At 44.8% G+C, this 71,444-nt stretch overlaps 3 protein-coding genes and 1 long non-coding RNA gene across 5 annotated transcripts; all 4 read left to right on the top strand.

The window, feature by feature from the left end:
* Positions 1-10,061: 10,061 nt before the first annotated feature.
* LOC123157562 (ABC transporter C family member 10) lies at positions 10,062-16,678 on the top strand. The gene is made up of 7 exons (XM_044575844.1): positions 10,062-10,332; positions 10,843-11,935; positions 13,503-14,890; positions 15,154-15,438; positions 15,515-15,601; positions 15,726-16,313; positions 16,421-16,678. The coding sequence occupies exons 2-7, from the start codon at positions 11,920-11,922 to the stop codon at positions 16,676-16,678; spliced, it is 2,622 nt and encodes an 873-aa protein (XP_044431779.1). The 5' UTR covers positions 10,062-10,332; positions 10,843-11,919.
* Positions 16,679-24,819: 8,141 nt separating this feature from the next.
* Positions 24,820-31,489, top strand: LOC123157560 (ABC transporter C family member 10-like). The gene is made up of 6 exons (XM_044575842.1): positions 24,820-24,859; positions 27,922-28,136; positions 29,462-29,767; positions 30,244-30,328; positions 30,624-30,917; positions 31,063-31,489. Exons 1-6 carry the CDS (start codon positions 24,820-24,822, stop codon positions 31,167-31,169), a joined length of 1,047 nt encoding a protein of 348 aa, XP_044431777.1. The 3' UTR covers positions 31,170-31,489.
* A 7,669-nt stretch (positions 31,490-39,158) lies between these two features.
* On the top strand, positions 39,159-40,059 carry LOC123162856 (uncharacterized). Its single transcript, XR_006481505.1, has 3 exons — positions 39,159-39,207; positions 39,505-39,624; positions 39,710-40,059. It is a non-coding gene; the product is annotated as an uncharacterized lncRNA (long non-coding RNA).
* Positions 40,060-40,132: 73 nt separating this feature from the next.
* Positions 40,133-53,685, top strand: LOC123162855 (ABC transporter C family member 10-like). 2 transcript variants are annotated; one of them, XM_044580614.1, is made up of 16 exons: positions 40,133-40,432; positions 40,666-40,732; positions 40,817-42,210; positions 42,494-42,814; positions 43,108-43,707; positions 43,815-43,979; positions 44,148-44,442; positions 45,231-45,445; positions 45,538-45,843; positions 46,456-46,519; positions 47,210-47,449; positions 47,558-48,019; positions 49,885-51,548; positions 51,632-51,846; positions 51,965-52,913; positions 53,018-53,685. In XM_044580614.1, exons 2-12 carry the CDS (start codon positions 40,717-40,719, stop codon positions 47,665-47,667), a joined length of 3,726 nt encoding a protein of 1,241 aa, XP_044436549.1. In that variant the 5' UTR covers positions 40,133-40,432; positions 40,666-40,716; the 3' UTR covers positions 47,668-48,019; positions 49,885-51,548; positions 51,632-51,846; positions 51,965-52,913; positions 53,018-53,685. The 2 variants fall into 2 exon arrangements, with proteins under 2 accessions (XP_044436549.1, XP_044436550.1); XM_044580615.1 differs by lacking the exons at positions 49,885-51,548; positions 51,632-51,846; positions 51,965-52,913; positions 53,018-53,685 and adding an exon at positions 48,878-49,348.
* Positions 53,686-71,444: the final 17,759 nt, after the last annotated feature.

Below are 71,444 nucleotides of genomic sequence, written 5' to 3'. Positions count from 1 at the left end.
TGTGAACGTAAGAATCCATCACACCCGATCATCACGTGGTGCTTAGAAGCGACGAACTGTAGCAACGGTGCACAGTTAGGGGAGAACACTTCTTGAAATTGTTGTAAGGGATCATCTTATTTACTACCGTCGTTCTAAGCAAATAAGATGCATAAACATAATAAACATCACATGCAATTATATAGTTGTGACATGATATGGCCAATATCATATAGCTCCATTGATCTCCATCTTCGGGGCTCCATGATCATCTTGTCACCGGCATGACACCATGATCTCCATCATCATGATCTCCATCATCGTGTCTTCATGAAGTTGTCACGCCAACGACTACTTCTACTTCTATGACTAACGCGTTTAGCAATAAAGTAAAGTAGTTTACATGGCGTTCTTCAATGACACGCAGGTCATACGAAAAAATAAAGACAACTCCTATGGCTCCTGCCGGTTGTCATACTCATCGACATGCAAGTCGTGAATCCTATTACAAGAACATGATCAATCTCATACATCACATATATCATTCATCACATCCTTTGGCCATATCACATCACATAGCATACCCTGCAAAAACAAGTTAGACGTCCTCTAATTGTTGTTGCATGTTTTACGTGGCTGCTATGGGTTTCTAGCAAGAACGTTTCTTACCTACGCATGAACCACAACGTGATATGCCAATTGCTATTTACCCTTCATAAGGACCCTTTTCATCGAATCCGATCCGACTAAAGTGGGAGAGACAGACACCCGCCAGCCACCTTATGCAACTAGTGCATGTTTGTCGGTGGAACCGGTCTCACGTAAGCGTACGTGTAAGGTTGGTCCGGGCCGCTTCATCCCACGATGCCGCCGAATCAAGATAAGACTAGTAACGGCAAGCATATTGAACAATATCGACGCCCACAACTACTTTGTGTTCTACTCGTGCAAAGAATCTACGCAATAGACCTAGCTCATGATGCCACTGTTGGGGAACGTAGCAGAAATTCAAAAATTTTCCTACGTATCACCAAGATCTATCTATGGAGAGACCAGCAACGAGTAGAAAGGAGAGTGCATCTACATACCCTTGTAGATCGCTAAGCGGAAGCGTTCAAGTGAACGGGGTTGATGGAGTCGTACTCGTCGTGATTCAGATCACCGATGATCAAGTGCCGAACGGACAGCACCTCCGCGTTCAACACACGTACAGCTCGACGATGTCTCCCACGCCTTGATCCAGCAAGGAGAGAGGGAGAGGTTGAGGAAGACTCCATCCAGCAGCAGCACAACGGCGTGGTGGTGATGGAGGAGCGTGGCAATCCTGCAGGGCTTCGCCGAGCACCTACGGGAGAGGAGATGTGTCACGGGAGGGAGAGGGAGGCAACCAAAGGCCTTAGGTATTATTGCTCCTCCTTTTCCCCACTATATATAGGGCCAAGGGAGAGGGGGAGGGCGCAGCCTTGCCCCCTCCTCCAAGGAAGGGGTGCGGCTAAGGATGGGGAGGAGTCCATCCTCCCCAAGGCACCTCGGAGGTGCCTTCCCCTTTGAGGACTCTTCCCTCTCCAAGTTTCCTTGCGCATGGGCCTCTTGGGGCTGGTGCCCTTGGCCCATGTAGGCCAAGGCGCACCCCCTACAGCCCATGTGGCCCCCCGGGGCAGGTGGTCCCACCCGGTGGGCCCCCGGGACCCTTCCGGTGGTCCCGGTACAATACCGATGACCCCGAAACTTGTCCCGATGGCCGAAACAGGACTTCCTATATATAAATCTTTACCTCCGGACCATTCCGGAACTCCTCGTGACGTCCGGGATCTCATACGGGACTCCGAACAACATTCGGTAACCACATACAAGCTTCCTTTATAACCCTAGCGTCATCGAACCTTAAGTGTGTAGACCCTACGGGTTCGGGAGACATGCAGACATGACCGAGACGTTCTCCGGTCAATAACCAACAGCGGGATCTGGATACCCATGATGGCTCCCACATGTTCCACGATGATCTCATCGGATGAACCACGATGTCAAGGACTCAATCGATCCCGTATACAATTCCCTTTGTCTAGCGGTATTTTACTTGCCCGAGATTCGATCGTCGGTATCCAATACCTTGTTCAATCTCGTTATCGGCAAGTCTCTTTACTCGTTCCGTAACACATCATCCCATGATCAACTCCTTGGTCACATTTGCGCAAATGATGATGTCCTACCGAGTGGGCCCAGAGATACCTCTCCGTTTACACGGAGTGACAAATCCCAGTCTCGATCCGCATAAAACAATAGATACTTTCGGAGATACCTGTAGTGCACCTTTATAGTCACCCAGTTACGTTGTGACGTTTGATACACCCAAAGCACTCCTACGGTATCCAGGAGTTACACGATCTCATGGTCAAAGGAAGAGATACTTGACATTGGCAAAGCTCTAGCAAACGAACTACACGATCTTTGTGCTAGTCTTAGGATTGGGTCTTGTCCATCACATCATTCTCCTAATGATGTGATCCCGTTATCAACGACATCCAATGTCCATAGCCAGGAAACCATGACTATCTGTTGATCACAACGAGCTAGTCTACTAGAGGCTCACTAGGGACATATTGTGGTCTATGTATTCACACGTGTATTACGATTTCCGAATAATACAGTTATAGCATGAATAAAAGACAATTATCATGAACAAGGAAATATAATAATAATACTTTTATTATTGCCTCTAGGGCATATTTCCAACAGTTTCGTGCTCACATGTCATGCTTCCAAAATTTGCATAGGTTGTTCCTTGTTGGTGCTATGGAAGGCATGACGGATGGGCGTGTTTGGTGGATAGGTGGGTCGGTGACGATCCAGAGTTTGCTGCCAAGAGCATCAAGGCCCGGGCTAACCGTGGAAAAGACGGGACACACAACCAAGGAAACAGGAACCGCTGGGGCTTCAAGGCCATGAAGGTATATCTATATGAAAGATGCATTTTGGTTCTTCTTTACCGTCATGTTCTTATGTATGGCTAACTTCTGTTTGACGTTGCAGGAGGACAAGTTGCAGAGGCCGCTCTCAGACATGGAGTCGTGGAAGCTGGCCCGCGAGCGGAGTGATCGCAAGGAGGGTGAGAGCCAGTACTACGGCAACACCGAGCAACACCTGAAGTCTTACACTCAGAACTATCAGAAGTTGCATCCGGATGTTCCCGTTCCTGAGGTCGCCCAGTCTCAGATCGACGACACGGCGGTGGAGGCCATCCAGGGTAAGTCCCATGGCCGGTATCCGTGTTTCGATGGCTTGATCACTCCGTCGATCTCGTCCACACGGCTTCGAGCTACCAACCCGAGCCCGTTAGAGAGTACGGGGCATTCGCAGCCTCCCTTAGTCCGCCAACGTGCTGTAAGTACTTCCCCTTATCTTCTTTGTCTCTATCTTTCTTAGTTTATTTTCATCACTGCCCACTTAGAAACAACCTCAATTTTGTAGGCATATCAGGCCTTTCTCGAGCATAGGAATATTGAGGTGAGGGAGTACTTGCAACGAGTGAAGGCAAACGATGATTGCAGCCGTCAAGTGATGGCGGTTAGTTTTGCCCTCTTAAACCAAGCTCAAATTTGCACTTTCATTCCTTCTGACTTTGTTGATCACGGCTTGTTTCTAAGTGGACTTGTTTAACTAACATCCAGGTTATGTTGGCGTCTTGGACTAACCGCACGGAGCCACCACAAGTTGGACCCCCACCACCACCTGCGGAAGACGCCCCACACATTCCCATGTTCGAGGAATGGCTGGCACTAGGCGGTGATACTCCGGTTAGTAAATTTGCCTAACTAATGACAAACTAGTTCTCGTTCATTCAACACTATCATGTCATATTTACCGTTAGAATCTTCTTTCAAACATGTAGGGGACCGGTGGCTCGACTCCTGCTCCGTCGACCCCAGTCACTCCGATCTGGCAGAGTGATGGTGGTCGCGGTGGCGGTTTTGGCGGAGGTGGACTTGGTGGTGGTGGTGGTTTTGGCGGAGCTGGTGGTTTTGGCGGAGGTGGACTCGGTGGTGGTGGTGGTTTTGGCGGAGGTGGACTCGGTGGTGCTTGATGTCGATGATGATTCCGTGTATGCGGCCGTTGTGCCATGTCTTTCATGTTTCAATTTTTATGATGTTTCATGTCTTGCACTACTCTTATGTTCGTGAACTTTCGCCGGTGATGATCTTTAGATGATGAACTTGACTATGTTTAAATGATGATGATGAACTGTCATATTTTATATTATTCTGCTTTGAAATGCTGTCAAATGAATTGAAAAAGAGAAAACAGGGAAATAAATAAATAAAAAACTATGCCTACGGCAAAGGCTTTGCCGTAGGCATAGCCCTGCTGCCAGGTCAAACCAGGGGGCGACACGTGGCAAAGATATGCTAATCTATGCCTACGGTAAAGCCGTCGGCTTTGCCGTAGGCATAGATTTCATCTATGCCGACGGCTTTGCTGTAGGCATATATTTGCCACGTGTCTTCTCCTGAGTCGCCAGCAGTTTTGACGGCGCCGTCCGTTGCCGTCAGACGGAAAACTACGCCGACGGCTAAACTATGCCGACGGCTGCACCACGGCCGTCGGCATACCCTCTGACAGAAGTACGCTGGCGTGATCTACACTGACGGGGCTATGCCGACGGCAGCCGTAGGCATAGATCTATGCCGACGACATAGGACCTATGCCGACGGCCCTTGGCCGTAGGCATAGCCCATGAGTCCGGTAGTGTGTTGTACATTGATATATTTAGCGAGGCAATTCTCAATACGCTATAGCGCGCTATTTTTTTCAATGCTCAGGACAGAGTAGCTCCGCCCGCCGCAGCTCGACGGGTGGCACAACAATGAACGAGAGACGATGAGAACGCTGATGATGAGGTCATGGAGCGGAGGCGCTCGTCAGTGCGTGGAAAACCATTCTCAGCGACGCGACATCATCGCCGGTGGAACTGAGAAAATACTGATAGCGGCCATGCGGCTTCTACTTGACGACTCGGCGCGACGGCCGCGGCCGTGCGGCTTCTACTTGACGACTCACTGCGACGGCCGTGGCTGTGCGGCTTCCCTCGGCGACTCCACAAGACCACAACTCGGCGCGAAGGCGGCGACGGCGGCTTCCAGTCGACTACTCGGCGTGTGCCCTCAACGGCGGCCGCTTCCCTCGGCAACTTGGCATGCATGGACGGCGGCGGCCGCTTCCCTCGGCGACTTGGCACGCATGGACGGCGGCAGTTTCAACTTGGCGACTCAGCTCGCTTCCACTGCTGCTTTCATTCGTCGACTCGGTGAAGATCAGTTGCGATGAGTATCCATAATCGTGTTTTCATATAGTGCATGAAATGGCACATGAAACAAAGAATTTGCTATAGTGCATGAAATAAAATTGCCCCAAAAAGACCAAAAACAGAACGAAAGGAATTTCTCAACATTGCAAAAACAGAACAAAAATAATTTGCCATGGCATATAAAAGACAATTGACATGCTCCACTGAACCTCCCCTCTACAACGTTCGATCTAGGCAAAAACATACTGCAAGAAATACTATCGCATTCTTTTAAACATAACACAAAAAAATCCATGGAGAAAAGTACATGGGTTTGTGTATAAAAAAACAAAATTTGCCATGATCCCACTATTTTGCCATGGCATCAAACTTCCGGAAAATGCCATGGCAACCACGCAATAAATAACATGGTGTGATACCTTAAAAAGTTTATGGTACTTATAAACTTATGTCAAACATATAGTTTTGTTTTTCCATATTTCATAGATCAAATTTCATGAAATTCCCATGTCAAATAATAAAAATAAATTTGACATGTCGTAGAGAAAACAAAAATCCATACAATTTGCCATGTGGCTAGTCCATTCATTTTCACAAAAAATGCCATATTATGTAGATAAAAAATCATGAAAAATTGTCATGGAAAAAATAAAAAGTAAATTTGCCATAATAAAATATATAGGATATTTTCCATGCCCCCCATAGTGTAAATTTGCCACGTCAAATGAAAAGTAAAATCGGCATTAGTAATGAAAATTGGCCATGCATATAATAGTAAGGTTGCCATGGCAATTAAGATAAATTTGCCATGGCAAATTTGAAAGGTAAAAGTTAGCATGGGAAAAATAAAAGGTAAAGATTGCCATTATGGTAAATGTAAATTTGCCATGTAAGTAAAAGTAAAATTGCCATGAAAATTAAGATAAATTTTCCATGGCAAATTTGAAAGAAAAAATTTGCCATGGCAAAAATAAAAAGATAAAAAATGTCAATGTTGTAATTGAAAATTTTCCATGTATGGAAAAGTAAATTTGCCATGGCAATTAAGTTAAATATTCCAAGGCAAATTTGAAAAGGTAAAATTGCCATGGCAAAAAAAGGAAAGGTAAGAATGTCATTGTTGTAAATGTAAATTTGCCATGTGCGTAAAAGTAAATTTGCCATGTGCGTAAAAGTAAATTTTCCATGGCAATTAAGTTAAATTTAGCACGGCTATGAAAAATAAATTTACCATGATACAAGTCAAATATTGCCATGTTTTAAAAAAGGGGTAAAGTGTTAGGAAGATCAAATTTGTCTTGGCAAAAAAAAGTAAGAAACCGTGGCAACATTCTTGAAAAATAGATATGGCGTAGACAATGCAAAAAGTTGCCATCATGGCAACATACAGTTTTAGATTTCCATGAAAAAAAAACTTGTATACAAAGATTGAGAGAGATATTGAAATGGAAAAAATGCATCTTAAGTTGCAAATGATATCATATTAAAAAGTTGCCATGGAAAAAACTAAATTGCAAGATGCCATGGCTAAAAATAACGTAACTAACCATGGCAACATTCTTGGAATAGATATGGCAAAGACACTACGAAAAGTTGCCATCATGGCAGCATATAGTCTTAGTTTGCCATGGCAAAAACATCTAGTTAAGTTGCCATGGTGCTTGAATTAAACTAGCTATAGGCCATGTAGGAAGTTTGCCATGTTGGAAAGAAAACATATATACGTTGGAAGAAAATAGTGGCAAAAAAGGGAAAAAAATTGATGGATGGCAAGTTTGCCATGATTGAGAAACTTCCATAATTTGCCATGTTTAAATAAGAGCAAAAGTACATTTGCAAATGTGAAGATGGTCCCAAAGAATCTATCATGCCAGTACATTTTAAGTTGCCATGGCAAGACACATCATAGTTTCGTAAACTATAACATAGTTAAGTTGCCATGGTGTTTGAACTAGACTTGCCACGATCCATTAAAAAGTTTAACATGGTCCATGTAATAAATTTGCCATGTTAGAGGAAAATAAAAAATAACATACATTTGATGAAGATGGTGACAATTTTTTTTTGAAGAACAACAAGTTTGCCATGATTGATAAACTTCCATAATTTCCATGTTTTAGAACTTGCCATGCTTTAGAGAATGGCAAAAATACATTTGCCATGTGACGACAGCCCCAAAATTTACCATGGCAGTACATGTTAAGTTGCCATGGCAAAAACACATCATAAGTTTGTAAAAAAATGTTACAATGATCATTTCAAAAAAGTTTGAATAATTTGTACTGCACACATGGCAAGTTTGCGAAAAATTGTTGTATTCGTACATAGAAGCATGACGAGTTACGTAAAAATGCAATGTACCCTAAGAAAAAGACAGAAGCATGGCAAATTTACCATAAACATGGCAATTATGTAAAAAACTGTAATTGTACCCTAAAGAAAAGACACAATCATGGCAGATCAGAACAATGATTTGTTGACCAATTGATTGTTTGATTACAGCAGCAACAGCATCACTAAATTAACCATGGCAAAAAAGAAGAAGTTGACAAGCCAAAAATGTAGGTGAGATGTCAAGTTAAATCACTGAATAAACATGGCAACTTCGCATAAGTGTGTAAATTACATATGAAGGAGACACGCTGAATATAGTGGTAACTGGTAAGCTCGATCTAGTAAACTGAGCATTCTAGAGCAGCAAAGTGCATCAGCAAACAAATGCTGAAAATGATCTATACTGAAAGGGAGGAGAAGCACTGACGGCCGACGAAGTACTGATGACGCGTGCTCTTCCACGCGCGGCGATGGAGCAGGAAACAACGAAGACGATGCATACTCACCGGTGCCCCTCCATGCTCGGCCACCGCGGACCCTTCCGTGACGCTCCTCGTGCGGCGGCCGCGGAGCACCTCTGCTCCTCTAGACACAGCGACGGGCAGCCTAATGGCTCCACACATCGATGGCTCCTCGCGCAGCCTGATGGCTCCTCTAAACGAAGCGACGGGCCACATGATGGCTCCTCGTGCGGCAGCCGAGGAGCGGCTCTGCTCCACGGCTTGCAGTCGCGCACGACCAACGGGGCGGCAGCAGCGATGCCCTCGCTCGTGCTTCAAGCGGAGGGCACGCGAGAGGCGCCCTCTTCGACCAGCGGCGGCGTGACGGCCGGCGGGGACGACGAGCCCACGAATCTCCACCGCCCAGCACCTCGGCGACGGTGACCGGCAACCAGCATGCGCGCGAGGCTCTCTCCGTCGCAGTCAACACGACGCTGTGCACCAGCATCGCCGCCGAGTACTGCCTCCGTCCACCATCGTCGAGAGGCAGCGCGAGATTGGCCGGCCAAGCACGGCACGCTGGAGGCCACAACCTCATTTTTCTCATTTTCATTTTTATTTTTTTGCTTTATTTTACTTTTTCTGACCCTTCCAAATATTCTAAATAAATATATTAAAAAGAACGCTTTATATGAACCATTAGAAAAAAATGTTAACCAAGGATTTGAAAAAAGTTAAATGTGTATAAAGAAAATGTTTCTCATATATACAAAAAATCAAGCATTTGGAAAAAATAGTTAAACAACTATTTAAAATATTAATTATACACTTATTTTTAATGGTATAGAAAAATGTTGTTGATATAATAAAAACCCAATCTTCTATTTAAAAAATGTTAATAAAGCATTTAAAAAATGTTAAATATGTATAAAAAATGTTTACCATGTATTCAAAACATATTAATATTCTATTAAAAAAAATTTAAACGTGTATTAGAAGTACTCCCTCCGTCCTCAAATAAGTGACTCAACTTTCCAAAATAAATGACTCAACTCTGTACGAATGTTTATAAAAACAAAGTGGACATAAAAAATGTGTATAGACATAAAAAAATATGTTAAACATGTTTATAAAAAAATATTTCAAATGCAAACAGACAATATTGAATGTGTATTGATAAAAAGTTAACATGTGTTGAACAAAAAGAAAACCGACGAGAAATGACAAAAAACAAATAAAATGAAGAAACTCAACAAAAAAAAGAAAAAAAGAAAAAGGAAAATGAAAGCCCCAAGAAATCAGTTCAAAATAGTGAAAACAAAGAAAACCGAGAAAGAAACAAAGACATGTAAACCGGTGAAAATCAAGAAAGAAATGAACGAACTGAAGGACGAAATAAAGAAAAGAAAGAAACAATATAAACCGAGAAAGAAAAAAAAACCCAAAAAGTAAAAACGGAAAAAGAAACAAAAAAACGATAAAAATGCAAAGAAAAGAAAAAACCCAAAAACCGTGAACTGACAAAGAAAAATGAAAAAAACTAAAGGACCAGAAAGACTTCCGGAACGAACCATTCAACAACCAACCCATCGTGAACCAATCTGTAATTAGGTGGACAGTGGTATCCTCAACCCACCAGGGTTTAAATCCTGGTGCTCGCATTATTTCTGGATTTATTTCAGGATTTCCGGCAATGCGCTTTCAGTGGGAGGAGATGTTCCCGTTGACGACGAGGTGCCTACGGTGGCTTCGTAAATCTCAAGATGATATGCCGGCTCAGTCTCTCGGAGGTGCTCATAGGGGTAGGGTGTGCGTGTGTGCGTTCATAGGAGTGAGTGTATGCGCGTGTATATGAGTGCTTGTGTCTGTACCGATGCTAAAAAAAAAAGCAACCAACCCATCGAGCGAGGCGAATGAAGCAGCCCGAAAACGTTCTCTTCTGTTTGCGCCTTCTGGTCTACAACACGGGCCGGCATCTCTTTGGGCCAACTCCGCGACTGTACCACTGCCGAGCTATCGATTCGCGTCTTCTCCCTCCGCCGCCGTGCCATGAAATGTAGCCGCTTTCCTCTCCACCCTCCCAATCTCGCATTGGATGGATTTAGGTCGCGCCACCCTGCCCGGAATGTAGGGTTAGTTCGGGGTCAGCAACGGAGGCGGCGGCCACCGCGAGAGGAGGAGGAGCACGGCTTCACGCATCGGCGCATCTCCGTCGCTCCCCGCGCCGGAGACGAGTGCACAAGTGGCGGGATGGGACGCCGTCCTGCCGTGCTACGGGTAAGAGTAAGGCCAACATTTTCATCCGATTATCATCACTTAAATGGAGAGATCTAGAGAGGATTGTCGGTGGCTTAACCCCGACAACCGAACCGGATCAGATTGTTTGGAAGATGCGCATTTAGGAGTTATGCCAGTTTTTTGTCCCGGCTGTTACATGTTTTTTTTTTTTGTGTGTGGCTTTTATCCCACAAGAATAAACTCCTTACCCGTGATACCCTGACCAAAAGACAACACATGCATGAGGAATCTTGCTTGTTGTGTTGTGAGAAAGGGACCTGCCAACCATTATCTATTCTCTTGCTGTCATGTGGTACAAGTGGTGTGGAAAGAAACTGTCATTGTGCTTCAATGCTCTGAATTTGTTAATTTTGAATCTATGGCTAGAGTTTGGCTCAGCAATACCAATAATGCTGCTTTGAATGCGATTACTGCTGGTATGTTGTCGACTACCTGGAAATTGGGTAATGACATGTATTTTTTGCTTGATTACTGTGGTATGGTTTACAGGTGATGTGTCGGCGACCGTCGGGGTTACTCAAACGCAGGAGACTGTCGTGTCCCAAACTGAACTTGCAGATCCTGCAAAAAGTGCCTGCTGCTCCCTTACGGAAGCAAAGATGGTGGAAGCTCCCCGGCTCAGTTGGCAACGAAGAAACGAAGGATCACATTTCTGCTGAGGCCGATGACCACCGTGGCACCGCTGTTATGCTCAGATTTATCTCTGCCTTTGGCTGTTGGGTTTGTTATTTCTGCCCATGTCATGTTAAGCTGATGGATGTTGCTTCAGCTATTTTGATGGATGTAAGAGTGGGCTTGGACGTTGTTTCGTTTCTATGAAAGCGAACAGGGCGAAAGGCCTTTCGATCTACAAAATGTGGCATTAGGTGATTTCATTTGCATAGTATATTGATCTGGTGGCCGCGCGGTGTATATTAATATGGCCGGCTGCCACTGGAGTTGGTTACAGAAAATTTGATTCTCAACATATCACAGAATATTTTTGCACAGAAGATTACAAAACTTGTACACACCAAACATTTGGCACGTTGTTAGCTTGGTGCTACTACTCACCAGCTAGCAGCAGCCTAGAGAGGTCAACACTCAACACTGCCATCATCTTCAGAGGGAAAAGGGGCGCCATTCTAGGGAATTTATTTTTGGATATCTGGCCTTTTTTCTTCGAGGAAATTTTCGAATATGGGTGCGGCCTTTTGTAGCCAAACAAAGCAGTTCTTCTAGTTTCTTCTCCTCTGGCTCAACAAGGTACAATTGATGATCACTGACGAGTACAGTTTCCCCTTCAGCTTTGGGTTTATTTGATTTTCATGAGGCACTGTGATCTTTGTGTTCCGAGTAAGCGTTCAAATTTCCGTGCGTCACTCTAGATAATTTCATGGCATTCAGACTTTCTGATGTTTGCTCCAGTACTGGTATTTGTAGTATCTGTTCTTTGTCTGCTCCTTCATGAAAAAGGACACCAGTTCATTGTCCTAACTACAGTTTCGTGTTCATAATTTGTGCAGGGCTGCAACAGGAGCTTATCCACTTCGAAGTGCAATTCAGCAATAGAGATTGCATGCCCAGATGGGTTCCTTCACAAGTAAATCCTCTCCTCAACTTCCTCATGTTACATAGCTAGCTACTACCTCCGTTTAAAATTACTTGGAAGTTGTTTGTCTTAAGTCAAACTTATGATAGTGGCCTGGGCCTGGGCCTTGCTGTCTTCTCCCTCTCCCTTTCCCCTCTTCCTCTCGCGACCGAGCCGCCCCCGCGGGCGGCCGGCCGCGCCCAGCCTTCCCCCCGCGCGCCTCTCCCTCCCTCTCCCTCTCTGCCGCCGTCGCCGGCGCCCGCTACGGGCCTGGCCCGGGCGACGCTGGTGGCGGCGGCCCCCTGGCTTTTCCCCTCTCGGGTGTCCGCTGGCGCGGGACGGGGCGACCCCGGGCGGTGCTTCTCGGCGGCGGCGGTCCAGCGCGGCGGTCCAGCGCGGCGGCGGGGGCTCCTGGCGCGAGCGGGGGCGGGCTTCTGGACGGCGGCGTCGCCGTTGGCGACGGGCGACGCGGCGGCGCGATCTGGCGGCGCCCGCTCGGCCCAGATCTGGGCCCTTCGAGCCCCATCTAGGCCTGGGCGGGCCGGCGGCGGTGTGGGTCTGCTTCGTGGCTTCCGGGAGGCGGGGGAGAGGCGATGCGCGGCAAGGTGTTGGCGGCGCCACCGCCAGCTTGCTGCAGCGTGGCGGCGGGGCTTAGCGGGCCCGTTTCGGGCCTGGCCGGGCCAGGGGTGGCCTGGCATGCCCTGCTGCTGCGTCCGGACGGCTACCGCGACGGTGCCGGAGGCTCTGGCCTCCCGCACGACGGCGGTGGAGGTGGTTCCCTCCCGTTCGGTTTCGGTGCTGCTTCTCCCTCCGCGGGGCGCTTCTCTCCGGTCCTCTTGGCCTCGTGTTGGTGTTCGCAGTGAGGTGGCGTGGGTGACGGCGCAACCGCGATGACGCATGGTGGGGGGCGGCGGTCTGGCTGGTCGGCTCCGGTCCGTTGGGCGGCGGGGATTGGAGTACGGGAGAAATCCTTAGCGGTCTTCGGCCCCGATGCGGTGACACCTGCGGGTGCCACCATTCCTTCCTGGAGGGTGTCGGTGATATCCATCCCCCACCTCCCTCCGCGTGCCGGGGAAACCCTAGGACATGTCCGGGCAGCAGCGTCGTCGGCGTCGCTTTCCTTCTTGGAGGTGCTGTTTTGTACGCGGTGGTCCGGAGCCTCGGGATGTAGTGGTTTGTCTTTGGTGGGCGTAGCGGTGGCGGGTCATCCGTGCTCTGTCGAGCTGCCGTTGTTGGCATTTGCTTCTTCTTCTTTTTCTTTTGGGCTTGTTGTGCTGTTCGCCCCAGCGATCATGTATCGGTGTTGGTTGCTTTGGAATACAAAGCGGGGGGAAACCCTTTTTCGGTAAGTCAAACTTATTTAAGTTTGACCAAGTTTATCGAACAATTTGCTAATATCTCCAACATCAGGTACATATAGTATGAAATTGTATTTTATGATGAATTTTACGAAACTAATTTGGTATTGTAGATGTTGATATATTTTTCTATAAACTTAGGACAAACCTAGAACTTTCAATAATTTAGAATGTAGGGAGTACACCACTTCCTCTACCTATGCTAAAGCTGGTTTTTTCAGATGGTGGGGCAGCTGATTCTGCAAGTCCTGTGACCCCCTTCACTAAAGCTGGGTTCTTCAGCAAGATCTCATTTTGGTGGTTGAATCCTCTACTGAAGGTGGGCTACAAGAAACCCCTTGAGGACAAAGACATACCACTTCTAGGCGCCACAGATCGAGCACACAACCAGTACATGATGTTCATGGAGAAGCTGAATGGCAAGAAGCAGTCGCCGCCACATGACCCACCATCATTCTTATGGACTATTGTTTCTTCTCACAAGCGTGCCATCTTGGTCTCCGGTTTCTTTGCTTTGCTCAAGGTTCTCACCTTGTCTACAGGCCCAATAATTCTCAAGGCATTCATCAATGTCTCACTTGGGAAAGGGACCTTTAAACACGAAGGCTATGTGCTCGCTGCGTTACTGTTCGTCTGCAAATGCTGTGAATCATTGTCACAGAGACAGTGGTATTTCCGCACTCGGAGATTAGGACTGCAGGTGAGGTCACTCCTATCAGCAGCTATTTATAAGAAACAACAAAAGCTATCGAATGCAGCAAAAATGAAGCACTCTTCTGGAGAAATTATGAACTATGTGACCGTCGACGCGTATCGGATTGGGGAATTCCCATACTGGTTCCATCAATCATGGACATCTAGTGTTCAACTCTGCATTGCTCTGGCAATTCTATACAATGCGGTTGGTGCTGCAATGATTTCATCTTTAGTTGTCATTATTATCACTGTACTGTGCAGCGTTCCATTGGCCAGACTGCAACACAAATTTCAGAGTAAACTTATGGAAGCACAAGATGTGAGATTGAAGGCCATGTCTGAGTCATTAGTTCATATGAAGATCTTGAAACTTTATGCATGGGAAGCTCACTTCAAGAAGGTCATCGAGGGATTGAGGGAGGTTGAGTACAAGTGGTTGTCTGCATTCCAGCTTAGGAGGACCTACAACGGTTGCCTGTTCTGGTCGTCTCCTGTTTTGGTGTCAGCGGCGACCTTTGTAACATGCTATCTTTTGAAAACCCCTCTTGATGTTAGCAATGTTTTCACCTTTGTGGCTACTCTACGTCTTGTGCAAGACCCTGTTATATTGATGCCGGATGTTATTGCTGTTGTGATACAAGCTAAGGTTGCTTTCACTCGGATATCAAAGTTCCTTGATGCACCTGAGCTAAACGGACAAGTTAGGAAGAAATACTATAGTGGCATTGATTATCCTATAGTGATGAAATCGTGTAGCTTCTCGTGGGAAGAGAATACATCAAAACCAACTCTAAAGAATATAAATCTGGTAGCCAAAGCTGGAGAAAAAATAGCAATATGTGGAGAGGTAGGTTCAGGTAAGTCGACGCTTTTGGCTGCTGTACTCGGAGAGGTCCCCAGAACTGAAGGCATGGTATGTTTTATTAGTAAGTTCATCATCTAGTGAAATATCTGTCATATTCAGAATTGAGACATTTAGACATGAAGAAACATAGCCAGTTGACAAACAGCATCACGTTCAGTTTGCAAAGTTGTTGAAAGTTATGCTCGACAGTGTTGCCAATATGAATTACGTTAATCAATTCATTTTATTCATAAGAACTTCATTTCAAACTCTTGAACTTTGCATAAACATTTCAGATCCAAGTCTGTGGGAAAATAGCATATATTTCTCAGAATGCATGGATCCAAACAGGAACCGTGCAAGACAATATTCTCTTTGGATCGCTGATGGACGGGGAAAGATACCACAACACAGTCGCGAGGTGCTCGTTGGTCAAGGACCTTGAAATGTTGCCATATGGAGATTGCACACAAATTGGGGAGAGAGGAGTAAATCTTAGTGGCGGTCAGAAGCAGCGCGTTCAGCTTGCTCGTGCACTATACCAAAATGCAGACATCTATCTTCTTGATGATCCTTTCAGTGCTGTTGATGCTCATACAGCCACAAGTCTCTTTAATGTAAGGATCATATTCAGCAAATGCAGACTGTATTACTATTAGAGTGTGAACTGTTTTACAAATCTCTTTGTAACAGGAATATGTCATGGGTGCTCTATCAGACAAGACTGTTCTTTTGGTGACACACCAAGTGGATTTTCTACCTGTATTTGACTCCATTTTGGTACCTCTCTCCACTTGAGAAATGCCACCATATGATGATATTTGTGCCCCTATGATTTATATTGATCTGTAAGTAGCTTGATTTATTTGTTAATGTCATCTAACATAATGATGTTTTTTGTCAGTTAATATCAGACGGAGTGGTCATTCAGTCTGCACCTTATCAAGATCTATTGGCAGATTGTGACGAATTTAAAGACCTTGTAAATGCCCATAAAAATACTATTGGTGTTTCAGATCTTAATAGCAGTATATCCCCTCAAGGATCTAAGGAAGTATCAATAAAGGAGACGGATGGTATTCATACAGAGTCTGTGAAGCCATCGCTGGCGGATCAACTGATAAAGAAAGAGGAAAGAGGAACAGGGGATGCAGGTGTTAAGCCTTATATGCTTTACTTGCACCAGAACAAAGGATTCCTGTATTTATCTTTTTGTATCATTTCTCACATGATTTTCATTGCTGGACAAATATCACAAAATGCATGGATGGCTGCTAATGTCCAAAATCCTCATGTTACTACACTGAAGTTAATTTCTGTGTACATCATTATCGGAGTTTGCTCGATGTTTTTCTTGCTATCAAGATCTTTATCAGTCGTTGTTCTTGGGATTCAGACATCAAGATCCTTATTTTCCCAGTTACTCGATTCATTGTTCCGTGCACCTATGTCCTTTTTTGATTCTACTCCTCTAGGACGGGTTCTTAGCCGGGTAAAAATTCTTAAACCAATGGCAAATACAACTATTTTCTATTCTGTTTTACACCAAAAGATTCTTCACAGGATAGATTAACTCGTTCCCTTTTTCTTCTAATGCAGGTCTCTTCTGATTTGAGTATCGTTGACCTCGATGTTCCATTTGCCTTCCTGTTTAGCCTTGGTTCCAGCATAAATGCATATAGCAATTTAGTGGTATTGGCTGTTGTTACATGGCAAGTTCTGTTTGTGTCCATTCCAATGATAGTTTTAGCAACTAGGTTGCAGGTAATTGGTATGAAGTTGTTTCTGTGGTTAAACCCTATGTTTCTTTATTCTAAGCCTCATACCTATGATTATTTGAATTCATTCATCAAGTGATGTTTTGACCAAGAGTGAATGAGCATGCAGTTTTGCATTCAAAGCTCTCATTTTCTGAAACCTGTTATGTTTGGTCATACAGAGGTACTATCTAGCGTCGGCCAAGGAATTGATGCGGATCAATGGTACTACGAAATCTGCTCTAGCGAATCACTTAGGTGAATCAATTTCAGGGGCTATAACAATAAGGGCCTTTGAGGAAGAAGATCGATTCTTTGCTAACAATTTGGATCTTGTTGACAAGAATGCAAGTCCATATTTCTATAATTTTGCAGCAACTGAATGGTTGATTCTACGTCTAGAGATAATGAGTGCTGCAGTTCTGTCTTTTTCTGCCTTTGTCATGGCCCTCCTTCCACGAGGAACCTTTAGCCCAGGTAAGTAATTATATGAATACCACTATGCTTCAAATATTGGAAACTTTTGATAACCAACCTGTTTTATGGCCTTTAATGTGCAACTAATTTGCGATAAATATTAGATTCATGCCATTTAAATGTTGCTACCTTTCCATTGCCTTCTGAGTGAGTTCTAATAAGCTTTTGTTATAAGAAAATTACTTGATAATCCCTCTACTAGCAGATACTCCCTCCGTCCTCAATTAAGTCAACATATAGAAAATTTAAGACATATTATGGAGTGGAGTAGAAAAAGCATTGGGAAGCTGCCAGCCATTCTCTCTCCTCATTAATTCCCCATCTCCAATGAGCTAAGCGCATGTAAAAAATGAGGAGACTATGTGTTAAATGTTATTGGGTTTGACTCCCATGTGATGGGACAGAAGCATTTATTCTACTTTAAAATACATTGGGAAAGTAGAAGTACACTCTTTTTTGGACAAATTTCGAATGCTAAACATCCACTTATTTGAGGACGGATGAAGTATATGATGTTTTAGACATGGGTCTCCAACAAACTTACTTGACCGTTACTTATCACGTCCAAACGGACGTCCGTGTCGCTCCAGGGATGGCTCAAGCGAAACCCTAGCCGTGTCACCCCCTCCTCTCTCTCTCTCTGCCACTGCCGGATGAGTCCATCGGTCAAAGCCCATCCGGCGGCGGGCTCATCTCTTCACTCAGAGGGGATCCCCTGGCTGGCGCGTCATGCTGGCCCTGGGCGACAAGCGCATACAATGGGGCTCAAACTCCGGGGTGGATGGACGTGTCGTCATGGTTGCAAGGATAGAGCGGTGGCCATCTGTGGTGGTTAATGGCGGCGGATTTAGGCATACTCACCTGAATCTAGCTGCTGAAGGAGACTCCCGTAGCCGGGGCGAAGACACTAGTCAGATGGTTGTGGTGACGGCGGGCGCAACCTTGTAAATGGATTGATCCGGCTTGTCAAGGGGGCTTGCGCGAGCACAGTGGTTGTGCGTTGGATAAGGCACATTGTGTGCCTGATGTGTTGAAGGTAGATTGATGGCCTGGGCATGGATGACTTGAGTTCGGTTGGAGCGGCCAGATTCGTGGCACGAGTTTGGCGGCTCCTCAATGATCGTGGCAGTGATATGCATCATATGCTACTACAACCTCTTGTCACCGATGGCAATGGTGGGAACACTCCTGGGGAGGCGGTCGGCTAGGTGGCTCTGCGGGGCATGTGCATCTTTGGTGCATACTTGTGAGCAGTGTCGTGAGAGGCGTGCAACCTATCTGATGGACACCGTGGTGGTTCTGTGTGTACACTGATTGTGCAGCTTTCGGAAGATCTATTGATGGTGCTTAGAACATCGCTTCATGTATGTGGCAAAAACTATTGTTTTGTCCTTTTGGTCGGACTCAGTAGCGGCTGAACTTTTTTTTTTCTGAACTTCAAAACCCCACTTTATTAAACTATATTAGGGATCTCGTCTGAAAGAGAATACAATCTGGGGGAACTGTGTCTCAATAAACCAAAACACTAGAACTAACTCCTAACTTTTGCCAGCAAATGGGCAGCGCCATTAGCCGTCCTCCGGACCCAGGTTAGCCTGGAGTCATCTCTAGTTTTGATCATGGTTTTGACCTCTTCGACCACTTGTCCTACATGCGACAAATTCCGCTCCTTACCTGCTAGCATCCCTGCAACCACCTGCGAGTCCGTTTCCAAGTGCAGCTTCTGTATATCTCTCTATGGCTAACTGAAGCACTTTTTTTGCAAGCCAGAAGCTTTGCCGTATCCGGCTTGAGCAGTCCGGGAAGAAGTGGGATGCATCCCCTTTGAAAGCGCCATCTTCGTCTCTGAATATCACGCCCCCACCACCGCTCTGCCCGGACCTAGCCATAGCCCCATCACCATTAGCTTTCACCCAGCCATGCTCCGGTGGTTTCCATCTTTCGAGTATGTTCTTTTCCATAGTTGGAGCCCGGACAACATGAACTCTCTTCCACTCTTCCATGTGCCTAGCCACTCCTCTTGCAATCAGCGTTGGGTCTTCAATCCTCTTTCCTTCACGAGTATCATTCCTAGCCAGCCACAACGCATAAAGGCCATGTATCATCATGGACTTCGCATCGTCAGTCGCTTCTGTCAGCCACTGAAGAATCCACGCCGCTAGTTGGCTCTGGGAGCACATCGAGCTAGGTGGAGTGGCCATCCTCGCTCCCAATACCGAGTCCAACTCTTTCCAGAAAATTGTCGAGTGATAGCAAGACCAAAACCGATGGTGTAACGTCTCCTCTCGCCCACAGGCTGGACAGAACACACGCTCCTTGATATGCCTTCGTAGATTCCTACGGCCAAACCATTTTTGATCAATCTCCATGCATGAATAATCGCTTTGCCCGGTGTACTAGCGCCCCACAAAGCCATCCACCCTTGGTGCGCTGCCACCGATGACGGGGATCCCGGCTGTCCCGATCTTGCTCTCTTCTTCTCCATGCATAAGTGATAAGCCGACCTGACCGTGAACTGCCCATTATTAGTAAAGTTCCATGCAAGGAAGTCCAACGTTCTGTTCCCACCTATCGTAATCTGAAGGATATCATGCACATCGTCTGGTGTGAACATGACATCCAGCTTGGCGCGATCCCAAGCATCTCCATCCTCGTTCAGTAGATCACACACGCGTGTCATACCTTGTACATACATCTGGCCCAGTGGCCGGAGGTAGCCCCTGCGTGGTATCCAGCTATCATGGTGGATTCTTATCCTGGTGCCATTGCCCACTCTCCATATCAGTCCATCTAGCAACAGGTCTCGGCCATACAAAATACTTCGGAAGGTAAACGAGCCACCACTCTGACATGTTGCATTCAGGATGAAACCTTCCTGGAAGTATCTAGCCTTCAGGATGCGAGCACATAACGAATCCGGGAACTGTAATAACCTCACGCTTGCTTTGCTAAAAGAGCTTGATTGAATGTCTCCATATCTCTAAAACCCATTCCTCCTTCTTTTTTGCTCATGCACATCTTCTTCCAGGCTATCCAATGAACCTTGTTTTCACCATTTGCTTCCCCACACCAAAAGTTAGAAGAGATCGAAGTCAGGTTCCACACAATTTTTTGGTGAGTTGAAAGCAGCTCATGGTAAAGGTTGGGGTAGATTGAAGTCCGGACTTGACCAACACCTCTCGAGCCTTCTTAGACAACCCCCGCCCCTTCTATCCAGTGACCTTTCCTTTAGCACTCTCTTTAACATATTTGAAAGTTCCTTCTTTAGAGCTCCCCACAACAGTAGGAAGACCTAATATTTTTCACTTAACGCCTCTCACTGAATACCAATGACCTCCTTAAGATGTTCCTTGTGCACATCAGTACTACCTTTCCCAAAAAAGATGGACGATTTTTGCATGTTCACTTTCTGTCCGGAGGCCATTTCATAATCATGTAAAATGGTCTTGAGTGTTTCAAGATTATTTTGAGAGCCCTCAAGGAACACAGTGCTATCATCCGCAAACAATAGATGGGTTACCGTGGGGCCAGTGCTCCCGAACGATACCCCTTTTAAGTCACCAACCCGCTGCGCATTTTTCAGTAATGCCGAGAACCCCTCTACACAAAATAAGAACAGATATGGTGACAAAAGATCCCCTTGGAGGAGACCCCTGGACGACAAAAAGGTATGAGAGATCCCTCCATTAAGCTTCACGGAGAACCTGGCGGACGTAACACATCGCATAATCATCTGTACCCAGGCATCAGCAAAACCGAATCTTGTCATCATCCTTTCCGAAAAAGACCACTCAACCCTGTCATACACTTTCATCATATCCAACTTAACCGCACAAAGTGGCTTTTTCCTACTTTTCCTTCATATGCAACCAGAATGTTATCTGTGATGAGCCTCCCTGGTACAAACGCGCTCTGCTCCTCAGAAATCAACACCGGAAGGATCACTTTTAACCTGTTAGCTAGCACCTTCGTGGAAATCTTGTACAAGACGTTACATAAACTGATCGGTCGAAACTGTGTCATCAACTCCGGTGAGTTGACTTCAGGGATCATGATGATGACCGTATCATTAAAATGCTCCGTTACCGCCACTCCGTACAAGAAGCCCCGAACTGCTGCGCAAACATCATTTCTTCAGCAACGACCAGTGCCGTTGGTAAAACATTGTCGGGAATCCATCCGGACCGGGAGCCTTCGTTGGCCCCATTTGGAACAAAGCGGTCTCAATTTCCGCATCCGAGATCACGGCCGTTAGTCTTGCATTCATCTCCTTTGAAACCACCAAATCGATATGTTGCAGCAGTATCTCCGCCGCGGCTGACCCCTCTGAGGTGAAAAGTTTTGCATAGAACTTCGCAGCTTCCGCACGCATCTCCTCATCAGAAGAGCATCTAGTCCCATCCTCCTTAACTAGAGACTTGACCATATTTTTCCTCCTCCTGTGTGTTGCACGGTTTTGGAAGTACTTGGTGTTCTGAACTCCCCACTGCAACTAGTCTATCTGTTATCGTTGCCTTTAGTATATCTCCTCCTCATACAGATCATGTAATTGGCTCTCTATGTCCTGAACCTCCCCAAAATAGCCGGTCTGCAGCGATCTTTCTTTAGCTTCCTTCAACTGTGTTTTCAGCTTCGCAATCTGCTGGCGTAGTGAGCCAAACACCTCCTGACTCCATCTCTGCATGGCCTTGGACATCTCACCCATTTTTTTACTCATATCCATCGTTACACCCAGCTCCTGGTTAACCTCCTCCCATGCATGCAATACCATCTCATCATAGCCCTCATGACGAGTCCACGCCTCCTCAAAACGGAAACTCCTCTCCCCCTTTTTGGCCCCCGCATCCAGTGACACGGCCGCCCTAATCACCAGTGCAGCATGGTCCGACTCCTCCATCACCACATGTTCCACTGCAGTCTCAGGAAAAACCTGCAGAAAATCGTCATTGCATGTAGCATGATCCAGCCTAACATGTATATTTGCATCAGAATCTTGCTTGTTATCCCAAGTAAAAGGGTATCCAGTGAAACCCAAACCCGCCAAGCCGCAGTCAGCTAGGCATTCTCGGAATCCCTCCATCTGGTTAAAACCTCGCAAATTACTTCCTCGCTGCTCAGTTTGGAAAATAATTTCATTAAAGTCACCCGCACATAGCCATGGTAGATTGTCCTGTCTCCTCAAGTAACATAAGGCATCCCACGTTTTTCCGGTGTTCCGTGCGGGGTTCCCAATAGATTCCAGTGAACCTAAAGGTTTTACCCTCGCATGAGATCTCAGCATCAATATAGTATTGGCACCACGGTCTTATAGTCACCTGAACATTATCTCTCCACCATAGTTTAAGTCCTCCACTTCTTCCAACACAATCCACTGCCATGCCATTCCTAAAGCCCAAAACTCCATTGTACTTTTTCCATAGCTCGTGCCCTCTTTTTTGCCTCACTTAGAAAAACCACCGTTGGGTTGTATGACCGCATCAGGTCTCGAAATTTGCCAACCGTCGGGTCCAACCCCAGTCCCCGACAGTTCCAGGCTAAGAAATTCATTGGTCCCGGCGGCCCCGGCTACCGGGGTCCGCCGATGTAGTCCCAAGATCACCGATCCGCTCAAAAATAGACGACACCTTCTGTCGTTTATCACCAGAGAGACAATCAGCTCCATCCTTTCTGGCCCCTTCACCTTTCACTACCCATACCTGCCTGGAGGAACGTTTCCTTTCCCGTGGCACATACTGTTGGTGGCCGTTCCGCTGTCGGAACGCCCCCTCGTCAACTCTTGGCTTGCGAACAAAATGCCCCGGCCTCCTCTGATGCCCCCTGAATGGCTTCTCTCCCTGCTTGTGTTTTCCTGTAAAATCATGATGCTTCCTAGGGGATATGATGCCCTCTTTAACCTTTTGGTGTATCTCATTGCGTAAAACCCTTTCCCGCTTTCCTTTTAGATCCTCGCGCAAGTCTCTTGCTCTTTCGCCCCCCGCGCCAGTGCGCATTTTGTTTGGGCTTTGAACCTCCTCCTGCTCTTTCTTATTCTGTGTCTCATCCCACCAGTGTGGGAATCCGCCGAAGGCGTGTAATCTCTGCATAGTGGTCGACGTGTAGGCAGATCCCTGACAGACCCCCAACCCTTTGAGCCATAATCCCCTGCGCTAGACATTGGGCCTTCCTTGCTGCAACCATTGCCCGATCCCCCCAAACCTTGCTTTTTTCATGAGACCCGGACGAGGACCTGCCTAGGGACGCCCGCAGTCATTCCCCCCATTGAGACAGTGGATCAACTGGGGGATCACACCTTCCATCCACATGCACAAGTCTTCCACAGTCAAAGCAAAAGTGGGGAACTTTTTCATATGCAAACTCAAACCAAGTTTTTTCGTCCTCTTCCGGCTTCTTCTTACTGAGATTGCCATCTTTCAGCTTCTTCTTAAGGTAAAAACCACGTACTAATGGTTCATGCAGTTGGATCTTGGTCCTTACCCTGAGATGTGTTCCTCTTGCCATACCATCCTCTCCCACATCCACCCTTGCTGTTTTGCCTATCCAGTTCCCAAGAGCCTCGCCAAACTCCTTTGATCTCTTGTCCAGGGGTAGATCGTCTACCCTCACCCATACATCAACCGAGTCGAAGATCATCTTCGACGACCTAGTCTCGCCATCATAGTCTTTCAGTGCCACAACCTTGAAATCGAACTGCCATGGACCATTATGCAGTGCGTGCTTCCAGTCTCTCTCACTGCCAAATTTGATCATGAAAATATTGCCCCTAGATCCTTAAACTGAGCTTCACGATGGAGACCCCAGGCTCTATGCATCGCCCTTTCAAAAGCATGTCTATTCAGGGCCGCGGGGAGAAAGACTTCTCTACGACCGCCCACTTTGGAACCTGCTTCCTTGATGGTCCAGGATCGCTGAACACAAAGCCAGCAACCTCCTTCTCAGTCAGCGCCACCCCCCATCTTCGCCGATAGGGACGCAGCCTCCTCCGACGCCTTACCATCCGGGGATTCTGACGATCCCCCCTTCGCCTTGTCGATTTGTCCCGCCTTCTCAGGCGAAGCTTTCTTCGTCGGAGTCGCCACCGTTGACGAATTCCTCCCTCCCCTGCTCGAAGAGGACGCCATGGGCACCGCCTTCAAGTGGGACAAAACACCATAGCCAGCAGAGACCACAACGCCGTCGCCGCAGTTCCGCTGCCCAAGATCACCACCGCCCTACGTTCAAACCCTAACCCTAGACGCCGCCTCCCGATCGCCTTGCAATCGCCTCTCGGTCGCCCCTTAGGGAAGAAAACGTGGTGGACCCGCCTCGCCCAAGAAGTAAGAAGTCGTCAGTTTGTCCTTGTTGGCCTCAATAGCGGCCGAACTTGCATTGTTACCTTGTTGAAGGCATCATCTCCATGTCATGTTCTGACCTTGATTGGCTGTCTTGGCATTCAAGTTGAAAATCCTTGTCTTGGCTGCCTCCAGCCGTATACGACAACAGTGGCACAACACGACCGCACAAGGGTGTTATTCCTTCTTGAAGGCATTGTTGTGGAAGAAGTCAACTTAGTCTTAAACTTGTTCTCTTCGTGTAATGGTTCTGGCATAGTTCTCTATATCTTGTTCTCTTCATGTAATTGTTCGCATCAATCTTGATAGTTAGAACTCAAGATTCTTCTTCCTCTTCACATGATTATTCCTCTTAAACACGTTTGCCCGTCCATGAAAGAGGCTTGGACAACTCGTGAGTCATAGGAGTCTTCTTTCCATCCTCAATCATGTCGTAATGGGTGATGGAATAAGCGAGAACATCATCAGGAACCAAGGTTGCATAATCACTCTTTTGATGAATATGGAACACCATACATAGGAAGTGAGGTGCTGGTACTCCAATGAACTTGCTCATGATGGATCCATCATTGATCTTCTCACACCCAAAGCCTTGTAACTGGACGACAAGAGCGGTGAGTCGTGAATGGAGTGGTTGAGGTGTTTTGTCGGGGTTCATCACAAACAAGTTCATCTCATTGTTGGCCATTTGATACTTTTAACCTTTGAATGCTTGTGGTGCCTTTATTCATGACAACCAAATGATCCCGTTGAGCTTTTGCAGACTTGACGAGGATGACTTGGGCATAGATCTCTCTCGAAAGGCCTCAAATGGATAGTGGTGGCATTGAGTTCTTGGTCAATCACTTCACGCAGAGTCAAGTTACCGGCATACACAGAATTGAATCCATGCCCCATAATATCCCAAAGCGCCACCAAAGAACTATGAATACGAGAATCCATAGGAAACTTCCAATGAGAGTAGTGTCTTCTGTCAAAGACGGGCGGTGAGCCGACATAGTGGTATTTAGGAGTGGAAGGTAGTAGAGGTGGGGGGATAGGCCCCTGATGCTTGGTTGAAGCTAGGAGGCGTAGCACCGGTGTTACCCAAACCCAATGGTTGTGTCTCCACAAGTTGTGAGGTGACAGGAACACTATTCCCTAGTGGAAGAGCTTTGGCTATCCTTTTGTTAACGAATACCTCCGTAGAAGCATCCAATTGGGATTTATGCTCCAATGTCAACTTGGTGAGATCTGCAACGGTGTACAAATTCTCGACATCCCTGGAAGAGGTACCCTCTGCGCCTTCTAAGACGATGAAAGCCCTTAAAAGAGTCCTTACTTTGATACCAATTGAAAGGATTGAGATGGACCTAAGGGAGTGAATAGGTCTTCTAATATTTTTAGCTCTTTTTATTACAAATTATGCTTTGTAGCTAGAATGCAAATGGTGGGGCAATCCACAAACTAGGAGTCTCCAACTTCTAAGAATAACAAGATGAAAGGGGAATGCTCAGAACTTGCTCAAATCACGCAATTATCAGTCGAATAGCGAATCTTGGTTAAGGTTATCTCCTCTAGAAAATCCCTCACAAACCTCTCAGGGAATCAAAGGATTAGGGTTGGGAAAGCGTCAGGAGTATTCTTAGCTAGATATGATATTTTTAGAATGAACGGTCAACCCTACCCCGAAGCGGTGTTGGGTAGGAAAAAAACTAGCTATTTTCAGATTAAAAAAGTATTATCAGATAGTCAGACCAGCTCCAACGGCCCTTGTCAGCAGCAGAAAACAACGAAGAAGCAAAGAATAGGCTCAAGGTCAGACAGTCAAGCCTGGGAATCACCCCAGGACCGAGAGCTGCTGGGAAAGTCCCGGGCAGTCTGGCCTCTATCCAGGCAAAACCAAGAGCAGTCGAGTAAGTACCAGACAGTCCAGCATATGTCCGACTAAAATTGAGAGCTAGTACCAAACAGTGCGACTGTTTGTTTGGCCTAGGAATCATCCCAATAGTCTGTGCATAGTAACAGATCCAGACTCAGACTTTCTGGCCAGAATTGGCCCAAATGGTCTAACCAACTAAAAACTGCCTTTTAATTGCCTTTGACCTAGGATGGTTGGCTATTTGGCATTGGACCTTTTGGTGGATAGGAAGGATTTTAGATGTAGAATGACTTGAGCATGTGCTTGAGCTTCACATCCCTTGATCCCCTCTTAATAGTGAGGGATCCTTATAACTCAAAACAAGAAAGAAAGACTACAAAACTATTGGCCTCATTGGTTCCTTTAATTTTTCGCCATCAATACAAAAGGATATGTAGGGGCCTAGATGCACTTTCACATGCAACACATCAATGTCTTGGATAACAAAAGGTAGTACTTAAACATTCTTGACTTTTCTTCATTGTTTATGTGCATTAAACCGATACTTTGGCCCTTAAACTTTGATACCATGTAGTTTGGCTCCTCACCATGTAATTTTTTGTTCCTCGAGTGAGTTTTAAGAATACTAAATTCATTTTTACCTCACCCAAAAGGTAGCACCTACACACTAACCCACATGTTTTTCAAGTAAATAATCTTAAGGAAATTCCACATAAAATTATTTTAATGATCTATCTAAGCACATGGCAAGGTCGACAAATGAACACGCGAGCAAACCACGTCTTGTTGTCCTCTGCTTCCTATAACTGCCAACTCATCCACGCACACCATGAGAATAACAATTACTACTATGCACCTCAATATAATGCAATCAAAATATATTTATCAATAAAAAACAACAGATCTAGTGCTAGAAGCTCCCACACCAGGTGTGGTCTGGGGAAGGATCAAAATAAAAAGAAAATCTATCACAGATTTTTCGTTGAAGGTCCATTAAATGCCACCGACAAATGGATCCAGCAATTTTTTCTCACGTCATAGAATCAGTATGGAAGGGGAGAAATGTGTTTACAATCTACTGTGATGTAAAGATGGAAGTCACGTGTGATGAAAGTATGGAAGGAAAAAACAAACGTGTTTGAGCTGGTTAGGATAGGTGAGGTGGATGCTGGTTAGGATACAGTACCCAGCACATGAGATCTGGGTTGCATAGCTAATCAATGCTGTTTATGAAAATCTAAGGGTTGTGCTTTGTTAACTAAGAGGTCAGTCAAATAAGTTCTCAGGTGTTTCTGATTTTTATGGGTTTTTTAAGCATTTTTTTCTGGTTAACCCATCAAAACACTTTTAGTATGTACTCCCTCCATTGCAAAATAAGCTGATTAAGTACAATTTTAGTGCAAAGTTGTACTAAGTCAGCAACACTTATTTTGGGACGGAGGGAGTAATTGATAAGAAAATGTCTATCGCATCAATGATTAAATGTTTCTGATTTTGTGGGATTTTCCAGTCTATTCTTTTCTTCTTCTATGTAGCCCATCAAGTACTTTTAGTACATAACAGATGCAGTTCTAGTCCACTTATGTGTTGGAGTCAACTAAATACAGTATCTGACAATTTTCAGTTTATAGATATTAACAAGTAGTAGATTAATACCTTGCTTTCATAATTGCACAGGTTTTGTTGGAATGGCATTGTCCTATGGTCTTACGCTAAATACGTCATTTGTTTCATGTATTCAAAACCAATGCAACCTTGCGAATAAAATAATCTCAGTGGAACGGGTGAGCCAGTACATGGACATACAAAGTGAAGCAGCAGAAGTTGTTGAAGAAAATCGACCGTTGCCAGATTGGCCCCAAGATGGCAATTTAGAGCTTATAGATTTGAAGGTAATCAAATATAATATTTACATGTACAACATACAAGGTAAAATCTAATTAACACCTCTAACAAATTTATACCGAAAAAGGGTTTCCCCCCGCTTTGTATTACAAAGCAACCAACACCGATACAGAGGAGTGCTCGGGCGAGAAGCACAACAAGCCCAAATGAAAGAGAAAGAACAAAGAAGAAGAAAGAAATGCCAACAACGGCAGCTCGACAAAGCGCGGATGACCCGCCACCGCTGCGCCCTCCGAAATTGATCCACCACAGACCCAGGCTCCGACCCGCCGCATACCAAGCAGCACCTCCAGCAAGGGATGCGACGTCGACGACGCTGCTGCCCGGACATGTCCTAGGGTTTCCCCGGCACGCGAAAGGAAGTGGGGGATGGATACATCCGACACCCTCCAAGAAGGGATGGTGGCAACCGTAGGTGTCACCGCATCGGAGCCGGAAGAGAGCCGGCAAGGGATTTCTCCCGCACTCCAAGCCCCAGCACCCAACCAGGCCGAAGCCAACCAGCCACCTCGCCGCCCACCAGCATGCGCCACCGCGGTTTTGACGCCACCCACGCCGCCTCACCGAGATCACCACCACGAGGCCAAGAGGAAGGAGAGAGACGCACGAGGCGACAGGAGCAGCAGCACCGGAACCACGCGGGAGGGAACTACCTCCACCGCAGTCGTGCGGGAGGCCCAAGTCTCCGGCACCGTCGCGGTCGCCATCCAGACGCAGCAGCAGGGCATACCAGGCCACCCCTGGCCCGGCCAGGCCCGATTTGGGCCCATAAAGCCCCGCCGGCCACGCTGCAGCAGGGCGGCACCAGCGCCGCCAGCATCCACCCGCTCATCGCCGCTCCCCTGCCTCCCGGAAGCCACACCGACGACCCTCCCCACCGCCGGCCCGCCCAGACCCAGATGGGGCCCGAAGGGCCCAGATCTGGGCCGAGCGGGCGCCGCCAAATCGCATCGCCGCGCCACCCCGCCGCCCAGAAGATCCCCCGCCACCACGCCGGAGAGCACCGCCGCTGCGCCGGACCGCCGCCGCCTGGGAGCACCCCGCAGCGCCGCCCCGCCCGCGTCGGAGCGACCCGCGAGGGGAAAGGCCAGAGGCCGCCGCCGCCAGCGCCGCCCGGGCCAGGCCCGGCCGGACGCCAGCGACGGCGGCAAGGAGAGAGGGGAGGGGGGGGGGGGCTCGGGGAGGAGGCGCTGGAGGCGCGACCGGTCGCCCGCGGGGGCGACGCGGTCGCGAGAGGAGAGGGGACCGGAGATCGTTTGAAACTACCTATGTACCCTCTAACAAATTTATGCGATTGATTTTCATTGGACAGATCAGGTATAGGAATGATGCTCCACTTGTGCTACATGGAATCACTTGCAAGTTTGCAGGCGGAGATAAGATTGGTATAGTCGGTCGAACAGGATGTGGCAAGACAACGTTAATTGGCGCATTGTTTCGTCTTGTTGAACCTGCCGAAGGGAAAATAGTTATAGACTCTGTGGACATCAGTACAATAGGCTTGCATGACTTGCGTTCACGTTTGGGTATCATTCCACAAGATCCCACACTTTTTAAGGGTACAGTAAGATACAATCTAGATCCTCTTGGGCAATTTTCAGATCAGCAAATATGGGAGGTAAGATGTACAGAGATATCTATTTTGCCTTTTTTCGCCTTACAAAATATTCAGATAAGATTATGAAGAAGGTATCACACCTAAAGAGCCTGATGCGATGCTTTATTACGAGGCTTCACTCTTTAATACTGTGGCAATTCAGCTCAGTTACTTTGATATATACCTAAAGATTTCAGAAAGTTCAGCACATTACCAAAATGGGAATGAAATGATTTTGTTCTTTTGGGACGGAATGATTTGAATTAGGGGAATCTCAAATGACAAGTTGCCTCTCATAAAAAAAACTAGATTGCCTAGGGGAACTAGACAACTTTTCACAGGTCAAATATGAGTTGAGAACTCAAACATGGGTGATGACCTGGTAGGAGTGTACAGCCACACCTCCCACCAACTGAGCTAGGCTTAGGCTCCAGTTTCTTATATGTACTTTTCTAGGAATCACTAAAATGGTTGCTCTATTTGTTATTATGCTGCAGGTTCTTGATAAATGTCAACTTCTTGAAGTTGTCCAGGAGAAGGAACAGGGATTGGATTCATATGGTAGGGAACTTAACTTCATCTGTACTTTGGTTTCTGTGTTTCATTTTTTGATCTAATAAACTGCGCAAACAGAAAACCCAGATTGATTCATTTCAGAAATTCAATCAGATGTGAAAAATACATGTACCGGTGCCACTAAATATGTGAAACTTTTAGTAGTCCTAGGTTTATTCTTCACCAGTAGAGGAGGTGGAGACCCAAGTACTTCGAATCCACAAATGGATTCAGCTCCAACCATGAATGAGACTCTTGGCAAAGATAAAATCATGTCAATTTGTGTCTTTAGGAAGACCTCGAAGTTGTATCCTTTTGCTAGTATGGCATTGGAACTACCTCATTCATAGTACTGATCAGGATCTTGTCATAATAGTTTTGGAAGACGGGTCGAACTGGAGCATGGGCCAAAGGCAGCTCTTCTGTCTGGGACGCGCGCTTTTGAGAAGATGTCGCATCTTAGTTCTTGATGAAGCTACGGCCTCTATAGACAATGCAACAGATGTTGTTCTTCAGAAAACGATCCGGACAGAATTCAAATATTGCACTGTTATTACAGTGGCCCACCGTATACCAACAGTTATGGACTGCGATATGGTACTTGCAATGAGCGACGGTATGTCTCTTACCGGACCTGTTTATAGAACTCATCACTTATTGAACCGAACCAATTAATATGGATTATATGAATTATTATACGTCAAGCCAAATGTATTGTAGATCTTTTCCCATACTAATGAACTATGTATGATCACTTCCAGGGAAAGTAGTGGAGTTTGACAAACCTACAAAGCTCATGGAAACTGAAGGATCTCTCTTTCGTGAGCTGGTCAAGGAGTATTGGTCCACATCGAACGGAACTGTTTAGAAGATAATCCCAATTTTGATTGTTTACTTGCTGCACCTTTCCAAGAGAAATTAAAGACAGTACTATTTGTCTGTTATTGTCTGGAAATTTCTTTTGCTGTCTATTGCTACCAGAAATTCTGTGCAATACATGGTGGGCTGCCGCTGCCCTTCAGAATTGGTGAAGCTGGACAGAGTAAATCCCTGAAGATTTCCTTGCTTCAGTAATCACATACAGTATACTGAGTAGAATGCTAAACCGGAGGGACTTGAGTTGTGCACTCTGCCTGTGTTTGCTGACACGTTATGGTCGAGTCTCTTGTAAATTGGCTAACACACTCACTTGGGCATCATTTACATTTTACAGTAGCTTGGTAAGTTTTTGCTGAATGCATTTGACTTTATATTTCAGACTCTGCCATGTAAAGAGATGACATTGGTTTCAGTTGGATATGCTTCAGTGTATTTCTCAAATGGAAAGCAGCTTGCTTTTGACGTTAAGAACTGCCTATTTATATTGCCATGTGTATAGAGAGAGAGTATTTCTATTCGGATATTGCCTTTGGAGGCCGAGCCCCATGGAGCTCGGTTTTGAAAAATTCAAAATTTGTTAAATTTCATATTTTCTATGTTTCAAAAAATTATGAAAAACCCTACAGATATACATGGAGGCGTAACACATGTGTGTAAATTTTCAGGGAAGAATATGTTGAAATGAGGATTGTGCAAAAAAGACAAATCTGAGCCTTTTTAACACATGGTACTATTCATCCTCTCAGACCATGAATTTGTCTTTTTTGTACAGGTCGCATTTCAACGTATTTCACCCTAAAATTTTACATACACATAACATCCTTTTTTACTTGCACAAAAATTTTCAGATTTTTTTGGAACCGAAAAGTTTGAAATTTGAAATTTTCATGGAGGCCAAGAGCCAAAACGTCCGTTCTCATTTTTATTTGCTTATACACTTTGTACAAAGCACTATCATCTGTCCAAGATGAAACTCGGGGGGGGGGGGGGGGGGGGGGGTCGATGCAATTGTGTTGTAGTAAGATGAGAGGCGTAGGCAGACATCGATCAGCCCCTCAAGGTGTGGAAACTGGTAGTGGATAATCTTAAATATTCGATATTCGTATTTGAGAAAATTCATGTTTGTATCCCAAACATCTGCATCCAAATTAAAATGGAAACAAAAATTATCTGTATACAGATTTATTTGGAAAATTTAAAGATAAATATGGTATGAGATTTTGACACAAATATGGATATGGAAGTGGATATATTCATATCTGAATAAGATTATGGGAGGCAATTTTTAAAACTGATGGTTCTCTGTGAGTTGTTTGAAATGTGGTACTAAGTTGTTACCCATGCAGTTTATATTGAAATCTCCAAAAAAAACTTATATTTAAAAAGGGAGGGAGTACTAAGTTGTTACCCTAGCCCATATGTGATGCTTTTTGGTAATTACTTTTCTTTTTTGAAATTGGAAGGTAATTACCTCGTGGAGGCTGGAGAAGAGAGGCGAGGGTTGTGCGGTGCGAATACGGGAAAACCCTATTTGCCGCTCTTTGCGGCAAACAGTCATGCTACCACACAGGTATCGACCGAGGGGGGTGGGTGGGCCGGCCTGTTAGCATTCCAACCATACCGGTTTTGGGAACCTTCTACAAGGTTCCTAAACCGGTATTTCATTCTATATTTCTTTTTTCTTTTTACTTTTGATTAATATTTCCTTTTTCGTCTTTTCTCTATCTTTTTTTATGTTTCTTTATTTCTTTCTGTTTTTTATTTTCTTTCTTCTTACTCTTTTCTTTTTGAACTTTTTCTATTTTTGACAAATGTTTCAGAAATTTAGAAAAAATTAAAAATGAAAATTTTGTTTGATTTTTCAGAAAATGTTACTTCTTTTAAATTTTTGTTCAGAAATTTCGAAAAGTTTAGAATTTCAAAAATTGTTCCAAATTTCAAAAATTGTTTGTCCTTTTAATATTTTGTTCACAAACTAAAAAATGTTCGGTTTAAGAAATATGTTTCTGTCTTCCATATTTGTTAAAAAATTCAGAAAATATTCATGTTTTAAAATTTGTTCATAAATTAAAAAGGTTTGCATTTTTAAATTTTGTTCATGAATTAGAAATTATTCTTGTTTTTGAAATTGTGTCCGTTTTAGAAAATTGTTCACAAATCCAACAAATGTTCCCGTTTTCAAAATTTGTTCAAAAATTCAAAAAACTTTCACATTTTTCAATTGTGTTCACATAATAAAAAAATCTAGAAATTTTAAAAAATGTTCCTTTTTTCCATATGTTTTCGCGGATTCAATTGTTGAAATTTGTTCACAAATTAAGATCTGTTTGGGAATTTTAGAAAATGTTCCAATTTTCAAAATTTGTTCAAAAATTTAGACAATGTTCTGGTTTTTGAAAATGTTTCTGTTTGTAAATAATTCTTTTACAAAGTTCAAAAGTGTTTGTGTTACATAAAATACACAGACTTTTTTCCAAAAAATGTTCTATATGTTCAAAAAATGTTCGTGTTTCAAATTTTGGTTTGGACTTTCAAAGAAATGTTCCAGTTTTGAAAGAAATGTTATGTTTTCAAATTTTGTTTTAGATGTTCAGAAAATGTTCATGTTACAAGATTTTATGGAATTTTAAAAAATTGCATTTTGAATTTTTTTCGAGAGTTTAGGAAAATTGTTCATTATTTTCGAAAAAGTTCCTTTTTTTAAGTGCCTGATTTTTCTAAAATTTCTTCACAATTTTGAAATGCGTTTGTGTTTCGTAAACATTTGTATTTTTTCAAACAAAATTGTTTTGCGTTTGAAATTTCAAAAAAATAGTATCGGCGCTAGTTTTTTTTTCTTTTTTTTGAGAAGGGTATCGGCGCTAGTTACGGTTTGTACGCATTTCGCGCAGCCAAATATACAACAACGTACCCTAGCTCAACTGGTACTAGCACCTCTTCGCGAGCAATGAAATCCAGGGTTCGATTCTTACGTAGTCTCTCCATCGGTCAGGGACCATCAGATGAGGACAAGGCGGTGGTCAAGAAGCTTAGAGAAGCTATGTACCAAGAGGAAGTGTGGATGCGGCAACGCTCAAGAGTGCCTTGGCTAAGTGAAGGGGACCGTAACATAGGTTATTTTCATGCGCAAGCAGCACAACGGCGGAAAATCAACCGCATTTCTAGGCTGCGGCGCTCGGACGGCTCTGTATGTGCCAATGAGTAGGAGGATAAACAGGAGGTGTAGTCGTTCTACCAGCAGCTTTTTGAGTCGCAAGGGTTATCATATTCCAGTGAACTGTTGCAACATGTGTCGACGAAGGCTACGGCTGATATGAACGAGCCGCTCGACAAAGCTTTCGACCAGCATGAGGTACGGACGACGCTATTTCAAATGGCACCTTCCAAAGCTCCGGGTGTCGACGGCTTCACGGCCGGTTTCTACCAACGCCACTGGGATATTCTGAAGGATGATATCACAATGGCGGTCCTGGATTTTCTTAATGGCGGGGAATTACCAGCGGGTCTAAACGATACCTCCATTATGTTGATACCAAAGGTACGACATCCCCAGTTCATATCTCAGTACCGTCCAATTGCTCTCTGTCCAGTGCTATATAAAATTGCATCAAAGGCTATCGCGAACAGGATGAGAGGTCTATTGGAAGAGGTTATTAGTGAGGAACAAAGTGCGTTTGTCCCCGGCCAACTAATCACGGACAATGTACTAGTGGCCTATGAAACTGTTCATACTATGAAAAGAAGAAAGAAAGGAACGAACTATGCTTGTGCTGTTAAACTTGATATGATGAAAGCCTATGATCGAGTTGAGTGGCACTATCTTGAGTCTGTTATGCTCAAATTGGGTTTCAGCAGTATGTTTGTTCGTCTTGTCATGAAGTGTATCACTTTGGTCAGATTATCAGTGCGAGTAAATGGTGATCTTTTACCCTTTTTCACACCTTCGAAGGGATTGCGACAGGGTGATCCTATATCACCTTACCTTTTTCTTCTATGTGCAGAAGGGTTCTCATCTTTGCTGAAATTTTATGGTGGTGACTACATTGATAGAGGAATCTGAGTTAGCTACAGATCTCCTTGTGTCAGCCACTTATTGTTCGCCGATGATAGTCTTATTTTCATTAGTGTGAAACAACAAAGTGCTCAGCAGTTGAATGAAATTCTGCAGATATATGCTACGGCTTCTGGGCAGTGTGTTAATCGTGAGAAAAGTGCTATTTATTTCAGTACAAACACACCGCAGTCAGTTTGTCACTTACTGGAGGGGTCTCTGAATATTCAAGCTGAGACTTTCAGCGAGAGATATCTCGGTCTTCCCACGGCAGTAGGGCAGATTACAAGTGGCACTTTCGATCATATTGGAGAGAGAGCTCGTGCCAAAATCCAAGGATGGTCTGAAAAGTTACTTGCGTGTGCTGGACGTGAAGTTTTGTTGAAGTCAGTTGTGCAAGCAATGCCAACCTACGGCATGAGTACGTTCCGTTTGACAAAAAAGACGTGCAAGAGCATTACTTCACCTATGGCTTGTTACTTCTGGAGTAGTTCTCTTGACAAAAAAGGTATGCACTGGGTTTCTTGGAAAGAACTTGCTTCACCCAAGTGCAATGGAGGTATGGGGTTCCGCGATATGCCACTCTTCAATCTTGCTTTGCTTGGAAAACATGGATGGAGACTCATGACCAAACCTAATTCCCTGTGTGCTCGGGTCTTGAAAGGCCGCTACTTCCATGACACTGATTTCTTACATGCATCGGTGCCCAAGTCTGCTTCCGCGACGTGGCGTGCGATCATAGCAGGAAGAGAGACACTTAATGCCGGTCTGATCAAGAGAGTTGGAGACGGCAGTTCTATTTCAGTCTGGACGGACAAATGGATACCAGGAACTACAATGATGACTCCATTGTCTAGACCACCAGCGACTAATGTTGAATATGTGTCGGATCTTATTGACAGAGATAATTGGACGTGGAATCAACAACTGGTTCGAGATTCTTTCATCGCACTTGATGCTGCAGCTATTCTTAATATACCGCTACGGCAGGGAGGCGGTGAAGATTACTATGCTTGGGCCTTTGATCCCTCAGGCAACTACACTGTAAAAACGGCGTACCGTACTCTAGTGGCTCAAAAAGAGCGATCTGCTCTCGAGGAAGGGACGGCTACTAAAACCTCATGGAATGAAAAACAGATGTGGAAAGCCCTTTGGAAACTGAATGTGGTCCCAAAAGTTCGAGTTTTCTGGTGGCGAGTCCTGCGCGGAATTCTTCCAGATGAACATACTCTGAACCGGCGACACATTGCAGAGATAAGAAGGTGCAAAATTTGTTTAGCTATGGAGGAGGATCTGCAACATGCGCTGATGTTCTGCCCCCATGCAAAAAGTTTTTGGGAAGAAGCATATGCTTGGTTTGATATACAACTGCCCAGACTACACTCTAGCTCTTGGGCGAAAGACATCTTATGTGATCCTATGATGGTAGAGATGGACCGAGCTAAAATTATCACCATCATGTGGATTATTTGGCACTCACGCAACAGGTTAAAACATGACCAAAAGGGCCTGGATCCTGCTACCTCCTTGCGCTCGATTAAGGAGTCGCTTGCGTTGCTGGAATTGCCACAAAGTGCTACCAAAATACTCCCGGGCTATGATTGGAGGCCTCCAGATGCGGGTATTGTTAAGATCACGACGGATGGGGCAATCAACTTCGCTCAAAATTGTAGTGGTGCGGACGGTGTCGCGCGCTCGAGCACTGCATTCATGGGATCATGGTGTAAACCACATGTGGGTATTTCCGACCCACTTATCTCGAAAGCTTTGGCAATGCGTGATGGTGCTCGCTTTGCCAAAATTCATGGACTCACACATGTCCATCATGAAGATGGATTGCCTAGAGATGGTGCAACTGTGGAGCAATCGTCACAATTCTCGTTCAATTGTGGCCCCTATCTTACTAGAAATTGAAGAGCTAGTTAGCGATTTTTCGTTATTTGATGTACTTCATGTAAATCGGTCAGCAAACGTTTCGGCACATCTGTGTGCCAAGCAAGCTGAGTGTGACTGAGTGCTGCCTCGATGAGACCCCTAGCTTCCTAGTGACCAGCCTGTTGGCTGACTGTCCTGGAACACCTTGATTTAATAAAGCTCTCTGAATTACCGCAAAAAAAGGGTTCGATTCTTACAAAAACCTAAAAAAAATTAGTTCGACTGCTGTTCGCTAGCTTGGGCTGGCCCAGTTGCGTCGGCGCCCTGTTTTGACTGCTGTTCGCTAGTTTGGGCTGGCCCAGTCGCGTCGCCCCCTGTGCGCCGGCGCCCTGTTGGACACAACGAGCGTCCAGTAGGAGCTCCCGCGAACACGCACTAGTCTATTTCCGCCTTCTTCCAGTCTCCGGCCGACATTTGACAGGCCTGGGCCAGAATCACTTTGGGCGCGTCCGAGCCTATCACTTCTTTCTTCCTCCCCCGCCGGCCGGAGCGCAACTCCCTCCGCCGCCGTGCCCAGGCATTCCGTTAAAATGTACCATGTCCCCAACCCCACCCCACCCCCACGACGGACAATGCGCCGCACGAACCAAGACACCTGCACGACCAACACACACTTCGACACATGCCTACCCTTCAAGATGTTTATGAAAAATTAACGAGCCGAAGGCGAGCTGGAGGTTCCCCACGCCGGAGGCGCCGTGTGACGCCACGATGGACAACGCGCCACACGAACCAACACGCTGCACGACCAACACACACTTCGACACATGCCTCCCCCTTCAAGATGTTTATGAAAATTTAACGAGCCGAAGGCGAGCATGAGGTTCCCCGTGCCGGAGGCGCCGTGTGACGCCACGACGAACAACACGCCGCACAAACCAACACGCTGCATGACCAACACACTTCGACACATGCCCGCCCTTCAAGATGTTTATGAAAATTTAACGAGCCGAAGGCAAGCAGGAGGTTCCCCGCGCCGGAGACACTATGCTCCAATTTTGTAAACTTATACAAACCATGCCTCTACTAGTATACATGTGTGCGTATAGGGACTACATACATTTGCATTGACAGGATTGAGCAATGCCTCTGCAGTCATCCCTACGGTGCGTCAAACCATGCCTTTGATAGTGTTCCTCTTTTTTCCTTACTTGAAAGGTCACATTTGATAGTGTTGGTAGCCGCCACCCGTAACTACCCCATAGATCTCCATTTTCCAGAAATATAATCGGAACAAAAAGGGAAACAAAAAGGAAACAGAGAACCAACGCGATTGTCCGTTATTTTCTTAGTGTTATCGTGCGGAAAGGAAAAAACGGAAAATGCTAATAGTTGAAGGGTTAAACTGCAAAACGCATGAAACCACAAATAGAAAAGGGAAAAACCAGGAACCAACCGTGCCGGTTGGTTTTCCCTCACGGAAGCGCTCCGCGCGTGATATTTGTCGTGCGTGTAGCGCTCCGGAACCGCTCGTTACAAGCGCTCCGAAGGATTGTTAACTAGCTGCTCTCGTGAATACGCACTAGTCTTTTTCCGCCTTCTTTCAGTCTCCGGGCCGGCATTTGACAGGCCTGGGCCGGAGTCACTTTGGGCCAACGTCCGCGACTGTACGTACACACACGTCCGAGCCCATCACTTCTTTCTTCCTCCCCTGCCGGCCGGAGCGCAACTCGCTCCGCCGCCGTGCCCAGGCATTCCGTTAAAATGTAGCCGGTCCCCCCACCCCACCTTCCGACCTTGCACTGGATGGATTCAGGTCGCGCCACCCCGCGAGGAGTTTAGTGGCAGTTCCCGGTCGGTGAGGAATGGGGAGGAGGCGGCCACTGTGAGAGGAGGTAAGGGGGTTAGTAAATCAACAACATAGTATAAGAAATAAGGGCAAGGATTGAAATGCTCTCTCCTTTCTTTCGTTTTAAATTTGCTGCAGTTTACACATTTACCTGTGTGCAATTTCATTTACTAGGTAGTGACACATAGGAAGGAAGTGTTCAGTTCAGTGCCTTGATTAAAAGTGACTACTTGAAAGTGGCCAGATGCCGAGGTGAGCATCCCTGTGTCCAAGGCTGCGTTTGTGCCGAGAAAGTCAAAGGAAGTAGCCTCCGTTGGTTTCCACTTAATTAGTGATAGGAAGAATATCAGTATGGTCTGCTCTCATGCCCAGTTTTATCAGCATGTTCCATCGTATGTCAGTTACAACTTCAAATTGCAGCTCAATGCTTAATGTTTAGACTGCCTAAAATATATTACTGCTGGGTCTATGTTTACTTTTTTTGATTCTTTCCCCGTATTATTCAAAGATTGATTATTCTTGTTCTCAAGTCCAATTTGTTTCTTTCAGCTGAGCTATAAGTCTGTGCATGACACTGGCACCACATGCCTTTTGGGCAGTCGCAAATTCCTGTGTCTGGTGATGCAATTATTTGATCTTTGTTCGATTGTGTTATGTGATGCAAGAGGGGTAACTATCCACTCTACTATTCCATACCATGATATATACTATTCTTTTGAGTCCAAATTTTCCCCTGACGAAACAGAGCTTGCAGATCCTGGACAAGTGCCTGCTCCTTATGGACGCAAGATGGTTGGAAGTTCCACAGCTCACACGGCGACCAAGGAACAAAGAACCACACTCCTGCTGGACCTGGGGTCGCTGATGATCACGGAGGCGAGACGCGGCGTCGTTATGCTCAGGGTTATCTCTGCTTGCTGTGTCTCCCTTCAGCTGTAGGATGTTGCTTTAGCTGGTTCTGTTTTGATGGATGTCATGGTTGCCTATCAAGGCATGTAGGAGTGGACTTGGATGTTGCTCTGTTTCTATGACATGGGACAGGGAGAAGAGCCCTTTGATCTACAAAATGTGACACTAGAGGGATTCCACCCACAATTAACAAGTCTACTGGTGTGCTTTTGCGTCACTGCTACTCCAGACAAGTAAATTCGGTAAGCTTACATATAACTATTAACATGGTGACAGGTGCGGCGTATATTTAAATGGCTGGCCACCGGAATCCGGTACAGAAGATTTGACTCAGGCTACGATCTCAGCATACGACAGGAGATTCCAAAACATATGGCACGTTAGCAGCGCCGTACTCGTAGTAATAAAAGAGCTTGCGGCGCCAGACCCTGCAGCCTAAGCTTGGACGGACTCACCAGCTAGCAGCAGCCTAGAGAGGTCAGCACTGGCATCTCTGTAGCTTTCCCCGTCGATCCTTTCTAGCCAAGCAAAACAGTTCTTGCAGCTTCTTCTCCTCTGGCTCAACAAGGTACTTGATGATGACTGACGAGTTCAGCTTTCGGTTTCCATGATTTTCATGCGGCACCGTGATCTTTGTGTTTTGAGAAAACATTCAAATTTCTGGATAATTTCATGGGATTTGGACTCTCTGATGTTGCTCCAGTACCAGTATTTGTAGTATCTGTTCTTTCTCTGCTCCTTCGTAAAGAAAGAGTATCTGTTCTTTGTCCTAACTAGTTTCTTGTTCATGATTTCCGACAGGGCTGCAACAGGAGCTGATCCATTTGGAAGCAACAGAGATTGTTCGCGCAGATGGCTTCTGTCACAAGTAAATCCTCTTCTCAATTTCTTCATCTTACATAGCTAGTTGAATCGCTTCTGCTGCCTTTTCTGAACCTGATTTTTTTTTCAGACGGTGAGGTAGCTGATTTTGAGACTCAGGTGACTCCCTTTGCTAAAGCTGGGTTTTTCAGCAAGATTTCATTTTGGTGGTTGAATCCTCTAATGAAGATGGGCTACGAGAAACCCCTTGAGGACAAAGACATGCCACTTTTAGGTGCCACAGATCGAGCATGCAACCAGTACTTGATGTTCATGGAGAAGCTGAATGGCAAGAAGCAGTCGCTGCCACACGCCACACCATCATTCTTCTGGACTATTGTTTCTTGTCACAGGCATGCAATCTTGGTCTCAGGTTTCTTTGCTTTGCTCAAGGTTCTCACCTTATCTGCTGGCCCAGTAGTCCTCAAGGCGTTCATCAATGTATCACTTGGGAAAGGGACCTTTAAACACGAAGGCTATGTGCTAGCTGCGTTAATGTTCATCTGCAAATTCTGTGAATCCCTGTCACAGAGACAGTGGAATTTCCGCACTCGGAGATTAGGACTGCAGGTGAGGTCACTCCTGTCAGCAGCTATTTATAAGAAACAACAGAAGCTATCAAATGCAGCAAAAAAGAAGCACTCTTCTGGAGAAATTTTGAACTATGTGACTGTCGATGCCTATCGGATTGGGGAATTCCCATTCTGGTTCCATCAGACATGGACAACAAGTGTTCAGCTTTGCATTGCTCTGGCAATTCTATACAATGCGGTTGGTGCTGCAATGGTTTCATCTTTGGTCGTTATTATTATTGCTGTACTGTGCAATATTCCATTGGCCAGACGGCAACACAAATTTCAGAGTAAACTTATGGAAGCACAGGATGTGAGATTGAAGGCCATGTCTGAGTCATTTGTTCATATGAAGATCTTGAAACTTTATGCATGGGAAGCTCACTTCAATAAGGTCATCGAGGGGTTGAGAGAGGTTGAGTACAAGTGGTTGTCAGCATTCCAGTTTAGGAGGGCATACCATAGTTTCCTCTGTTGGGCATCGCCTAATTTTGTTTCTGCAGCGACCTTTATAACATGCTATCTTTTGAAAACCCCTCTTGATGCTAGCAATGTCTTCACTTTTGTGGCAACCCTGCGTCTCGTGCAAGAGCCAGTTAGGTCAATACCAGATGTTATCCGCGTTGTGATACAAGCTAAGGTTGCTTTCACTCGAATATCGAAGTTCCTTGATGCATCTGAGCTTAACGGGCAAGTTAAGAAAAAATACAACGTTGGCATTGATTACCCTATACCCATAGCGATGAATTCGTGTAGCTTCTCATGGGATGAGAATACATCAAAACCAGCTCTAAATAATATAAATCTGATAGTGAAAGCTGGAGAAAAGATTGCAATTTGTGGAGAGGTAGGATCAGGAAAGTCGACGCTTTTGGCTGCTGTACTTGGAGAGATCCCAAAAACCAAAGGCACGGTATGTTCTTTTCTACTAACATCATCTTTTAAAGAAATACTCCCTCCGTCCCATAATATAAGAGCGTTTTTTTACACTAGTGTAGTGTCAAAAACGCTCTTATATTATGGGACGGAGGGAGTAACTGCCAAATTATGAAGTCAGACGTTTAGACACGTTTAAAAGAAACATGGTCTGTTGTTATAAAAATTATGCTTGACACTATTTACCAAGAAGTACGTTAATCAATTCATTTTTTAAACATCTTTATATCAAACTCTTAAACTTTGCATAAACATTTCAGATCCAAGTCTGCGGGAAAATAGCATATATTTCTCAGAATGCATGGATCCAAACAGGAACCGTGCAAGACAATATTCTCTTTGGATCACCGATGGACGTGGAAAGATACCAGAACACACTCGTGAGGTGCTCGTTGGTCAAGGACCTTGAGATGTTCCCATATGGAGATTGTACTCAAATTGGGGAGAGAGGAGTAAATCTTAGTGGTGGTCAGAAGCAGCGGGTCCAGCTTGCTCGTGCACTATACCAAAATGCAGACATCTATCTTCTTGATGACCCTTTCAGTGCCGTTGATGTCCATACAGCCACAAGTCTCTTCAATGTAAGGATCGTATCAGCATATGCATACCATATTACTATTTGATTATCGTTTTTTTACAAAGCTCTTTGTAACATGAATATGTCATGAGTGCTCTATCAGATAAGATCGTTCTTTTGGTGACCCACCAAGTTGATTTTCTACCTGTATTTGACTCCATTTTGGTACCTCTCTCCACTTTGGAAATGTCAACGTATGATGATATTTGTGCCTCTATGATTATGGTTATCTATAATTATTTTTATTTTATTGTTAATGAGATCTAAAAGACTAAAACTGGTGGTGATTTTTGGCAGTTAATGTCAGATGGAGAAGTTATCCTGTCTGCACCTTATCAAGATCTATTGGCAGATTGTGAAGAATATAAAGACCTTGTAAATGCCCATAAAGATACGATGGGTATTTCGGATCTTAATAACAACTCAGACTCTCAAAGAGCTAAGGAAGTATCGATCAAGGAGACAGTTGGTATTCATGGAAGCAGATATACAGAGTCTGTGAAGCCATCGCAGGAAAATCAACTGATCAGGAAAGAGGAAAGAGAAACAGGGGATGCAGGTGTTAAGCCTTATATGCTTTACCTGCGCCAGAACAAAGGTTTCCTGTATTTCTCTTTTTGTGCTATTTCTCACATAATTTTCATAGCTGGGCAAATATCACAGAATTCATGGATGGCTGCTAATGTTCAAAATCCTGATGTTAGTACACTGAAGTTAATTTATGTGTACATTATTATTGGAGTTTGCACAATGCTCTTCTTACTATCAAGATCTTTAGGAATCGTTGTTCTTGGGATCCAGACATCACGATCCTTATTTTCCCAGTTGCTCAATTCATTTTTCCGTGCACCAATGTCCTTTTTTGATTCTACTCCTCTAGGAAGGGTTCTTAGCCGGGTAAGAATTCTTACTCGAATGGAAAACACGACAAATTTCAGTCACATTTTGCACCCACAGAATTTTCTCATGATAGATTAACTCAATCCCTTGTTCTTCTTCTGCAGGTCTCTTCAGATTTGAGTATTGTTGACCTTGATATTCCATTTGCCTTTGTGTTTAGCCTTTCTACTAGCTTAAATGCATATAGCAATCTAGGGGTATTGGTTGTTATTACATGGCAAGCTCTGTTTGTATCCGTGCCAATGATAGTTTTGCGAATTTGGTTACAGGTAATCTGTATGACTTTGTTTCTTTATGCTAAGCCTCATGCCTATGATTATTTGATTTCCTTCACCAACTGATGTTATCTGCTGCTATTTTTCTCTGGGAGTGTATGAGCCTATAGTTTTGCATTCAAAGTTTCCATTAACTGAAACTTGTTACGTTTGATCATGCAGAGGTACTATCTAGCCTCGGCAAGGGAATTGATGCGGATCAATGGTACTACCAAGTCTGCTCTATCAAATCACTTAGGTGAATCGATTTCAGGGGCTACAACAATAAGGGCCTTTGAGAATGAAGATCGTTTCTTTGCTAAAAATTTGGATCTTATTGACAAGAATGCCAGTCCATATTTCTACAATTTTGCAGCAACTGAATGGCTGATTCAACGTCTGGAGATAATGAGCGCCACAGTTCTTTCTTTTTCTGCCTTTGTCATGGCCATTTCTCCTCAAGGAACTTTTAGCCCTGGTAAGCAATTATATGGACACCATGTTGCTTCAAATATTTGGAGAAAGTTGAGTAACAAGCTCGTTCTATGGCCATTGATGCTTGCATCTGATTTGCATAAATGTTACGTGCATTGACATTGCTACCTTTTTATTGACTTCTAGAGTTCTAGTTGAGTTCTGACACACTTTTGTTTTGAGAACCTACTTGATACTCCCCCACTCATAAATAGATGACGTTTTAGACATGGCTTTTCTGAACTTATTTGAAGTTACATTCTTATGTACTCCCTCCGTTCCAAAATAGATGACTCAACTTTGTACTAACTCTAGTATAAAGTTGAGTCATCTATTTTGGAACGGAGGGAGTATATGTTTGTAGAAAACTAGAAGAGAGTTATAGTATGAAAATAATGTTGATGCAAAATCTGATGATAATATTTTGACTTATTGAGTCCAAATACTTCTCTATAATAGTAGTCAAAATTATAAAATTTTGACTGAACGTTTTATAGAATGCCTTGTATTTATGGATTGAGATATTGATGTTTATTTTCACAAGAAAACTATATTTGTTGCATTCTGCCGGGTAGAATAAGGTGTGAATTTTAAACACCGTAGATTTCACAAGCTACCACTTGTTTTGATGATTTTATGTATAAGTTTGTATCTTCTATGAAAATGCAGTTTTAGTGAAAATGCTCATGTGCCAAAGTCAAGTGAATAAGTATTTGATACTATACAGCTATCCAGTTTATGAAAATTAACGTTGCAAAGTAGAATTAATTCCTTAGTTTTGTACGTGCACAGGTTTTGTGGGAATGGCATTGTCCTATGGTCTTTCCCTAAATATTTCATTTGTTTTCTCTATTCAATGCCAATGCAACCTTGCAAATCAATTAATCTCGGTGGAACGTGTGAACCAGTACATGGACTTACAAAGTGAAGCAGCAGAAGCTGTTGAAGAAAATCGACCATTACCAGATTGGCCCCAAGATGGCAATGTGGAGATTAGAAATTTGAAAGTAATCAGATGTGAATACATACATATACACCTTACAGGGTAAAATTCTATAACACTTCTAACAAATTTACGCGATCGATTTTGATCTGACAGATCAGGTATAGGGAAGATACTCCCCTTGTACTACGTGGAATCAGTTGCAAGTTTGAAGGTGGAGATAAGATTGGTATAGTTGGTCGAACGGGAAGTGGCAAGACAACGTTAATTGGTGCATTGTTCCGACTTGTTGAACCTGCCGAAGGGAAAATAATTATAGACTCTGTGGACATCAGTACAATAGGCTTACATGACCTGCGTTCGTGTTTGGGTATCATTCCACAAGATCCAACACTTTTTCAGGGTACAGTAAGGTACAATCTAGATCCTCTTGGGCAATTCTCAGATCAGCAAATATGGGAGGTAAGATGTACACAGATATAAATGTTGCCTTTTCTTGTCTTACCCAATGATCAGATAAGATTATAATGAATGCATCACCTAAAGAACGTAATGCAATGTTTAATCATGAGGCAACCTTCTTATGTACTGTGACAATTCAGCTTTCTTATATACCTAACAATTTCAGAGTTCAGCACATTGTCAAAATGGGGCGAATAAACTGAATTTGGGGAATCTCAAATTACAAGTTGCCTTTCCCAAGAAACAAATAGAGTGCCTAGGAGGAACTAGACAACTTTTCACTAATCGAAGAAATAGGCACCGAAATTCAGTTTGAGAACTCAGACATACCCGCGATGGCCTGGTAGGAGTGTACAGCCACACCTACCATCAACTGAGCTAGGCTAAGCCCCCCCCCCCCTCTTTTTTAAACGGCGTGTGCACATTTCAAAAGGAGTCACTAAAGTGGTTGCTCCACTGGTTATTATCAATGAAAAAATAGCGTGGCCCTTAAAATATGCTATTAGCGAGACATTGTACATGATTTATTTAGCGAGCCATTACTCCGAACGGTATAGCGTGCTATTAGCGACAATATAGCGCGCTATGTTTTCACTGGTTATTATGCTGCAGGTTCTTGACAAATGTCAACTTCTTGAAGTTGTCCAGGAGAAGGAACAGGGATTGGATTCACATGGTAGGAAAATTCACTTCATCTATGCTTTTTTTGTTATTTGAGAGGGGGGTGGGGCACCTGCATTGCTCAAAGATCCATACTAGATGGCAGAAATTACAGGGAACTCCCGCCAAGAGCTGGCGGCGACCTTTTGCCTAGGTTCACTCAACCTACCAAAGTGAGGTCTGCTACAATGTTCTTAACAGTTACACCCTCTGTTCCTAAATGTAAGATGTTTTGGCAGTTTAAATTGAACTGCCAAAATGTCTTGTATTTAAAAACAGAGGTAGTACAATAGAAGGGTCAATTTTCATCTATACTTTGGTTTTGGAGTTCCTTTTTTAAAACTAATAAATTGAAGAAATAGGCAACTCAGATAATCATTTCAGAAATTCAATTAGGTGTAAAAATACATGTGAAACTATGTTCAAATAGGCGTGAAACTAAGTTCAAATAGGTGTGAAAACACATGCTCCACTTATAGAGGAGGCGGAGACCCAAGTACTTCGAATCTGCCAATGGATTTATCTCCAACCATGAAAGAAACTCTTAAGGGCTTATGGATTTATCTCCAAATTGTTGAATTTTGGTGTCTTTAGGAAGACCTCGTAGTTGCGCCTAGACCTTCTTATTGGCTTAGTTATATTATTTTGCTAGCATGGTGTTCGAACTATCTCCTTCATAGTACTGATCAAGATCTGTTCATAATAGTTCTGGAAGATGGGTCGAACTGGAGTATGGGCCAAAGGCAGCTCTTCTGTCTGGGACGCGCACTCTTGAGAAGATGCCGCATCTTAGTTCTTGATGAAGCAACAGCTTCTATAGACAATTCAACAGATGCTATTCTTCAGAAAACGATCCGGACAGAATTCACATATTGCACTGTCGTTACAGTGGCCCACCGTATACCAACAGTTATGGACTGCGATATGGTACTTACAATGAGCGACGGTATGTTTCTCTTACCCGCAACTTATAATAAATATAACTATTTTTTTAGAATTCCAAATGTATTGTGGATCTTTCCCATACCGATGAGCTATATATGAACACTTCCAGGGAAAGTAGTGGAGTTTGACAAACCTACAAAGCTCATGGAAACTGAAGGATCTCTCTTTCGTGAGCTGGTCAAGGAGTATTGGTCATACACAGCTAACACAAACTTTTAGAAGAGAATCTTGATTTCACTGGTTTGCTTGCTGAAGCTCTATTAGCTTTTATAAAGGAGATATATGCTTGCCTTGAAAAAGAAAAAGATCTATGGTTATAATATCTCAATGGAATTATTCTAGTTGGTATCCGAAGAAACGACAATACCATCTCCGGTGTTGTCTCGAAATTTCTTTGGCTATTTTCTTCTGCCAAAAACTCTGTGCACGGTGGACTGCCGGCCGCCTTCAGAATTGCTGTACCGAATAGAGTAAATACCTGAAGATTTCCTTGCCAATAAGATATAGAAGGCTAAACAGGAGGGCCTTCAAGGCTGACCACACTCTAAATGGGACCTCATCATTCTGATCTGTAAGCCCATCTGCCTGCAATACAACTTGAGCATATGCGTTGACTTTATAAAGGTTTCAGACTATGCATGCAAAGGGATACGATTGTCTCCCTATAGGTCATTCTTTGTATTTTTTTCATATTTAAGCTACAGGTCAACAAAGCATGTTTTCTCGCTGTTCGACAACCTGATGAGAAATCATTCACTTAGTAGCCGAAGTTAACTGTAACTAGTGTGATATACATGCAAACAAGAGGTAGAGATCAATTTCCCATCTAAGATGACTTTTAATATATTTGTGTGGTTGCTAACTGAACATATGCATGCACATATCTGAACTGAGAATATACTTCGCTTAGAACAGATCTATTTTTCTTGTGAAGGAATGCTTTGTCTGGACACTAATTTGAATATAAAGTGTAAATAACAGCGAGAAACTGAAGCTTACTGTTTTTGGAGATCAGCAAGAAGTAATTGTACTGTAGTTTTTTTTTGGAGAAATAGATACACTTTGATAGTATATTCAGATTGTCTGGCCTCTGGGTATATATTAAGGTCTTATTCCTGGAAGTTTAGAATGGTTGCGGTGGTGCTCTGCACAGTAATTTCTTGCATGCATGCCTAAATAAAATGTACATGTGAGAGCAAAACTGAACAATACTAATTTTAAGGATAGGATTAACCATGTACATGACCCTTTGGTCGGATAATTTGGTTATCATGAAGTAGTATATGATCAGATTCGGGTAGAAGAAATAGAAGCCAGGAAAAAGAGAGTGAATTGCAAAAAACATCGACATTGAAGGCTAGAGTTGTAGAAATGACAAGTCTGTAGTTTTGTGCCCAAAAACACTAATTCCCAGGCTAATTTTTTGCAGAAATCACAAGTGGCTCTGTTCGGTCGTTTTAAGTGGGATTATGATAGGTGGGTCCCGCTGTTGTCGATGTGGCGTCACTGTTGATCCATTTGGCTCGTTAGACGCCGTCAGAAGCCGTTCGCGGCCCGTCTTGAGCCGGAACTCATTTGACCGGTCCACCCCCGCTATCCCTTTGTCCGCATCCTCCCCGCACCCTCTCTTTCCCTCCCCCGCACCCTCTCTCCGCACCCCCTCTCTCCTCAGACATGACGAGGCGAGTGGCGGCGGCGACTGCGGTGGGCCTGCCAGTGGCGGAGACGACAGACCACCGGAGGCGGATCTGTGCGGCAGCTCAAACCCCGGCGCCCCTTCGGAGAGCAGCCCCAACCCCAGCCCCCGGCACTCGCTCGAGTTCGCGGCGGCTAGATCTTGGGCCAGGGCCGTGAAGGCGGATCCGACGCAAAGCCACCAGTGGGGCTCGTCATTTGGCGGCGTCTAGTAAGTTTATCTCATTTGTACAGATTCTAGGGTTAGGGTTAGAGGTAGGGTTAGGATTCAGCGGCTGGATCTTGGGCTGTATCTATGTGTGGTTATTTTGATTAGCAGTGTTAAACCCTAGTTTGGGTTGTACTGAAATAGTCCATTTGATTATTCGGCAGCTTATTTTGTCAGCTATTAATTAGAGCAGTGCCAATTGAGAACACACTAGAGTAGCTTATTTTGTTAATATGCACTGTTAATTATGTACATTACAATAGAAAATTAGTTTATCTACATCTGTAGTTATGCACTGAAACACTGAATTTGATTTTATTATGGGCAGTACATTAGAGTATCTACATATGTAGTTATCCATTGTTAATTAGAGCAGTGGCAATAAAGGTCAAATTATAGTAGCTTATTTTGTAGTTTTGTACTGTTAATTAGAGCAGTGCCAATAAGAGCAAAGTATATTAGCTTCATTTCTAGTTATGCGTTGTTAATTACAGCATTGTTAACTAGAATTTTTGTTTTATCTTGTTGTGTAGTTTGGATGATGCTGTTTGGGAAGTTAGAATGCACTTCCATGAAAGAGATAATTTGGAGAGATCCCTATGCATTTCAGACATCACATATCACAATTTGGTAGCATTAATAGAGACAGAGGGATATGGGGTGAGTGATTACATTTACTTTGTGAAGGAGCCTGGTGTGGGTATTGAAGGATTGGTAGAAATTACTGATGATGACATGGTCGATGAAATGCTTGACCATATTGCTAGTAAGGATGAGACTGTACTGAATTTGACAGTGATTAGGGCCACTGATCCAAGACCTGCAGATTTGAATTCAGGTTATTTGTATGAGGAGCAGGTTCCTTTGAGTCAATTAGGAGAAAAACCTGTCTATGAAGTCAACCCTTCTGGAGTTCTTTTCAGATCACCTGAGAAACAGAGGCAGTCAGAGCCACTTCAGTTCTTTGCCACACAGCAGAGCTCAAACTTACATATTGCTATGGAGCAAGATGAGCAGGAGACACTAATGGAGCTCAAGAGGAGAACCAAGATTGAGAACTTTAGGAAACATAAGGAGGCATCTGAGCATGTTCAAATGGTTAAGCAAAAACTACCAGTTCTTCTAACTGAAGATGACTCTGATCTTGATGCAGATGAGGACTTTCTTAACATGCTTAATGAATTTAGGAGGCAGAGAGAGGACCCACTCCTTCATTTTGAAGGAGACACTGATGTGGATGAAGTTTATGGGGAAGATGAGGAGGAGCAAGTGGAGCAAGTGGAGCAAGTTGAGGAGGATGAGCAGATGGTGCATGAGGAGGAGGAGCAAGTTGAGGAGCAACAACAGGATCCACCCAAGAGGAAGGAAAAAAGAAAAGGGCCAACCAAGAGGTCACATTCAAGCTTGGAGCAAAGATTTGAGGATGTGTGGGCACCATCATCAGATGAGGAGCTAGATGTAGGTGATTTGAAGGAGGAATGTGATGATGGAGCTGAGAATGCACCTTATATTCTGCCCAATGGAAGGAAGAGCAGAGCATATAAAGCACAACCAAGGAAGTGGTACAGTGAAGAAAGAGAGAACCCAGAGGAGCAGTTTTGTAGAAAGCTTTGTTTCCTTAATGTGTACCAATTTAGGAGAGCACTGCAGACATTTCACATAAGTCAGAATAGGAACTATGAGTTCCACAGAAACTGCAATGACAGCATCATAGTGTACTGCACTAATGTTAAATGTCCTTTCTACATTGCAGCTTCTGTTCTTGCAAATGAAAGTACTTTTGGAATAAGAAAGGCTAATTTTTTGCACACATGCCCAGCAGTAGCAGAGAATACCAAGGTCACAGCAAAATGGGTGGCACACCAGTGTGAGGATATGCTGAGAATTGATATTGGCACACCAATCACCACAATTATGCAGAATTTGAAGAAGAAATATGGAGTAGAGATCTCAACCCATATGGCCTATAGGGCTAGGAAACAAGCATTGAAGGTTGTCCAAGGAGACCAAAGAGGTCAATAGATTAGGATTAGAGAGTACTTGCAGGCTGTTTTGGACACAAACCCAGGAAGTAGATGTGTTGTGACCACTAAGTATCTGCCAGAGCACCCAAGCAAGAACCCAAGGTTCCATGGCCTGTTCTACTGTCTTAATGCTTGCAAAGAAGGGGTTTTAGATGGATGTAGGCCATTCATAGGTACATTGTGTTGTAAATTGTGTACTGTATTTGTTATTTGGCCACATTAAATACACTGTCTTCTCACAGTTGTCACTTTGCAGGGGTAGATGGTTGTTTTATCAAGCTGTCAACAGGTCAGCAGATCCTTGCTACAACAGGAAGGGATGGAAACAACAACATATATCCTATAGCATTTGGAGTTGTTGAGAAAGAGGACAAAGACAGCTGGACCTGGTTCTTAACTCAACTAAAAGATGCACTTGGTGGAGAGAGTGGAAAGTTTGGGTACTATACTATCATTAGTGATAGGCAAAAGGTAAACTTCTCTTCTCATATTTCATTGTTCTATTGTTCTGTCAGATTTCATGTGCACATTGCTTTGTGAACTATTCAATTGGCCAAATATTTAGTTCTAGTTCATATTCTGTCAACAGGGCCTTTTAAATGCAGTAAACCATGTATTTCCCAATTGTCCACAAAGATTCTGCCTTAGACACATATATCAGAATTTCCAGACAGCTGGTTTTAGAGGTGATGAACTAAAGAAACACATGGATGCAGCTAGCTACTCTTATACTAAGAATGAACACCTAGCTACAATGAATGATTTGAAAAGAGAGTGTAAGGCAGCTTGGGCATGGCTTAATAAAGTACCAGTTCATACATGGGCTAGACATGCAATGGATTTAACCTGCAAGACAGACCTAGTTGTGAACAACATCAGTGAGGTGTTTAACAAAATGATCCTAGGTTAGAGGCAAGCCAATAAAGACCATGCTGGAAGGAATTAGGACTAAATTGATGGTGAAGTTTAACACAAATAGAACCAAGACAGAGACAACAAATTGGGAGATTTGCCCAACATATGCAGAGATGTTAGAGGAGGCAAAGTACAACTCAAGGTGGTGCCAATCTTTGATGGCTGGTCCTAGCATTTACCAAGTTAGTAGTGGAGATAACACCTACTCAGTCAACTTGCTGCACAGAACATGTGGATGTAGGAAATGGGATATGACTGCTATGCCTTGCAATCATGCAGTATCTGCAATTGTGAAGGCTAAGTTGCAACCTGAAGACTTTGTTGATGATTTCTTCAAGAAGGCAATGTACCAGAAAGCATATGGGCATATCATATTTCCTGTCCCTGGTCCAAATCTGTGGCCAAGGACAAGAACTCAGGACATAGAGCCTCCAGTTTTCAGAGACAAAGTAGGGAAGCAACAAACAAAGAGGAGGAAAAACCCGTTTGAGAAGGCAGCACCAAGAGATACATCTAGGATGGCATCCATTACTTGTAGCAACTGCAAACTTGTGGGGCACAGATACACTGTGTGCTCCAAGCCCTTGAAACCAGCTCTTGCAATGAGACAAAACCAACATCAGGTTAGCTAAGAATCTTTGTTTGTGTTTTTGCTGTTATGTCTCAATGAGGGCACAAATTGAATTTTAGTTATGTCTGAATGATTGTTTTTGTTTTTTAAATGCAGCCAAACAGGTCAAATGCTTCTGCTTCATCTACAGCTGCTGCACCAACAAGGAAGAGGCCATCTCCATCTACAGATGTTGGGACTGCTCCTGCCAGGAAGAAAGCTGCACCTGCTGCACCTGCTGCTACTGCACCTGCTGCTACTGCACCTACTGCTCCTCCAAAGAGGAGAGCTGCACCTGCTGCTACTGCACCTACTGCTCCTCCAAAGAGGAGAGCTGCACCTGCTGCTACTGCACCTACTGCTCCTCCCAGGAGGTCTCCAAGGAAGAATGCTACCCCAACACCTACTGCTCCTCCAAGGAGGTCTCCCAGGAAGAAAACTACCCAAGCTGGTGCATCTTCTACATCTGCTGCAGGCCCTAGGGGAGCATTTCATGCTCCAAGACAGACTGGAAGGAAGAGGACAGTTTCCTACAAGATGAAGGAGTACCTATATGCTTCTGGGAACTAGATGTTGAATTTCATGCCTTTGTTGGCAGGTTTGTTGAATTTGATGCCTATGTTGGCTGTTGAACTAGATGCCTTTGTTGGCAGGTTTGTTGAATTTGATTCCTATGTTGGCTGTTGAACTAGATGCCTTTGTTGGCAGGTTTGTTGAATTTGATGCCTATGTTGGCTGTTGAACTAGATGCCTTTTGTCGCCTTCTGATGGCTGTTGAACTTGAATGCATGATGTTGATGCTTGTTGAACTCGAATGCATCTTGTTGATGGTTGTTGAACTTGAATGCATGATGTTGAACCACCTAAATGAGTCTAGGGTGCCTCGACGTCGAAAAAACCACCTAAATGAGTCTAGGGTGCCTCGACGTCGAAAAACCACCTAAATGAGTCTAGGGTGGCTCGACGTCGAAAAAAACACCTAAATGAGTCTAGGGTGGCTCGACGTCGAAAATACCACCTAAATGAGTCTAGGGTGGCTCGATGTCGAAAAAACCACCTAAATGAGTCTAGGGTGCCTCGACGTCGAAAAAACCACCTAAATGAGTCTAGGGTGCCTCGACGTTGAAAAACCACCTAAATGAGTCTAGGGTGCCTCGACGTCGAAAAACCACCTAAATGAGTCTAGGGTGCCTCGACGTTGCAAAACCACCTAAATGAGTCTAGGGTGCCTCGACGTCGAAAAACCACTTAAATTCATCACATTAATCTTATTGGAAGATCCATAGATAAGCAATACATAACTAATAAGTACCATAATTGGGGGGGGGGGTCCATACTACATGACCATTACATAACTAATAAGTACCATAACTGGAGATCCATACATGAACATTACATAACTAATAAGTAGCATAATTTGGAGATCGATACATAACTAATAAGTAGCATAATTTGGAGATCCATACATAACTAATAAGTAGCATAATTGGGAGATCCATACATGACCATTACATAACTAATGAGGAGATCCATACATGACCATGAACTCCATGACCATTACTGCCTAGTGTGGCTCATTCAGCTAAGATTGCCTTGATCCCATTCATCTTGGCCTTGCTCTGCTCCACAACCTTCTCAAGCTCATCAATGCGGGCCTGCAACTTAGTCCTCTCTTCAGCAAGCTTCAACTTCATGTTCCTAATGACAGTGGCTTGAGATACTGTCAGCTCCTTAACCATGTCATACTTCTCCTGGAGCTTGCTCTCATCAGGCTTCCTTTCCATCTGGGCCCTCCTCTCATTCTCATCCAAAAGGGATTGAACATCTCCAACCAACTTGTCATAACAGGCCTGCAGCTTGATCTTCTCTTGTGTCAGTGAGTGAACAGCAAATGAGTTCATCAGATTGTCCTCAATCCTGTCTCTCTTGGACTGTTCATACATATCCCACAACTTGGACAGTGCATTCTCCATTGTAGCTGGCCAAGATGGATCAATCCATTCAACAAGTCCACAATTTTTAGCATCCTGTTCAATTACAGTGTTAAACAGCAAGATAAAAGCTACATGCCAAGATGATTTCTTTACTAATAACAAGTAGGCACTCCAACAAGTACCAACAATTAGGCAATCTAAATGAGTGCTTACTAACTAAAAGCAACTAGGCCAGTAGTACTTAATAAGAATTTTTAATGACTGCTTCCAACCCCATCCACATGCTGACATATAAACAAACCTCACTGCTCCACACTGTCACATGCTGACATATTAACAAATGACCTCACTGATCCACACTGTCATATGCTCACATAAAACAAATGAACATGCCACAACACTATGCACATATGCTCACATAAATACAATGAGTTAACTGACCCAATAAGCATTGGGCAAATATTTAAACAGCCTAACTAACAAGCCAGATCTGCTAACTACCAAATTAAGTACTAAACAATGACCAAATGATTAGACCACAACACCTAATCAACAGAAATTTTACACATACCTTCACAGCACAGCCAAGGAACCTCCTGCCAGTATGGATGCCCTCGAAAGCAACAAGTCTTTCTGCTCGCACCCCGTGTTCATGGCACAAAACAAAATCATTGCCCTCAAATTCAGATTCATTCGTCGTAGCAGGCATTTGCACGTGCAAAGGAGAGCAAGAGACTTGGGAAGGAAAGTTCAGATTTAGCTCAAGAGGAAAATCCCCAAATCCTAACCCTAACCCTATTTCTACCAACTCACCTTCACGATGCCGTCGTCTGAACCAGAGGTGACGTACTGGTAATAGTTCTCACTTCTGTCATCATCCTCACTCCAGGAAACCATGGCGACGCGGTGGCGGCGGCGGCGGCGGTCGGAGATGTGGACGGGTCGACGGAGGCGAATGAGTTCGAGTTGAGAGCAGGGGCGAATGAGGTCTTGGGTGGGTGGGCTTGTAACGAGTCGCGGGGGTGGATCGGTCAAATGGGTTCCGGCTCGAGACGGGTCGCGAACGGCTTCTGACGGCGTCTAACGAGCCAAACGGATCAACAGTGACGCCACGTCAACGACAGAGGGACCCACCTGTCATAATCCCACTTAAAACGACCGAACAGAGCCACTAGTGGTTTCTGCAAAAAATTAGCCTGGGAATTAGTGTTTTTGGGCACAAAACTACAGACTTGTCATTTCTGCAACTCTAGCCTTCAATGTTGATGTTTTTTGCAATTCACTCGGAAAAAGATCGTCAGGTTATGCATCAGCTTTTGTTCCCAAGAAACACTCGGCTATTTCAACTAAGCCTTGCAGAACTAGCATAAACCATTTGCCAGGATCTTCAGCAGTTCCAGGATTCAATTTAGCTCTCAGGCTTCCAGAAGTAGAATCTCAGTTAAGGTTGCACTAAAACTCAGATTTGAATTTGAAGGTTGTCAAACTTATCAGCAAGAATCTCTCAATAAAATAAAGTGCAAAGAGATTTATTCAACCAAAATAAATTGTAAGTGGTGTTTAAGATGTCAATGGAACTCCACATATGTTGTCTCAATGTAGCCGGTCTCAAGCCGGGGTAAATGAGGAAGGTTGTGATAGGCTTGGCGAGCCAACATCAAGGCTCCTCCACTCTTATTGAGATGAAACCCAAAAGAACATCATTGTGGTGTAACCCTCTTAGCGACATGCCATATCGGAACCTAGGTGTGGTGTTAAATGGGCAAGGTTGGGATCTACCTTTTGTGGTGACGAGAGACGACCTCCGGTGGTGGCGACGAGGGGGTGGCCTTCTTCGACAAGATTCGGCGCGGCGATGGCTAGTCGCCAGAGAGGGGTGAGTGGAGATAAATGGAGTGTTTTTAAGGCGGCTAGGTTTCTACCTAGGTAAAAAAACGACCCACGTAGTGGCATGCGATTTGCAGCCCATGCCACATGCAATTCAAGCCCGAAAAGATGGCCCAAAAAAATCAGTAGCGTGTCCAGATAATCCATGCCATAACTAATGACGTAATTAGTGGTGTGTCATCTTTCTGACACCCCATCAATAACATTTCAGAGGGGTGAGGTTGTTGGCCCCACACACAAGTGGTGTAGTCGCCTGCTTGCATACCATCAATAAATGTTGTATTGGTGGCGTGCGAAATATTTCCACGCCACCTGTATTTTGAAAAATACCTGTGATGTGGATTGAAAGTGGCGCGTCATTAATAAAAAAATTGTGTAAGCATTTCTACACTAGTGATTGGTCGTAGGACTCCGGAAAGGTGTGTCGAAGGCAAATGGAATGTAGGTTCTGCTACAATGCATCATAGCGACCGTGATGGCCACATACCCTATTTCGGACTTAGCCGAAGTACGTATCCTTTCATATGTCATACTGCCCCTTGGAAGGCAAGGCCCTAATAGTTGGATCCATCCATAGTATCAACTACTAGGGAGGTAGTCTATACCTGTTGTGCTAAGTGCCAGCTACAATAACATTGGATCTAGTGTATCAGTGTTTAGACCGGCAATCCTGCCTAGGCTCACTGGATTCTACGGTCAAAGAGCTAAGACAAATTTGCGCTAAAGATGCTCCCGACCCCTCCCGCGAGATACTGGGAGGGCAAACCCTAGCCACCGGGCCTCGCCCCTTCCTCCCCTCCCGCCTCTCCTCAGTCGGCGGCGGCGATGGGGCTTCCTCCCCCCCTGCTCGGTGGTGTGATGTCTGCTAGAACTATGTCGGTATTTCCCCAAAGAGGAAGGGATGATGCAGTATAGCTGAAGGAAATATGCCCTAGAGGAAATAATAAAGTTATTATTTATTTCTTTATATCATGATAAATGTTTATTATTCATGCTAGAATTGTATTAACCGGAAACATAATACATGTGTCAATACATAGACAAACATAATGTCACTAGTATGCCTCTACTTGACTAGCTCGTTAATCAAAGATGGCCGTGTTTCCTAACCATAGACATGAGTTGTCATTTGATTAACGGGATCACATCATTAGGAGAAGGATGTGATTGACTTGACCCATTCCATTAGTTTAGCACTTGATCGTTTAGTACGTTGCTATTGCTTTCTTCATGACTTATACATGTTCCTACAACTATGAGATTATGCAACTCCCGTTTACTGGAGGAACACTTTGTGTGCTACCAAACGTCACAACGTAACTGGGTGATTATAAAGGAGCTCTACGGGTGTCTCCAAAGGTACATGTTGAGTTGGCGTATTTTGAGATTAGGTTTTGTCACTCCGTTTGTCGGAGAGGTATCCCTGGGCCCTCTCGGTAATGCACATCACTATAAGCCTTGCAAGCAATGTAGCTAATGAGTTAGTTACGGAATGATGCATTACATAACGAGTAAAGAGACTTGCTAGTAACGATATTGAACTAGGTATTGAGATACCGACGATCGAATCTCGGGCAAGTAACATACCGATGACAAAGGGAACAACATATGTTGTTATGCGGTTTGACCGATAAAGATCTTCGTAGAATATGTAGGAGCCAATATGAGCATCCAGGTTCCGCTATTGGTTATTGACCGGAGACATGTCTTGGTCATGTCTACATAGTTCTTGAACCCGTAGGGTCCGCACGCTTAAAGTTAGATGACAGTTGTATTATGAGTTCATATGTTTTGATGTACCGAAGATAGTTCGGAGTCCCGGATGTGATCACGGACATGTCGAGGAGTCTCAAAATGGTCGAGACATTAAGATTGATATATTGGACGACTATATTCGGACACCGGAATGGTTTCGGGGGTTATCGGATATATACCGGAGTACCGGGGGGTTACTGGACCCCCCGGGGGGTTAATGGGCCTCATGGGCCCAAAGTGGAGAAGAGGAAGGCAGGCCAGGGCAGGCCGCGCGCCCCTCCCCCTCTAGTCCGAATAGGACAAGGAGGGGGGGGGGGCGCCCCCTTTCCTCCCTCCCCTCTCTCCCTTCCTTCCCCCTCTCCTACTTGGACAAGGAAAGGAGGGAGTCCTACTCCCGCTGGGAGTAGGACTCCTCCTGGCGCGCCCCCTCCTGGCCGGCCGCCCCCTCCCCCTTGCTCCTTTATATACGGGGGCAGGGGGGCACCTCTAGACACAACAACAATTGATCCTTGAGATCGATTAGCCGTGTGCGGTGCCCCCCTCCACCATATTCCACCTCGATAATATCATAGCGGTGCTTAGGCGAAGCCCTGCGTCGGTAGAACATCATCATTGTCACCACGCCGTCATGCTGACGGAACTCTCCCTCGACACTCGGCTGGATCGGAGTTCGAGGGACGTCATCGAGCTGAACGTGTGCAAGAACTCGGAGGTGCCATGCTTTCGGTGCTTGATCGGTCGGGCCGTGAAGACGTACGACTACATCAACTGCATTGTGCTAAAGCTTCCGCTTTCGGTCTACGAGGGTACGTGGACAATACTCTCCCCTCTCGTTGCTATGCATCACCATGATCTTGCGTGTGCGTAGGAATTTTTTTGAAATTACTATGTTCCCCAACAGTGGCATCTGAGCCAGGTTTTATGCGTCGATGTTATATGCACGAGTAGAACACAAGTGAGTTGTGGGCGGTACAAGTCATACTGCTTACCATAATGTCATACTTTGGTTCGGCGATATTGTTGGATGAAGCGGCCCGGACCGACATTACGCGTACGCTTACGCGAGACTGGTTCTACCGACGTGCTTTGCACATAGGTGGCTGGCGGGTGTCAGTTTCTCCAACTTTAGTTGAACCGAGTGTGGCTCCGCCCAGTCCTTGAGAAGGTTAAAACAGCACTAACTTGATGAACTATCGTTGTGGTTTTGATGCGTAGGTAAGAACGGTTCTTGCTCAGCCCGTAGCAGCCACGTAAAACTTGCAACAACAAAGTAGAGTACGTCTAACTTGTTTTTGCAGGGCATGTTGTGATGTGATATGGTCAAGACGTGATGCTATATTTTATTGTATGAGATGATCATGTTTTGTAACCGAGTTATCGGCAACTAGCAGGAGCCATATGGTTGTCGCTTTATTATACGCAATGCAATCGCCCTGTAATTGCTTTACTTTATCACTAAGCGGTAGAGATAGTCGTAGAAGCAATAGGTGGTGAAACGACAATGATGCTACGATGAAGATCAAGGTGTCGCGCCGGTGACGATGGTGATCATGATGGTGCTTCGGAGATGGTGATCACAAGCACAAGATGATGATGGCCATATCATATCACTTATATTGATTGCATGTGATGTTTATCCTTTATGCATCTTATTTTGCTTTGATTGATGGTAGCATTATAAGATGACCTCTCACTAAATTTCAAGGTATAAGTGTTCTCCCTGAGTATGCACCATTGCGAAAGTTCTTCGTGCTGAGACACCACATGATGATCGGGTGTGATAGGCTCTACGTTCAAATACAACGGGTGCAAAACAGTTGCACACACGGAATACTCAGGTTAAACTTGACGAGCCTAGCATATACAGATATGGCCTCGGAACACTGAGACCGAAAGGTCAAGCGTGAATCATATAGTAGATATGATCAACATAGTGATGTTCACCATTGAAAACTACTCCATCTCACATGATGATTGGGCATGGTTTAGTTGATTTGGATCACGTGATCACTTAGATGATTAGAAGGATGTCTATCTAAGTGGGAGTTCTTAAGTAATATGATTAATTGAACTTAAATTTATCATGAACTTAGTACCTGATAGTATTTTGCTTGTCTATGTTTGTTGTAGATAGATGGCTCGTGTTGTTGTTCCATTGAATTTTAATGTGTTCCTTGAGAAAGCTAAGTTGAAAGATGATGGTAGCAATTACACGGACTGGGTCCGTAACTTGAGGATTATCCTCATTGCTGCACAGAAGAATTACGTCCTGAAAGCACCGCTGGGTGCCAGGCCTACTGCAGATGCAACTGACAATGTTAAGAACGTCTGGGAGAGCAAAGCTGATGACTACTCGATAGTTCAGTGTTTCATGCTTTACAGCTTAGAACCGGGACTTCAATGATGTTTTGAACGTCATGGAGCATATGAGATGTTCCAGGAGTTGAAGTTAATATTTCAAGCAAATGCCCAGATTGAGAGATATGAAGTCTCCAATAAGTTCTATAACTGCAAGATGGAAGAGAATAGTTCTGTTAGTGAACATGTACTCAAAATGTCTGGGTATAATAATCACTTGATTCAACTGGGAGTTAATCTTCCTGATGATAGTGTCATTGACAGAATTCTTCAATCACTGCCACCAAGCTACAAGAGCTTCATGATGAACTATAATATGCAAGGGATGGACAAGACTATTCCCAAGCTCTTCGCAATGCTAAAAGCTGCGGAGGTAGAAATCAAAAAGGAGCATCAAGTGTTGATGGTCAATAAGACCACCAGTTTCAAGAAAAAGGGTAAAGGGAAGAAGAGGCGGAACTTCAAGAAGAACAGCAAACAAGTTGCTGCTCAAGAGAAGAAACCAAATCTGGACCTAAGCCTGAGACTGAGTGCTTCTACTACAAGCAGACTGGTCATTGGAAGCGGAACTGCCCCAAGTATTTGGCGGATAAGAAGGATGGCAAGGTGAACAAAGGTATATGTGAGATACATGTTATTGATGTGTACCTTACTAATGCTCGCAGTAGCACCTGGGTATTTGATACTGGTTCTATTGCTAACATTTGCAACTCGAAACAGGGACTACGGATTAAACGAAGATTGGCTAAGGACGAGGTGATGAAGCGCGTGGGAAATGGTTCCAAAGTCGATGTGAATGCGGTCGGCACGCTACCTCTACATCTACCTTCGAGATTAGTTTTAGACCTAAATAATTGTTATTTGGTGCCAGCGTTAAGCATGAACATTATATCTGGATCTTGTTTGATGCGAGACGGTTATTCATTTAAATCAGAGAATAATGGTTGTTCTATTTATATGAGTAATATCTTTTATAGTCAAGCACCCTTGAAGAGTGGTCTGTTTTTATTAAATCTCGATAGTAGTGATACACATATTCATAATGTTGAAGCCAAAAGATGCAGAGTTGATAATGATAGTGCAACTTATTTGTGGCACTGCCGTTTGGGTCATATTGGTGTAAAGTGCATGAAGAAACTCCATACTAATGGACTTCTGGAATCACTTGATTATGAATCACTTGGTACTTGCGAACCGTGCCTCATGGGCAAGATGACTAAAACGATGTTCTCCGGAACTATGGAGCGAGCAACAAATTTGTTTGAAATCATACATACTGATGTATGTGGTCCAATGAACATTGAGGCTCATGGCGGGTATCGTTATTTTCTCACCTTCACAGATGATTTAAGCAGATATGGGTATATCTACTTAATGAAACATAAGTCTGAAACATTTGAAAAGTTCAAAGAATTTCAGAGTGAAGTGGAAAATCATCTTAACAAGAAAATAAAGTTTCTACAATCTGATCGTGGAGGAGAATATTTGAGTTACGAGTTTGGTTTACATTTGAAACAATGCGGAATAGTTTCGCAACTCACGCCACCCGGAACACCACAACGTAATGGTGCGTCCGAACGTCGTAGTCATACTTTACTAGATATGGTGCGATCTATGATGTCTCTTACTGATTTACCGCTATCGTTTTGGGGTTATGCTTTAGAGACGGCCGCATTCACATTAAATAGGGCACCATCAAAATCCGTTTAGACGACGCCTTATGAACTGTGGTTTGGCAAGAAACCAAAGTTGTCGTTTCTTAAAGTTTGGGGCTGCAATGCTTATGTGAAGAAACTTCAACCAAATAAGCTCGAACCCAAATCGGAGAAATGTGTCTTCATAGGATACCCAAAGGAGACTATTGGGTACACCTTCTATCACAGATCTGAAGGCAAGACTTTTGTTGCTAAATTCGAATCCTTTCTAGAGAAGAAATTTCTCTCGAAAGAAGTGAGTGGGAGGAAAGTAGAACTTGATGAGGTAACTATACCTGCTCACTTATTGGAAAGTAGTTCATCACAGAAACCGGTTCCTGTGACAACTACACCAATTAGTGAGGAAGCTAATGATATTGATCATGAAACTTCAGATCAAGTTACTACCGAACCTCGTAGGTCAACCAGAGTAAGATCCACACCAGAGTGGTACGGTAATCCTATTCTGGAGGTCATGTTACTTGACCATGGCGAACCTACGAACTATGTGGAAGCGATGATGAGCCCAGATTCCGCAAAATGGTTTGAGGCCATGAAATCTGAGATGGGATCCATGTATGAGAACAAAGTATGGACTTTGGTTGACTTGCCCGATGATCGGCAAGCCATCGAGAATAAATGGATCTTCAAGAAGAAGACTGAGGCTGATGGTAATGTTACTGTCTACAAAGCTCGACTTGTTGCGAAAGGTTTTCGACAAGTTCAAGGGGTTGACTACGATGAGACTTTCTCACCCGTAGCGATGCTTAAGTCTGTCCGAATCATGTTAGCAATTGCCGCATTTATGATTATGAAATATGGCAAATGGATGTCAAAACTGCATTCCTGAATGGATTTCTAGAAGAAGAGTTGTATATGATACAACCTGAAGGTTTTGTCGATCCAAAAGGTGCTAACAAAGTGTGCAAGCTCCAGCGATCCATTTATGGACTTGTGCAAGCCTCTCGGAGTTGGAATAAACACTTTGATAGTGTGATCAAAGCATATGGTTTTATACAGACTTTTGGAGAAGCCTGTATTTACAAGAAAGTGAGTGGGAGCTCTGTAGCATTTCTGATATTATATGTAGACGACATATTGTTAATTGGAAATGATATAGAATTTCTGGATAGCATAAAAGGATACTTGAATAAAAGTTTTTCAATGAAAGACCTCGGTGAAGCTGCTTATATATTAGGCATCAAGATCTATAGAGATAGATCAAGACGCTTAATTGGACTTTCAGCACATTCCTTGATAAAGTTTTGAAAAAGTTCAAAATGGATCAAGCAAAGAAAGGGTTCTTGCCTGTATTACAAGGTGTGAAGTTGAGTCAGACTCAATGCCCGACCACAGCAGAGGATAGAGAGAAAATGAAAGATGTTCCCTATGCTTCAGCCATAGGCTCTATCATGTATGCAATGCTGTGTACCAGACCTGATGTATGCTTAGCAATAAGTTTAGCAGGGAGGTACCAAAGTAATCCAGGAGTGGATCACTAGACAGCGGTCAAGAATATCCTGAAATACCTGAAAAGGACTAAGGATATGTTTCTCATTTATGGAGGTGACAAAGAGCTAGTCGTAAATGGTTACGTCGATGCAAGCTTTGACACTGATCCAGACGATTCTAAATCACAAACTGGATACGTGTTTATATTGAATGGTGGAGCTGTAAGTTGGTGCAGTTCTAAACAAAGCGTCGTGGCGGGATCTACATGTGAAGCAGAGTACATAGCTGCTTCGGAAGCAACAAATGAAGGAGTATGGATGAAGGAGTTCATATCCGATCTAGGTGTCATACCTAGTGCATCGGGACCAATGAAAATCTTCTGTAACAATACTGGTGCAATTTCCTTGGCAAAGGAATCCAGATTTCACAAGAGGACCAAGCACATCAAGAGACGCTTCAATTCCATCCGGGACCAAGTCCAGGTGGGAGACATAGAAATTTGGAAGATACATACGGATCTGAATGTTGCAGACCCGTTGACTAAGCCTCTTCCACGAGCAAAACATGATCAGCACCAAGGCTCCATGGGTGTTAGAATCATTACTGTGTAATCTAGATTATTGACTCTAGTGCAAGTGGGAGACTGAAGGAAATATGCCCTAGAGGCAATAATAAAGTTATTATTTATTTCCTTATACCATGATAAATGTTTATTATTCATGCTAGAATTGTATTAACCGGAAACATAATACATGTTTTAATACATAGACAAACATAATGTGACTAGTATGCCTCTATTTGACTAGCTCGTTAATCAAAGATGGTTGTGTTTCCTAACCATAGACATGAGTTGTCATTTGATTAACGGGATCACATCATTAGGAGAATGATGTGATTGACTTGACCCATTCCGTTAGCTTAGCACTTGATCATTTAGTATGTTCACTACAAAAAAAGACACATCCGTGACATTTTGGGCCGAACGAATTTTTTTCCTGTCATACATATGACACTTCTATGACGATAATTGTGACAAAACCCGGTATCATCATAGATGTGGTGGGCTCCTACTTCTATGACAAAAAATCATGACAAAAAATGGGCTTTTCGTCCTGGGCGGGCCAAAGACGCAGCTGCATGACATTCTTTGGGCCGTCCATGATGGGAAAAACCATGGTAGAAGCGAGGGCGAGGAAAATTTCAGGGAGTTCCCGGTTACGGTGGGAGGTCGGGGGCCGAGCGATGCGCGTTTCTCTCGTACACATACGCGCGTGTGTGCGAGGCGTTGGCTCTAACTGAACCCGAGCAAGGCGTTGGGCTCTAACTGAACCCGAGCGATTGCACTGCAGGGTATGCGTTACTGAACCCGAGCGATCGATCGATGGCTGTTAACTGAACCCGATCGAGCGATTCCTTCGCTACTGCTGCTAACTGAAGCCGATCGATGCTGCCTCTGGGATGAATAGTGAGCGTTGCGGGGGGGGGGGGTTGGATGAACAGTGAGCGGTGGCGTTGCCTCTAGATGAACAGGACCCCGTGGTGTGGAGGGCTGGATGAACAGTAGACGGTGGAGGGGTGCCCGTGGAGGGGTGGTTGAATAGGACCCCGTGGTGTGGAGGGCTGGATGAACAATAGACGGTGGAGGGGTGCACGTGGAGGGGTGGTTGAACAGTAGCCGGTGGAGTAGCGCACGGTGGAGACTGGATGAACAGGAGCCTGTGGAGGCTGGAGGAGGTCGCTGGTGGAGATGAACAGTATCTCGTGGAGTCCCGTTTTGCGGTACGCCACACCCCCCCCCGATGAACAGGACCCCCGTTTCGACCGTAGTGCTCCAACACAAGTCCGTTTCGTCCGTTTTGCGGTACGCCACACCCCTCCCGATCAACAGGACCCCCGTTTCAACCGTAGGAGGTCCGTTTCCTCCGTTTTGCGGTACGCCACACCCCTCCCGATCAACAGGACCCCCGTTTTGACAGTAGGAGGTCCGTTTCCTCCGTTCTGCGGTACGCCAGGCCTCGTTTCCATCGCCTATTCCGTCCAAGCCCTCCCGATGAACACGACCATGCATTCCGTTCCAACCCAGCCAGTTGGCTCCCCGTGAACACGACGACGACGATGTTTCTCTGTTCCGACCCAGCCATGTACATGAGCCCTGGCCGTACGTATGCACGAGTAGGAATTTGAGACCCTGCCCGTATGTACATACGTGGCAGTATTTTCTTTCTTGCACCCTGGCCGCTGTACGTACGTGTACATGCTACGTGCGCGCCTCTACTACGACACGTGCGCGCCTCTACATTGACCAGCATATATGTACGTACACGTTCGCGACCAGAATGGCAATGCTACGCATGCTTTGACCAGGTGGGTCCCGACTGTTAGGCAATTCCTTGCATGCGAAGATGTAGCTGGTGGGTCCCAGTAGTCAGGGGGGGGGGAATCGTTTTGTTTTTTTTTGCCCGGATGCACTTCCTTGCGTGCGAAGGTGTAGTTGGTGGGTCCCAGCAGTCAGGGGGAAACATTTTTTTCACGAAATACTGTGGCCCGTCCGGTGGGTCCCTGCTGTCAGGTGGAGGAATAATTATTTTGCACGTAATAAGGAGGCACTTCCTTGCTGCGGCCGTGGACCCAGCTGTCAGCCTCTCCACGTACAGTCCACGTTCGATGGAAGCCGTTCCTTGACCACGTTGACCATGCCGCGCCGAGAGCACCAGGGCGGTGGACAACGGTGAGTCCTAGGAAGGGGACGACGCGGAGCCAGGGAAGACGCGGCAGTGGATGCCCACACGTAGAGGAGTACAAGGGTTCACTGGTTCGTTGCGGTGTGAGGCTGCCGTCGCCGTAGAATAACAAGGGGTGTGGGTGAGTAGAGGGATGGCCTGGCCAGCGGTGGGAGTAGTAGGGGACGGTGAGGCCTCCACTGCATCGTAGCCGGCCACGGGAGGCAGGAGCACGAGGCACGACTGGCGCTGGTTTGGGCAGCTGGAGCAAGAAGACTAGAGGTTGAAGAAGCACTACGGCCGTTGGATGGACATCATATGGTCACTGGAGCTAGAATCGTGCATATTGACTAAGTTGACAAAGCCCTCCATCCCCGTCAACTTAGTAGGCCCACAAGTCAGCCTGCCACTATACTGGGTCCCAGCTAATAGGGGGAGTATTCATTTTTTGTGTGCGTAATAAGGAGGCACTTCCTTGCGTGCGAAGATATAGCTGGTGGGTCTGAGCCGTCAGCGGCAGTAACTTTTTTTTGCAAAATACAGAGGCCCTTTCGGTGGGTCCCCGATGTCAGGTGGAGGAATCATTATTTTGTGCATAATAAGGAGTCATTTCCTTGCGTGCGACCGTGGACCCAGCTGTCGGCCTCTCCATGTGCAGTCCACTTCAGATGCATGTCGGTCGTTGACCACGTTGACCAGGCCACGCCGAGAGCACCAGGGCGGTGGACGACGGCGAGGCCTAGGAAGGGAACGCCACAGAGGTAGGGAAGACTTGGTAGTTGTTTCCCACGCGGAGGGGAGTACGACTGTACGAGGATTTACTGGTTCGTCTGCCGTCGCCGGAGAATAACATCAGGTGTGGGTGAGTAGAGGGATGGCTAGGCCAGCGATGGGAGTACGATGGGGCGGTGAGGCCTGCGCGGCAGCAGAGCCTGCCACGAGGAGGAGGGAGCAGGCAGTCCCGCTGACGCTTGTTTGAGCGGTTGGAGCAGGAAGAGCAGAGATTGAAGAAGCACGACGGCCGTTGGATGGCCATCCAACAATCACTGCTTGTGCGTCAACCTTTTTTTAGGAAAGCCTCAAATCTGTGGAAAACAGCATACATCCCATCTGCCATTATTTCTAATAATTTACAGCCCATTTGCTAATCTTAAGGTTTTTTTGGTGCCCATATTCTTTTTGTTAGCATTACAGCCCATATTGTGGCCACGGTTAAAAAAGTATATGAAATTTTGCATATTTCGGTGCGGTCCGAACTGTTTTTAATCCTGAAATTTCGACTCACATTCAAACTGATTTAAAAAATAAATGTATATCAATATAAAATCCAACAAATTCTCCATGCATAAAAATTAATGTAATTTAAAATCTCGAAATGAAAAAAAGATATTTGAAACTAATTGCCGGTTTGATGTGTTTTAAAAATGTACAACCCATTTCTCATTACTGATGGGCCATTTTCTCGGCCAGCCGAATGAAAGCTCTCCTCGTCTTGAAAGATTTGCAGTCCAACAGGCCTGACAAAGCGACTTACTTGGCAAATCACAAAAAACTGGGCTGTGGCCGTGGACCCAGTTGTCAGCCTCTCCACATACAGTACTCTTTCGATGGAATGTCGTTGACCACATTGACCACGTCACGCCGAGAGCACCAAGGCGGTGGACGACGGCGAGGCCTAGGAAGGGGACAACGCGGAGTCGGGGAAGACGCGACAGTGGATGCCCACGCGGAGAGGAGTATGAGGGTTCACTGGTTCGGCTGCGGTGTGAGGCTGCCATCGCTGAAGGGCCTGGCTAGCAGTGGGAGTAGTAGGAGGCGATGAGGCCTCAACGGCAGCACAGCCGGCCACTGGAGGCAGGAGCAGGCGGCCTCCCCAGCGCTGGTTTGGGCGGCTGGTGCAAGAAGAGCAGCAATTGAAGAAGTAGCAGGACCGTTTGATTCAAATCCAAGGGTTACTATTGCTAGAATCGTTTGTTGACTAAGTTGACAAGCCCTGCGTACGCGTCAACTTAGTAGGCCCACAGGTCAGCCTCCCAACCGGTGCGCCCTAGATGCCAGTGGGAGGAATCATTTTTTTTCGCGTAATAAGGAGGCAGTTGATTGCGTGCGGCCAGGCCAGCGGAGGGAGTAGGGTGGGCCAGGGAAGCCTGCGCGACATCACAGCGGGCCACAAGAGGAGGGAACAGGCAGTCCCGTCGGTGCTAGTTTAGGCGGCTGGAGCAGGAAGATCAGAGATTGAGGAAGCACGTCGGCCATTGGATGGACATCCAACAGTCACTGCTGCTAGAATCGTGTGTTCACTAACAAAGCCTTGCGTAAACAAGTCAGCCTCGAAATCTGTGGCATGTACAACCCATTTGCTAGTATTTTTATAATTTTTTTACTCATTTTGTAATTCATATGGAATTTATTGCAGCCCGTTTTCCATTTTTAGAATTGCTGGCCATTTTCTGGTCAGTACCAGGGTCAAAAAATTAACTAAATATGTGGGAAATTTTGAAAATTCGCAAATTTTTGCTAGGGAACGAAATATTCTTAATCCAAAAATTAATAGCCATACTAAAACAATTTTAAAAATAAATTAGTACTATGTCATGTTAAATCCAATGAAATACGTATAAGATATGAGTGAAGAACAAAAACAAAAAAAGAAACTAATATCCCATTTGCTATTTTTTTTTGAATTTTCAACCCCTTTTGGTATTACTTTTAACAGACATTGACCATACTCTTTGGCCAGGACGGAATGCATCCCTCCTCGTCTTCAAAGATTTGTAGCCCAGTAATTCGGAGAAAACAAATAGGCCTAGCTTGGGTATTCTTCAAAAAGGAATACTGGGCTACCTATTTTCCCAAAGAAATGGTGCATGAGCATTTAGCTTTATTTATTTATTTACTTATTTATGTTTAGGGGACTATGAGCATGTACCTGGGCCGGATTCATGTGAGAGCCTCCCTTCCAGTTAATTATGGGCTTCTCTATTGGTCCTATGTCAGTGGGCTGCATGTTATCAACAAGTGGAAAATGTGTTCCGTACGAAAAATAGTATGAGCTACGTACGGTATGGGGCACTAAAGGATTGAACCGTGCAACGACTTCCAAAACATTGTATTTGTCATTCTAACAACACATTTATTCAACCAATAGACAAAATATACTACTGATTGTACATTGAAAACAACAGTAGCAGCAACCAGGGTTGGGGGTGCAACAGAAGTAGTAAGCAGGCTAGAAGAGTGAAGACGCAACTCTCTCTTCCAAACCAAACATCAGCCATCATTACAAAAGGGCTACCAAAAAAGAACAAGTGTATGCATCAAACTAAATAAAGATCCTACTACACCAAGTGTTTGCATCTAACTAACTGGCTCAGTTAGACGTTACTATTTATTAAGCTGCGGAGATTGGCTGACCGCTTGAACCAGATGGGTGCCTGACGGGGGAAACTCCAGCCAGCAGGTCGAAGTCTGATACTTGCGACCCTCTCTCCTACTTTGGGCTGCAGAGTGTGGCGGCACATATCAGGGTATGGTGCATGCAGAGACGCATGGTACGCTGTGTACACACATTTTTGCCTGATGAACGAAACCGCGCTGTCATCATGATCCTTGCCGTCGGTTATCTCCTGGTTAATCGGATAATTTAGTCCGACAAACAGAGAGCGTGTACCAAGGCTACTTACCAGCCTCCAGTCAAAAATTCCTGAAGGCCCAGAGAAGCTGGGATCCTGCTCAAAGACCTTGCAGTGACTGTGATTGTATTCCGCGAAACAACACGTCCGGTACGTGCGAACGATCATCAATCTTTCGCCGTCGTCTAATCGAGCCAGGAACCACCTGCAACTACCATGCTGCTTTTCTTTGGAAGGTTCTGGGATTAGGAAGGGTAGGGACATCAGGCGGCCTACAACATCATATCAAGTTGGAGTCAAATAAAAAAGGGCTCTTAATTTAGTCAATCTTAAGAACAGCATGTTATGAGCATGAACATTGTTTCAGTAAATGTTGACAATAATGTAAGCAAGCCATCATGATATCATAGGAAAGTAACATACTGCTGCAACAGCCGTTTGTAGCGATGACTGGAGTAGGCCAGCAATACGTCTAACCATAGAAGGAGTCGACAACATAAATGAAGCCCTTGTGTTTAATGGCATCAGAGAACCATGGAGGATGTATGATCCTGCGATGGACGTGCAGATTTATCCACTTACCGCAGTGAACTGTCAGATAGGCGAGACCACGGTTGAAGAACGCAATTGGCCTGAAGTCTTTATAATTCGCAGATCTTGTGGGCACTTGGCAGATTGCAACCTTGAGCAAATCAAACTTGGTATCATGTTGGCTACTGTAAGATTCCGAGTATTCTGGGCCGCGGTGCCAAAGCAGTGCAGTGTTAATCGAAGGAAGGGGGATCAATCGCCGGGTGTAGACCTCCACGAGCATCCAGCTGCCGTGACCGTCGACGAGCACCATCCAAGACGTTTTCATGCCGACCCAGTACATACCTTTAATGTAGTTGAGGCTGGCGGGGATCGGATCGCAGTCAAGGGGGTTGATGCTCGCCACCCTATGATCGTTATGCTGCGTGACATGCCGTTTCTGAAGATCAGGCGGCATCAACAAGCAAGGAGCTGGCTTAAAAAGCTCCAGCCTGAGGGATTTGAGTAAATGGTACAACCCCGACGAGCACGCGGCGAGTGGCATGGTACTGAGATTGTCCACACGCGAAACAATGAGCTTG

This window comes from Triticum aestivum, chromosome 7B (genome assembly GCF_018294505.1).
Source record: "Triticum aestivum cultivar Chinese Spring chromosome 7B, IWGSC CS RefSeq v2.1, whole genome shotgun sequence".
Lineage (NCBI taxonomy): Eukaryota > Viridiplantae > Streptophyta > Magnoliopsida > Poales > Poaceae > Triticum > Triticum aestivum.
This window is presented reverse-complemented; position numbering and strand designations above follow the sequence as displayed.

What these genes read in the sequence shown, in the direction of transcription:
- LOC123157560 (XM_044575842.1), top strand. Translation starts at nt 24,820, where the DNA reads ATGGGTGATGGAATAAGCGAGAACATCATCAGGAACCAAG. An exon ending in GAACATCATCAGGAACCAAG is followed by an intron (nt 24,860 to 27,921) that starts GTTGCATAATCA and finishes ATAATTGCACAG; the next exon opens with GTTTTGTTGGAATGGCATTG. An exon ending in GGTACTTGCAATGAGCGACG is followed by an intron (nt 30,918 to 31,062) that starts GTATGTCTCTTA and finishes GATCACTTCCAG; the next exon opens with GGAAAGTAGTGGAGTTTGAC.
- LOC123157562 (XM_044575844.1), top strand. An exon ending in TCCCCAGAACTGAAGGCATG is followed by an intron (nt 14,891 to 15,153) that starts GTATGTTTTATT and finishes TATATTTCTCAG; the next exon opens with AATGCATGGATCCAAACAGG. An exon ending in CTGTATTTGACTCCATTTTG is followed by an intron (nt 15,602 to 15,725) that starts GTACCTCTCTCC and finishes GTTTTTTGTCAG; the next exon opens with TTAATATCAGACGGAGTGGT.
- LOC123162855 (XM_044580614.1), top strand. An exon ending in TAGGAAGGGTTCTTAGCCGG is followed by an intron (nt 43,708 to 43,814) that starts GTAAGAATTCTT and finishes CTTCTTCTGCAG; the next exon opens with GTCTCTTCAGATTTGAGTAT. An exon ending in TGGAGATTAGAAATTTGAAA is followed by an intron (nt 45,446 to 45,537) that starts GTAATCAGATGT and finishes TTGATCTGACAG; the next exon opens with ATCAGGTATAGGGAAGATAC.